This window comes from Ptychodera flava, chromosome 20 (assembly GCF_041260155.1).
Source record: "Ptychodera flava strain L36383 chromosome 20, AS_Pfla_20210202, whole genome shotgun sequence".
NCBI lineage: Eukaryota > Metazoa > Hemichordata > Enteropneusta > Ptychoderidae > Ptychodera > Ptychodera flava.
In genome coordinates, this window is record NC_091947.1 from 34,305,869 (window position 1) to 34,366,816 (window position 60,948).

The 60,948-nt window shown below is 37.3% G+C and overlaps 1 protein-coding gene and 1 long non-coding RNA gene across 2 annotated transcripts; both read right to left on the reverse strand.

Annotated features, from left to right (window-relative positions):
• Window positions 1–23,079: 23,079 nt before the first annotated feature.
• Window positions 23,080–29,093, reverse strand: LOC139120758 (uncharacterized). Its single transcript, XR_011549141.1, has 3 exons — window positions 28,709–29,093; window positions 25,623–25,834; window positions 23,080–23,207 (listed from the first exon to the last, which is right to left on the reverse strand). It is a non-coding gene; the product is annotated as an uncharacterized lncRNA (long non-coding RNA).
• A 9,901-nt stretch (window positions 29,094–38,994) lies between these two features.
• LOC139120760 (macrophage mannose receptor 1-like) lies at window positions 38,995–60,570 on the reverse strand. Its single transcript, XM_070685313.1, has 26 exons — window positions 60,428–60,570; window positions 60,045–60,089; window positions 58,541–58,735; window positions 58,119–58,301; window positions 57,744–57,920; window positions 57,246–57,421; window positions 55,688–55,845; window positions 54,555–54,742; window positions 53,930–53,977; window positions 53,453–53,633; window positions 52,762–52,886; window positions 51,908–52,018; window positions 51,508–51,633; window positions 50,060–50,220; window positions 49,572–49,704; window positions 48,715–48,903; window positions 47,822–48,064; window positions 47,511–47,537; window positions 46,719–46,829; window positions 45,157–45,273; window positions 44,415–44,585; window positions 43,828–44,079; window positions 43,300–43,473; window positions 42,968–43,086; window positions 41,887–42,079; window positions 38,995–40,944 (listed from the first exon to the last, which is right to left on the reverse strand). Exons 1-26 carry the CDS (start codon window positions 60,450–60,452, stop codon window positions 40,682–40,684), a joined length of 3,891 nt encoding a protein of 1,296 aa, XP_070541414.1. The 5' UTR covers window positions 60,453–60,570; the 3' UTR covers window positions 38,995–40,681.
• Window positions 60,571–60,948: the final 378 nt, after the last annotated feature.

The window sequence follows — 60,948 nt, forward strand, 5'->3', positions numbered from 1 at the left end:
CATTCTGTACGGTTAAACCTTGACTGTGTTCGGCATACTCAACGTCGAGTTCACGCTCTACTGGTTTCAGAACGGTTGGATATTTGTCACTATTTCAACAGCCCTGGCTTTGAAGAATTCACACGGAAGTTATCAAAAAGTTCAAAGGGCCTATACCTGCATGAAGAGGGTATACATGAGGGCTTGCGACGGACAATGCTTTGGAATGCACGCCTGGCTATATAAATCTACCGAGCTTGTAATGCATACTAGTATTCTATACGTGATTAGGAAAGTAATTCAAACACTTAAAATGCGGTAAATTAACTAATTAAAAATACGATGTGCGGCGAGAGAATTTAAATACATCGCTAAATTTACGCGTTGTCCCTCATCACGAATACAACACATCCATAGTATGAGATAATACAGCAAATTATTATCAGAGGAAAAACATCGCTAGGGTTACGAAAATATGACCACAGTAAAATTTGTCTGCCAAGACAACACGCTCACCCTGTTTACATTGATCGGCGGTGTTTCCAGGAAGAGAAAGCACAATACTATGGATCATTCTTATAGATACTGGTCGTGATACGAAACTTTACCAATGAGCATTCCTTAAAGTTTCATTTTTCAGCAAGGGACACAAATGATACAATAAATACGACAGAAAAATATGTGATTAATCTATGCTAATCACCAAGAATAATACAAATGATGGTAAACTACCCCAATTATTTGAATATGTTTAATTTTTTTAGTTCTGTCTTTATTTGCTTTCCGTTACATGAATAATAATTTTTTTTCAATCTCCTGATAAAGTGCATTTACTGACGAAAATAATATTGAAAACATGAATATATGAAATACTTCAAACGTCTTAAATATAAACCGACCCAATATCTTTAAGCTAGTGAACACTTGATACGAACACTGGAAATAAATGTATGTCTGAACAATTAAATATTACTCGATGGTAACCGTGGAAAATGTTTCCTTGTGAATGTTGAATTTTTTTATCATTTCTTGCCTTATTTTGTTTTATGAATTGACATCCTAAAGGCACAGCCTAACGACAGAATGCGTGTGAAAAATACACTACACATAGAAAGAAGTCACACACCGGACGAGAAAACCAATTGAGTTTTTTTAGCAAAGGATATCATTACGATCAGATCTACATAATATATAAGAACGTTGTGTACTTGTGATTTGAAGCAGCAAGCGCTATAAAAGACCTATATCATATGTTCTGTTTAGTATGTATTTTAATGGATAAGAAGGGTGTTTCGTGAGGACGACACAAAGATTGGACACGCAACAGAAGTTGAAGGGTCTATAAGACGCATCTACAGAATATAAGAGTCGCATTCACTATCAGTGTAAGACATGTCGCGTAAGAAAATAGTATCTTATGAATAAAACACAAATCAGAAGATTGGCGCCTTGTGAAAAGAGTTACAATCAAATGGATTGCAGACATTAATGTCATCGTCGTTAGGGAGTTGTAAAGCAAACCCTGCTTCAAGGGCAGCTTTAATATATTACCTTCGAACACTTTCGATTTTCTCAATCAGGCATTTCCGGTCAGTGGACCAGACAACCAACAACCTTTTGAAGAACTTCCCACGTATATGCAAAACTAGAATATGTATTTTTTCGGATCAAAGCAGTGTCACTGACTTTCATTATAGAGTACTGCTCTCGATAGATACAATTTGTGGGAACAGGACAAATCAAAACTCATGAAAATTCACTATTAAAAATTGCTCAAAGATGCGTTTATTTTCAATTCTTGAGGGCACATGGGCGATCAAAATTGCTTAGTTACATTGCAAGAGTTTGAGTTGTCAATTTGACTAGGGGTTGTCCAACGTTTTCCCAACTCAAACGGAAATATCTCAAAATATCTCCTCGAGTTTGTAAATAACGGAGGCTTCCAAAACATAGTTTTCAAAGGATTATCACAAACTCTATCAATTCTAATGCTTAGCTTCTACTCATGGCTTTTCTATGTACTATGCTGGTGAAACTACTACACATGATAGCCAAATGTCAGTACGGGTTTATGACCGGTAGGCGACGCCTTAGGAGAAAATTACAGATGTTCATTGTGGAATCATATTAAAATGCTTGTTGCAGCTACAGATACAGCGACCAGTGTCATTGATGAAATATATGTAATTGTGTATTGTGGTAGCTCAATGGGACATACTTGGCATGCTAGTCCCGCCCTATGAGAATATATTTAGTGTGCCAGCTGTTTGCACAAATGCAACAGCAGTGCGGTAGTTTCTGCTTCAACATATCTCTCAACTTGTATATAACATTTGCTATTTAAGTTGCAGATGATTTGGTATGTCATTGTATGTGATGGTATCACCTGGATTCAATCAACTGTGCAATTTATTGGCATGTGATTTCTATTATATTCATCTGTCGGTAAATTTATGCACAGCAGCGGAAGTAAAATACTGAGATACGCTGGCAATCCTCCAAAAGCTAACAATATAAAAAATAAAAAATGTGTCGTTAAGATCAATGAAAAGACGAGAAAATGGACAATAATTTGACATAACCGTGATTCCTGATGTCGACAAGAAATATTTGCAACTCTTCACGTCACAGACTGCGACCCTTCACCTTATGGACTGCGACCCTTCAACTCACAACTGCAACCCTTGACCTCACAGACTACAAACCTTGACATCACAGACTGTAACCCTTGACCTCACAAACTGCAACCCTTGACCTAAAGACTGCAAACTTCACATCACAGCGACTACAGCATATTCATCTAAGAGACTACTACTTCACGTTAAGTACAACAAAGTTTCATCTCACGCATGGTCAACATTATATGAAGCCATCGTATATTGTTAGAGGGTATTTCATAGCGTCAAAAAACACCCTAAAGTGATATTGACCTTTAAATTTTTGGTGATATCAGGATACAATCATTTCGACAGTCACCATCAGAGAGTCGCCGACCCAATTTGAAACTGAGAAACACGAAACTGTTATTTTCTGAAGTAGTATAGCGGTGTAATCTCAACGACATGATGACGACTGAAGTAGCTATACCACCGCTGTGTTCATCAGAGGTGAGTCTCTTGAGCGTGCACTCGTCTTCGTATATTGCCCGTCAGATAGCAGCATTTTTCACTGCTACAGTAAGATACACAGGTAGAGAAAAAATAAGATCGCAAGAGTATTTTTCAATATTACAGTGGGAGGCACTGGCAAGGAAAGACGAAATCATGAAAGTTTACTCAAGCAGAAGTCACGTCTCTTCCGTCTCCTAGGAAACAGCTGTGCGCTTTACACTCGTCACTCTGGATCAAGCCAACGCACATCATTTTCCGCTTGTTGTACCTCAATATCTGATCTCTTGCCATACTCAGTATACTGACTCTAGAATACAGTGGATTTTTCTCTTATGTTGTTAACTTTTTCTCGCCTTCAAATACCAAGCAACGAGTGATATTTGTATACTCAATTTCATTGAGTCACGTAAGTCTTCATGATAACACACGAAAAGAATTGAGATCTCAAATCTAAAAACAGGCCATTCAGCATATCACGGTCAATTCAAAATAGAGCAAGCAGCTATCCAGTCATATCTAAGAGATGTAATCCATATTTAACAGAAAAGTTACTCATACATTTATAGTTACTAATCAAGGCTGTTAAATAAGCGTACTGAATTATATTTCTAAATGACGACATGAGAACAGATTTTATCAGTCGAACTTCTGACCCACCTATATCCAAAATAGTACAATCCACCTCCAAGTTGTTTTCAACGATTTCAAACTAGAGTAATGGACTAATGGACATTTAATATTCAAACAGGCCTACATATATACAGGATATCTATCTATCTCTTTATCTCTCTATCTATCTATCTATCTATCTATCTATCTATCTATCTATCTATCTATCTCTATCTGTCATAATCCTAAAATGAAGGGAACAGAAAGATGTAAAGATTCCGCCATGTATTGAATCTTTCGCGTTCAGCATGGATATCGACTTTTAGGAATTTTTAGAACTGATTCATAAACATTAAAGAAAATAACAGAAGCTTGACATCTTTCTGCCCCCTCATTAAAGGATTATGACACTGGTAATAAACGAATCTGACGCCACAGCCCACACACATTTAAGTATTCATAACATGATTGGCGCAAACGTGTGGGTATAAACAATTGGAGAAAATAGGGATAAAAAGGGTTCAGAGAAGAAGAATGGAAGAGGAATCCATGTTGTAAGAATTCTCCTGACGACCACGCAAGACTAGACAACTGCTTGGGACTCCCCTCATCCATGTCTTAGGTATTTGATTTGCTCACTTCCCCGCACTGTTTGTTGATTTCATCTTAGCAGTAGCTAGTATATTTACAGCGTAAGTCCACGAGCTGCCTTATAGAACTCCACTATTTCAGTTTACACCACAAAATTTCCAGTGTTCGTGTCGATCTATTCGGACGTCAGCACGATTCCATGTATATAGGTACCGCTCAGTCTTAGCCAAACAAGATAGCTCTATGAGTGAAGTGCCCCAATTCAATTTCCCTTTTAAATCCTTCCACATGACATCTATCTATCTATCTCTCTATCTATCTATCTATCTATCTATCTATCTATCTATCTATCTATTCTATCTATCTACCGAGAGAGAGAGAGAGAGGGATGGAGAGAGAGGGGAGAGAGGGAGAGAGAGGAGAGAGAGAGAGAGAGAGAGAGAGAGAGAGAGAGAGAGAGAGAGAGAGAAAGTCTATTACCGACTCACATACAAACAGAAAGGGTTTCGAAAACTTGCTAAAATCGTAAAATGTTAGGGGTCCAGAGGGGAAACACTAATGTATCGCTGTTCGTTTTTGCTCTCGGATTCGTCTGTACAAAGAGGCGTCAGAATCGATGTGTGCAGTCACATCGTCTGATTCCTAATCAACAACGATGTTACAAGTACCAGCAGAAATTACTGCGATTCGAGTGTTTGACAGCCATTTAATTATGCCGAAGCATGGCTTTATATTGACTGATGGAAGCCCTGACAAATACAGCCGGATCACACACGCAAACATTGACCAGCCTAAGTTAACGCACTATTTAATAATGAAAATGATCAACCCTTGTACATAGGCTACTTGTGACCTGTGATACAATCTACCAGGATAAGTGACTTTTAATAGAATTCCTCACACTCAAGGTTAAAGTGCCACCTGTCCACGAAAGTAGCGTATCGTTTAATGACATCAGTTGATCAAGATGCGATTTAGACGGATGGTGGGTTCGACTTCACCAGACACACTTAAATGAGCGGTACAACAAACCATGATCATCCCTTCGTCTATTTTCACACTTCCTGCGACAAAAGCGGACACTCGTCCACGTAGGTATGTTAACGAAAGCCATGGCGATGATAAATTACGGCGTGGGATCTACACATACTTATATCAAGTACAGTGGGAACTCATATATACAACGATAAGTATTACCTATGACCTACCATCGCGTGATGTGATCAATAAGATCACCAGTTACCGAATAACACAAAACAGAGTAAGTCTCACGATGTGTTTTGAAAATGCTGTTTTCGTGACAGCAAGTCATCTCCACTTGTCAAGGATTTAGCAGTTTGAAACTGTATTGAAAAGAGTATTAGTTATCTAAATGATGGAACATTCAATATTTACGATAAGCTTTTCCTGTATTTCATTATAGATCAAACTTTATTTTTACCCTGTGATTGTACAACATGTCAAAGACGATGTTGATGAAAACCATACAAGGTTTTCAACAAATGCCAAATTTCCTCAGGGAACATTTGTTCACCGTAAACACTGATCGATGGGGTTATTGGAGTTCTTATCATGTTGTCGCGTATTTCAAATATTCACTCAATAGCTCACATTCCCTACGTTTAGACATGGTAAAGTACGTGTACTTTTGCATCATAACCTGTTTGCTTGATGGGTACAAGTCATTGCTAGGTCGGTAGTACAAGTCAGTGCATGTGTCCAATGGTTAACCTTGTCAGTGTTTGATGGGTTCATGTTAGCGTCAGAAGGGTACATTTCATGACAGTGTTCAATGGGTACATGCCAATGTTCACAGGGTAAATGTCTGTGTTTAAAGGGAACTTGTCAGTGTTCAATGGGTACATGCAAATGGTCAAAGGTAACTCTCGGTGTTTAAAGGGTACTTGTCAGTGTTAAAAGAGTACATGTCAGTGTTCGATGGGTACATGTCAGTGTCAGCGTTTGAAGAGAACATGTCATGCAGTGTTCATTGGGTACATTATCAGTGTTCAAAGAGTACATTATCAGTGTTCAAAGAGTACATTATCAGTGTTCAAAGAGTACATTATCAGTGTTCAAAGGGTACATATTAGTGTTCGACGGCTACATGTCGGTGTTTGAAGGGTACACTTCAGTGTTGGATTGGTAATGTCGATGTCAGCGTCCAATGTAGCTTGAGGGGTAGGAGAGAGGTAATAATGTCTCATTCCCATCAAGAATATTCAATATCGGATTCAGGCTGCCTATCAGATTACAGAATATTGCGTCATTAGTTCATGATGATAGCTGAATATTTTTTATTTATAAGAACACATATTTTCACTGGTTTCACTAATTACCCATACCTTTACAGTGAAAGCGCTTTACTGTTCGCCCCATATTGTATGTCTTTCCCACTACCGTACACGTGTATTTCTTTGCTGAACATTAATCAAAAAGGATTCTAAATTGAAGAAGCGATTGTTGTAGCGATGATGCTGGTCTGTTTCCTCTGTAAATCCCTTTTCCGAGAATGAATTTACATTTTCTGCCCACACCTGAGCACCTTCAGTCTTATAAATAAATTGTACCTGACAGTCTCATTTCCTGCATAGTCCCCCATGAAATTTAACAAGAGGATGTAAGTCCGCTTCAGGGAAAGCCGAGTCTTTACTTGGGGCTAGAAAAATGGTGAAACAAAAAAAAAAATGTCTTGTGCAAAGGTGATCGTATTTGACCAACAACTTTCTTCCATGGAAAACATTTGTATCAGGTATAGATATGTTTAGAAAAATAGCTTTACAGATAAATATTCAAGTATATCATACAAAAGGACCTCTCTGACAGCGATTATAGCTACCGTACAATTGAAAAATCCCACGCATGCCCTGTAGCTCAGTACAAAACATGTAAGTCATTAAAGTCGGTGTGCGTGGGTAGGCCCTATCCTTAAGTAAGATCTGGTAACTTCTGTAAAATATTTGTCCTGTTTTTGCCTTCAAAATGTGGTTAACACATAGATAAATAAACTGATATGAATATGGAATAGGCAGACCTCGGCTATGGCACCAGACGATAACTTCGGATTATTCTCTCAATTTGCTGTGACCTATTTAGCTTTACGCTATTTGAATATGGCGCGACTTATAGTTTAAACGAGGAGAACTGATTCTTGAGTACCAAAGTATACGTTCTATCACAGGAGAAATTGCTAAGAAGATATGGAAATGTCAGTGCCACCGTTGGGGGCAGCATTGGCCTCACGAAACACACGAAGCTCTTTTTGGCTGTACCTTCGGTATTGATACTGTTTTCATCTGGTTTTAATAGAAATAGTAAAAAGAAGTGGCTAAATCTATATATTGTTTTGTGCATGGTAGCACACATTTTTACATTTGAAACACAAAAATAATGAATACGAGTTCTTTTATATTTCATTCACATTCAATGACAAGGCGAGTTTCCCCGATATTTCTACCTTCTTTGGCTCGTTTAATTTATTCGATTGATAAAGGTTAATGTGAACAGCCATTTTGTGGTATAGCAGGGCATAACAGAGTAGCAATGCATAGAATACCATAGCAGAGCAAAGCATTGCACAGTATAGAATAGTCTGGCAGGGTAGGGAACAGCAGTGTACGGCATTGCAGCAAAGAATAGCATGGCAGAGCAAGGCAGGGCACATACACACATCACAGCATAGCATAGTACATGGCTGAATGACAGGATAAGCACAACACAGGAAGGCAAAATAGATTCTACCATTTTGAGTTGAAAAAAAAAACAACATTTCGGTCGGAATAGACATGATTAGTGGATTTAATGCTTCATTTGTGCGCACAACGGCATTACGTTATTTAGGTCACAGTCCCCCCACAGTGTGTGGAGGGACTGTGTGTATGTGAACACAATAAAAATACCATGTACTTTTTATTTGCTTTTTGAACAGACATGAACTGACGTCGTACAACATACTATTAAACTTTGCGTATACAATATTCATGGTGGGAAATTGGCGCTGTAGAAATCTAATGGGAGAGAAATTAATCGGTATGGTACTTTTATCTTGACATTTACAGTGAATTGTTTTGAAAATTTTGACTTAAAAGTGTCTCCAAGTGCTTTTGAATGAATGGTAAGGAGATACCTAAAAATCCAACAATCAATAGGGTTGGTATATTTACTTCAAGCTGGCATTGTTCATATGGGTAATAAAATAATGAAAGTACAACTGAATATCAAAAATAGTGTCATATCACGACAATAAACAAATAAAAACGAACTAACGCCCAAAATGAGAGTACAGAGTCAGCAACCAAAAGAAACTTAACAACGACCGCTAGCGGCGTGCACGCTATCGTCTCTTTCACACAACATGCGTCAATTTTACTCTGAATTCGAACAGCATATCTTCATTGAGGCAAATTTCATGGTACTCCAATGGCTAAAAATGAGAAATATCCATCAAAAGCGCCGTCATGATAACGATAAACCAATTAAAATGCATGATTGGACCATTAACGATAAATGATTGGACGATGTCTGCTGACCCGATGTGACATTTTCAAGTGACGTCATAAAGATAATCAAGAACACAGATGCACACTGAACAAAATAAGTTCATCATATAAAAAGTCGACATGAACACGTTATAATTCAAACGCAGTCGCGTGTATATTTTCGAACGTTTGTAATCTCATTAAAGCTGTAATTAGCTTGACTTTAGAGAAGATGCCATCTTGATAATGATAGTACGAAAATAAGGTTGTCCTACAATACTGTGCAGCATATCTGAGGAGATGAAGAAACACGATCATGATAAAGTAAGCTAAAGTTAACAAAAATGTTTTTATTTGTGAACGTCTTGCACAATATTTAACCGACGAGATGGACATCTGGCAGTTACGACGGTGCTAATCCGAATACTCCTGAATTCCATCATGTCTCGCGTATACAGAAGCACGTCATCCCATGTTCGACTTGGAATGTTCAGTGCTGTTCCCATACTTTTTGTTACGGAACGATTGCACGTGGTTAGTGAAGCGCGTCTTTAAGGTGTTTATCAGTGAGGCCGATGTTAGCACACTTAAATTGTGTTACAGAAGCCTCAAGAATTTGGCAAATATAATCAAATCGCATAATAAGAAGGTAATCATCGGAAGCCAGCGTAAAGATCGACCGGCTGTTTGTAATTGCCGGGACAAGTCTACATGCCCGCTACAATGTGACTGCCAATCTAAATGTCCTTTACAAGGCCAAAGCATCAACGGGAGTCAATAAGGAGGAGGTCTACATCGGCCTCACGTAACGAAAAGTATGATAACAACACTGAACTTTCCAAGTTAATTTGGTCTCTTACGAACAAGGACTAGGCCTTTGACATGTCATTGTCAATTATTGACAAAGCGTCGATTTACTCCAACAAAAGCAAGCGATGTAATCTTTATATATCAGAAAAGATACACATTTTCAATGCTGACAAACGTTCTGGTTTCAAAATGTCGCCTCAAAACAAATATTATTTATCACATGTTAACACCACCTTAGAAACAAAGCATTATGGTACATCCCAATCATATAAATAAGAGTGTAGAGCTAAGAATATTTTGCAATAATGCAGTTTCAGCTGTCAAGTCTACAAGTGCCCTTACAGTACAGATTGCTTTTCTGGTACATTCAATTCTCCACCTTGGCAGTATGGACACACTCGTCAAAGTATACAATTGAAAGGAGAGTTTATATAGAATTGCCTTCTTGGAAAGTGACCCTCGCGTAAATCAGATTTGAAAAAGGGAACCCTATCCCTCGGTCGCATCATTTGCGTTAGATACCTAGGAAGAAAAAATATCTGTACGTTTTTGCAAGAGGGACGTGTAAGAGCCGGTCTGCAAAACTTGGCTAGGAAATGAAGACAATGAATATCAAGATAAAATCCAGGGATTAATAGAAGAAAAACAAAGTATACAGTTGCGTTACAGTATATCTTGTAACCGGTACACGGACAATCTTTTTCATGAAACCACAAAATGGTGGGAAATGCAGGCTTGTTTGATAATAGTTTTAGACACTTTGATCACAAATTTCGAAATATCATAATGGCCCCAAGAAAAAATTAGAGCACCAAAATGGTTGTCAGACATTGACTATTAATTTTCTGTGATACAAGAAAATGATAACTTATCGTGTTTGAAGCCCATTGACGCATAACAGAAATCCACCTGATGTGATTTTTATATTTTAAATATGCTATTAAAAGTTTCATTTTGCTAAAAAAATCGCCCCGCGAGGAATTAGCACTTGTCAAAGAAGTCTGAACACTATGGCACTTAATTATAGTAAGCATCATGCGTTTAACTTCAACATACTAGACTGTTTGACTCTGTAATTACAGACCAGATTTTCAACCCCATGTATCCGCAAATCTACAAATCACATATTTACGCAAATTCAACACGAAAGATTTCTTTATATTCGGATGCCACAGTTTCTCTCTGTTCTGGAAACCAAATCACACAACAAAGGACGTATAAGCTTAGATAATTAGAAACGAGTGTTTGCCACAAGCGTCTAAACGGATATCTCTACATTGTTAATGATACACACAGACATGTTTCAGACTCGATAATGTTCGCTCCTCTTTACATCGACTGTACAACAGAGACATGTGAGTGTGCGTCACACGGAAGGAAAAGTTTGCTGACACATTTTCCTCCGAGTTCAAGTACTTGGGAAAGTAGTTGCTCAGACAACTGAGTAGTCAGATAAGCAGGTAGCTGCATAATATGCGTATCATTGTTGCTCACTGCACACTAAGTTATCATGTAGAAACCATTAACTCTCCTTTCTGCATAAGACAACCATCAAGCGACCTTTGTATCGCCCGACACAGTTTTCGCAGTATGACGTCAGCGTGTAAAGCTGAGAGAAAATTCACAATTTGGTAAAAGAAGTTAATAATAAGATATTCCTAAGTTTCAAAAAATATGAAAAGATTAGGAAAATATTGCAAAATAATAGACAAGTCAAAATAAGAAAATAATTGCTCAGAAATAGGAAAAAATACAACAATAAGTTCGTACTTTATGTATACTGGTGTTATGTACAGCTGACAACTTTGAGTAAAGGGATTTTGTCTGACGTTTATTGGGTAGATCATTTGGTATCCGGAGTGGTGTTGAACCTGATTTTGTAGGAAAGAATTCATAGCGAAATCTATCGAATAAAAGCATCCCACAAGGTTGTACGAAGAAACACGATGCTGTGAGGACATAGAGAAAAAATAATGAATAGGCAAACTTGTGTTCATTTTCGGCACGACATCCGGGTATGTTCGTATGATAAAAACATCTTCTTTTTTTCTCAGCATGTATGGTTTTTCAACAACTGCTTGACTTTGGAGTTGTTCACATTTATGACACTAAAATTTGCAGTCAGCAGAATCCAACAATGACAAGCAAGTAAACTATCTGTACCTTAAGGGTACTATGTCGTATGAATAACTTGTTCTATGCCACACAGGCAATATCCGATTGGTCCATAAGGCAATTAGTACTTCTACGATTCCACGGACTAAGCTTAATGTAATCTGGAGACAACGCAAGGAGCACTTTCATATGAGAGCTTCTGGAAGACATGTCAAACTTTTACGAATGGAAAACGAGGTAATATACAACTACTTGCCCGTTAACCCTTATCAATTTAATCTCTATTACAAAAATAAAGACCTGTGATTAATCGAGATAAACAGTAAAATCACATTATAAATTCTGCCCAGTCATTGCGTACGGATTGACCATTCAGAAGCATCACCATTGTTGTGCCCCGATTTTCTTGTTCAGATAATTCAATCACATTGAGATCGTACGTATCAGCTTTTCGAATCTCGTCTTGCAAGAGGGCGCTAGGTCCATTCGACGTTACTGCAAGTTACTTTCATTAATGCTCTATTCCCTTCGTACGATAATACACACTTGACGCTGATATTTAATTTGAGATCAAACCTTGGTGATCCATTCAAAGTCAAAGGTCCTTAGCAAGGATAAGGCGGTCAATGCAAGCATTTCAATGCTGGGAACAAAAAGTGAAAATGGTTTCCATTCACCCTCCTTAAAAACGCCAAATAAATCAAGAAGTGTTTACTCTTTATGTCACTGTTAATATCATCGCATGATACGTTAAAGTCACTAATTGATGAATGATCATTAATCAATGTGTGAAGTGCGACAATTGTGCTTGTTAAGTATTTATTTGAACGAGATGACCTGTAGTCCTGCCCATGACGTCCAATGTACACGATCAATTATAATTTAAAACAGGGTGTTCTGGACTCTGTTAAATCATAGATAGTAGAGGCCCCCTCTACTGTCTATGGTCAGATCATTAATGACCAATAGCAGCTGAACGATGGCGGTGAAAACCTTCATGTTATCGAGACGTCTAGACAGGAGGTCCTCAAAGAAATGTCACAGTGCGTGTCTCATCGGAGCGAAATTGATATTTAGCGGTTGAATAATCACCGATAAAACCTCCGCCGGCAAGAATGTTGCGTTAAAATTCATGGTTTATCTTCAGCCAAGAGGCACCGCCTTACAATTTGCATGAAACTGGTCGTAATGTTCCCATATGTGATACAGAATAAATGTAACACAACACCTGTTTTCTGGTAAATCGGTTACCCTGATCATTAAACGATGATTTAACAGTGATGAAGGAAACAATCCTTTGACAAAGCTTTCTTTTAAAAGCTAAAATAAGTGAAAATGCCGTATTGTTTTGTCAATATCATACACAAGAAGTTTCATTGCAAAAGTCGGAAAAAATAATTGAAATTCCACCGAAAAAATGTCACGCGACATGGAGGGTAGTTAAAGTGTATTTCTGTCCACGTCGTCTAGTTATTTTTTCTGTGATAACCTACAAAAACATACCAGCGTTAGCATATATGCTCTCTTGATTTTAATGGTATTACAATTACTTATCTGTCAGCGGACTTAAATTAAAATCTATGGGCTCTGTCTCTTTTTATGATGTGTTGATATAGATAAAGGTGGAGAAATACTTCCGTAGACAGTTTACACAGGATGTGAAACGATTCTCAAGTATAAAATTATATTTACTGCCATATGTTTATATTATTTACCGATCGCACACGCGGGGATTATTGCTGTTATGTTTGGTCAGCGTCAATTTGTAATGTGATAACTTTCTTTATCGGAAATCTTGCAGGTATCCAGAAGAACTGATTAACTGCTTAAGTGTCATTGCCGGCGATTAAAATCCCGCCTTCGAGAAAGTTGAAATGTTGCAGACGATATGAAGAGATATCGGTTATAAGTGCATGCTTTATTATTATTTTCATTTTTTATATTTTATTATTTGCTGGTTCTGTTTATTGTCTACTACGTGGTGGGTTCACTCGAACCCGATCGAAAAATCTACAGAATTTCCTACCCGGGGTTGATAGCCCTACTGATGGACGAATTGAGGCTGTCTTTCGCCAAGTAAAGCGATATTTCATTGCTCTGATAATAAAGTTTGTGTGCGATGTGTGATAGCAAGTATGTGAGTGCTAGTGTTTAAGTGAACTCTACAACGTGTGGAGGGGTCGCGGTCAGAAAACTGTAACAACTTAGTTCTGTTATTGTACCACTCTTTCTATATACGGGAGGGGATTTAGCTTAGCAATTTTGAATGCCATGTCTTCGCTAGGTGGCTAGATGCCGTACGTAGTGGGTTCGAATCCGATCGAAAATCTGCTAGATTCAACAACATTTTATCATGGCCGTCTAAGATTTGCAGCATAAGTTGCAAATCTGACCTGAGAGTCCTTGACATTCTTACTTGATACTTTCTATGTGACACTTTCTATGTTGTTGCACCGACAAGTTCTATTCTTAATTGACAGTTTTTAAAGTTGCCAGGCATTTATGTTTGGTTTATCAGCAACAGCAACATCAGTCCATATATTTACATTGATGTAGAGATTAACTTAATGACAAGGCTAACTTTTTGAATATCGCCCATGTCAAAATAAAAAATCAGGAATTACTATTCTCACAGGACAGATTCGATGAGTGTTTTTCATGTGCGCTGTTTTCTAGCTCCCTCTCAAAATCATAACAAGCATTGTTCTTGCAACATTCATTCTGGTTTTCTGCAATCTTATGTTATTAGGTTGAATTTGTTGTCGGTTGTTTCATTTTTCAAGATTGGCAAACTTGTCAACTGGTGAAGATTCTGACAGCTGATGTACAATTTCCCAACAGGAAATACCGAACTACAGTAATCACAGCTTGTGATCTAACTGCTAAAGCAATGGAAGATATAAATATTTTCACCGAAGTAAACGTAAAATTCAGGTTCGCCGCACGTCCAACAAGCTCATATGAGAAACTATGAATAAAATTTGAGAATTGAGACGGATCACACCAGTAGTTTTTGATAACTTGTTCTCATTTTCAACATTTCACTTCCTAGGGAACATGTCATCGAAGTCAATTTAATTCTAAGACGAGTCATCTGATGATGTTTGAAATGGACTGCATAACTTGTTTCTTGATCCATAAATAGATGTATCAAACAGATTGACAGACGGATAGATAGACAGATCGATAAATAGATGATCTATAGAAGGATAAACAGATAAATAGATAGGTAGATAGATGGATAGATAAATGGATAGATAGATGTATAAATTGGAATATTGACAGAATGATAGAAAATTTGATGAGTGATTGATTGATTGATCGTTCGATCGATTAACATGAGTGACGTTGGAAGCTGTTGACCTTGAGCATCGTTTGATTTTTATGACACAACAATGTTTATGCTGAGTAAGGCAATCTACAACAGCAAATTAATGCATATAAATGAAGTTTGGTTTTTCTCATTAATACAGAGGCATACACTACAGTCTATGTTCATATTTTGATAAAACAAAACTCTATTTCTTATTTTAAAAAGTGAAAATCTATTTCGTGAAGAATGTCAACATATGGCTGTTTTCTAAAGGGAGTAGTGTTCAGGAGCAAGTGTAGGTTTTTAAAACAATAATGGGAAATGGAATTTAACGTTATCGGAAATAATACATTCGTGTTTGATGATCTCAGCTATTTCTTTCTAGAATTTTACAAAAATCTTAAATTCTTGAGATTTGCATTCCTCCGCCATATGCCGCAACACTCTCTGGTAATATTTTTTAAAGACTGAAATCTTGAACATACGTCAACTTATATTTAACTTTAGTTGCTCTGTGGGGGAATACCAATATCACTGATAGTGGGGAAAGACGAATAAAGGTCACATTTTTGCACGACACTAAGGTTGGCCCACCCTGTATCGCAGTTGGAGCTCTCTGACATGACTGTCGGTAATGTTTCATTACCAATTGCCTGCAATGCTCCAGGGATCTTTAACTACGACATTCCTTAACTGTCAGGTTAATTCTCGTTTTGACCCCAACATCAATTAAACTGGATTTGTGTTGTCGTTAAGTAGAGTATAGTGCAGAAACGATCGGCTGGAAAAGATTAGCAAAGATCGATCAGAGTGTTTCACAGTACTGTGCACTTGCATGCAGTGTTATCTGAAATGCCTTGGCCTTCAAGTCGGCAATTACAACCAGGGTATTTTACCAACGTCAAATATGTCTTCCCGGTTGTAAGCTTCGTAATATGTATCCACAGAATTTAAACAAATTAATTCAGACACACGTTCAGAAAACGTAATTCACCGTAACTCATTAAGGTTTCAAAAACGTGTAGCTTTATAATATACGATTGCACCCCGTTCTGATCGATGTGCTGTGCAAATTGTAAATTATCTCAATTGTCTTAACGCTGATCAGGAGTGTGAGGAAAACATTTCTGACGTATATTTTTTTAAATTCACCTTGTGGCCGGAAAGAATAGCAATGGCTACACAAGACTACTGTGTTAGAACACTGTGGAAATGTCAAATTCGTTTAACGTCTGTCCCAACAACCAGGTATCGTCTGTAAAATGTTTTACTTAATACAAAAGCAATTGAAAGTTTAACGATTCCTCGGAACAGATCAACAACCAACATATAAAAATAAATTTACAATGTGTATTTTAATTTCTGAAGACAGCTCACTTACTATCCATTAACTTTGTCGATGGTGTACTCTTTTCAGTGCCGATGGAGTGTAAACAATAAACCGATCCAAGTTGATCAAGATCAAATTGCTTCGCGACAAAGTGATTAGCTTGTCTACTATACCTTGACAAGGATTAAAAATACTCTTTGCAATTTTCTTTAACGTTCATTGAACAGATACAAAGAATGCATCATCACGCCAAACAATATTAAAATTGTGTAAACAATGAAGACCATTTCCCAAGTGAACATTTTATTGGTATTTGTGGAACACAATATGAGGTAAAAGAAGTTACTCAAAGCACGTGGGCGTGTATTTGTATACAAATAAATATATACAAATGTGGAGAAGAACTGCAGTGGATACAGTAAACACTTTAGGGCAGGTTTGGAGAAAGAGAAGTATGCTTCTCATTTAATTCAGCTTGGGAGACTCAATCATGGATATGACACAGGATGAATCCTTGAAAAGTTTTAATTACTGTGGGCCAAATATGTATTTCTATGATACTGTATAAGACTGAATGACGTCTTAGATCGCCGTGATTACAAGCTGGCGCCGGTCAGTCCTATTCCCCTAACACAGAGATAGCGAAGAAACTATTGATTTAACTTTATTCCTACCGGGACTTAGATGGCATGTTAAGAAAGAACACACTATGCTAGCAAAGTAAAGCTGCATGACGCAAACGTGTCAGGAATTTCTTGAGTTCGAACTCCGTTGATTTCCATGACGTCGTAGTTACCTATCTTGTGATAGACACGAGCACAATAAGTGACGAGAAGAGGCGGGATCTTAATTACTTCATAAGTGATATGATTTCTTTCGTGAAATCAAAATAATGTGTTTCACATTTTCGTTGTCCCGTGACTGTATGTTTTTTACACAACATTTCCCCGATATCATGAAAATGACTGTTCCGATTGATAGTTAAAACAGCTTTTCCGGGGTAAGTGACCACAAAGCTAGCACATGTGTAAAAATCATCCTTGGTGAACTTCCCCTTTAAAACAGTGCACATTTTACCCATTAGTGTTACCCTGTCTTGGCAATTTCGAACAACACATTTTATATAAAGAATCGATAGTCTCCTCCTGGGGCCAGAAATAGCGATATCAAAATTGCAAAACACTTGGAGGTATTCTTAACATGGCTGACTTTCTATCGTGACCGGAGGAAATAACGTTTCAAAGAAGAAATGGTCATAATTTCCTGTTGCGAAAAAAGTATCTTTGTTAAGATAGTAAGGTATTTTGAAATTAAATGAATAGTATGATCAAAGCAGCGTAACCCTATTTACAATACGTGGCATTCTCGAATCACAACGCGATACCTGCAATGCAAGTTTAGAATCTATATCGCGACTATAATCAATATAAATGTACATCCGAAAGACTTTGCTTTGTGAATCATTAATAACTCTTTCCTTGCGGAAGTAACAAACATGTCTGTAGGTTTAGAAGCAAAATGATGACAATATTAAAATTGAATTTTCTAAGACTGGGAAATATTCAACACATAGTGAAGCCGACTTAAATGTCACAGACAGGAAGACTCCGATAAACACTTCAAATTTGAAAGGCATTACGAGTGCATACACGTAGACTGTTGGGGTTTTGACATTCTTCGGGCAAGAAAGGAATGAAATAAAAGGCCACATGGAGAAGTGCTCTCTTCAAAAAAATGGAAGGCACAACTACGTCACATTCTTCGAATTAGTTCTTATGTTTTAGAGTAAATGTATATATGATTTGGAGAGTTAACAAACTGCACAATGGCATAACTCTGCATTTACACGAATTTACAACCGTTTCTTGGTCATATTATGTTGAAATATAGAGTTCATGACTTAGAAATACACAGTCAAATTATAGGAGCTAGTTTTCGAAATATTACCAGAAGTAAAAAAAATTATTTCACATTTATCCTTTATCATAATAAGTATTCCTGACAAATCGGCAGGAATTCACCTTAATATCATTTCATACGAAGTGTTTTGATGCAACCTGCACGTTCTCATTTAAATTAAATACTCGTGGTATAGTCTCACATGTTACGTATATTTACATTTCGCTATAGTTAATCGGTTCACATTGTGGAATATAAAAGTGTATTAATTAGATCATTGTGATTGAAAACATCCTTTGCCGCCAATTCGAATACGTCATTGCATATTTGTCAAATTTGAATTTTGTTTTGTAAAGATATATCGAAGGACATGTATTAAGGTGGTGTTGCACATAACACAGCGCATTTTGCTCAAAATTACTTTTGAGCGATTCATTCAACTTCCATTCATTTGTTCACCCCACATTAAAACATTGGTTGGGTTCACCTTTTCATATGTGACATGTTATGTGGGAAAGAAGTGTGAATTTACGCAAATTTATGCATATCACCCGATATCTGGCTTCCTAATTGTTCTCCTGTTGTTAACATTTCAAAAAAAAAATTAATTCAACGCAGATTGTGTTCTTTAAATATTATTTAACAAAATGACAATTTTTGTGGTGGTAGTATAAGTTCATATATACATTTTGAATAAGAGCAATTTTAATTTTGCTCATCAAGATTTTAATCATCTTTTTGAATGTCAGTCTGCCAATTAAGAATGTGAAAATCAAAACAAACTCTAGTTTCAACTGACATATTAAATTTCATAAATTTTAAAGCAGTCTCAAGTTATTTACTTAAACTTAATTTATATTATTAATACCAAAATCGAGGTTTTCTACACCAAATATATATATATATATATATATATATATATATATATATATATATATATATACAACACATATATATATATATATATATATATATATATATATATATATATATATATATATATATATATATATATATATATATATATACACCCCTTCACTGTGCGAGTAAACTATTGCTACAATACTAAAGGATTGATTCTCTTCCTTTTCCATGTCATCTTCGACAAAAAATTGCTTTTAAAAACTATGCTGGTACGCGCAACGCCACCTTAAGACGACAACTATATTTGGGTTTTTTTCGAATATCATCATTGAAACTGAGTTATGTCATAAAGCATGCAACTTACTGTTATCGGCGAGCTAAAAATGGATCTAACCATGACGGACCTTGACACGTGACCACGAGAAATATGTTGTTTTCTGTGATAAAATACTCTCCTCAAAAAATCACAACTACTTCATTCCGAACAGAATGGGAAACAAATTGCAAAGACGACATTGTCAAAGAGGTTCTCATCTTACAGAGCGGAACTGAGGTCAGAATTGAAATACGAACACGTAAAGTATTCTGACAGAAATACACTGAGCCAGGACTTCAAGTTACTACTTATTTCTGAAAAAGTGGGATTCTGTTCACTGCAACAACGGAAAGTACCACTATGGGTAGTTTTGTTCCATTGAGACCGACAAGCTTTCAAAGTTGGGCGTATGTTCAACTTAAAGTTGATAAGTTGCACAGAATGGCGACAGGAGCAAACGTACGTCGTAAATTCCCTCAAATATGGTTGCTGGTGGAAAGTCGATGTAAAATGATAGCAAGTCGATTGATAAAAAAAACTGGAACTCGAACAGCTGACAATAAATTTTAAGACTTGCCACTTTGCATAGTGCTCTCCTCTGTGCTATTGATTTAGTGTCTGGCATCGGAACCTCGCTGTATAGCAAAATATCCTACGGTGTTGTAAAATGGACAAATTAAATTTCTACAAGTTGAGTAAAATAAAAACTCAGAGGTCTGGTATTTCACATGGTGTAAGTCCTAATTTAATGCAATTGAGAACAGTATATTGAGTAAAAGTACAGTGTTATTGTATTGACAGCATTATGTCAAAGATATACGGAGAAAATGAAAAAGTAAATAATTTTCAACATGCATTTAAAATAAACGTCGTAAGAATGACATTCAATTGTACAGATAGGTTTGTATGTTTACTGTGCTGTTCTCTGTAATGAGCAATACACACAAAACTATGTAACATTGTGATGAAAGATAAGATACAATTTAAGTGAATTACCTTCGGGCAACTTGGTTTCCATGCTTTAGCCATAACAGCTGGAATACATTTATGAATAATACTTTTGCACGGAAGGTTGTTGACACGAAAAGGATTATTCAAACATTCGCTATACAATCCGAATAACGCAAATAAAGTCAACACTCGAATGCAGTTGTGCGAGAAACATGAAAAAAACTATCGGTATTGAAACAGGCAGCCATTTCATTTGCAACAAGACATTATCTTTTTTAGTCTCGCAATTTAAAAAAAATAACCATTAGGTTGTTTTTACAACTTGAAGGCAAAACCCGTTAAAATGAAACTTGAGTAAAAATTTTAGTAAGTTTATTTGATGCAGATCTGTTTTGATCCACAAGTCATCATTTGCTGGTAGTTTTCGTCAGTCTGACTTGAACTTGACGTTTTCAATTCGACTTTTCGCTTGAAATGTAATAGAAAAAAAACATGACCTTGATAAAGGGCTACATATATAAATACAGATTGGATTTCTTGGTCTACTTAAAATTTACTTTAAACTTAAATAAATAATACAACGGAAGCCTGCACGATGATAATTACATTTACTATATACTTGTTTCCTATGGAGGCATAGTGACAAACTGTCCATGTCACTATATAAGGATCGAAAACATAATGACATCTAAACGGTTACTACTAAAGCAAGTTACTAAGTGTACAATTCGATTTGATGTATTCACTATCAAGACATGGTCTAGTGAATGTTAAACCTATGGATGTCCAAACGCGCCAAGAGATCACATGGGCGAATATCAATTTTAAAAAAAATTCAACTTTTTAAACAGGCGATGTGGTTGATTACTTTTATAGCTTTGATAAATAAAATGTGTTCCCATTTGAAAGTTATGATAACATTGAAATGAATACAAGTAGGCCTAATCAACAAAACACGCAGTATTTCAGAAATGACCTTAAGGGTAAATTCTTTCAATTTGAAAAGTGTGTCGACGAATGCTACTGAAATATATTATCAAGCGCTGACGAGGTGATATTCATGAACTCTTATTCCAAATGTCACCGTATGAAAAATGAGCGAAATGTCGCGTATTTCTTAATACAATAGGTCCTATTATGAAGCCGCTGCCCAATAACCCAAAACCTTCTGTTCCTTGTTAAGCGACATTGACACGTGAGCCAGTTAGAATTCTTTTAAATGCGTTGCGAAACTCCTTATTAAACACTGTATAGATAATAGGATTTACCGCCGAATTACACCAGCCTAACCACGTGACCACAGAAAAGAGTTGGTCGGCTAAAGTACAAGTGCTACAAGCCCCAATTATGACGTTGACAGTGAAGAATGGCAGCCATGAGACGATAAAGGCCCCCATGACGATGGCAAGCGTCCTTGCAGCCTTTCTTTCCTTTGCTGTCGATATCCTGTCTCTCTCGTTACGTCTTATGTCTTCATCTGTGTTACGTCTACCTGCAGCTCCTTGACCGCGTTTATTTTCCTCGTCCTCAAAATCAATATTTGCTGGCTGGACGTGTATGACGGCAACAGCAGGAACCACGACGTTTCTTGCTCTCAGCTGCGCTGTGCGGAATATTTTATAGTAGAGTACAATCATAACGCAGCAGGGAAAGTAAAAAGATATGCAGGATGAAATCATTATATAGTATGGATCATCAGACAAAACACATCCTCTCGTTGGAAGTTTGTTGTTGGCTTTCAAAGCAATCGCAGCAGGAAAGGAAAGAATGGCCGACACAGACCAAACAATTGCAATATTTACTTTTGCCATACATGGTGTGCGTTTAACTGAGTACTTCAAAGGTGATGTTACGGCCCGAAATCGGTCTATGGAAATGGCACATAGGTTTAATATTGATGCTGTGCAACAGAAAACGTCCGACGAGACCCACATTCCACAGAAAATATCGCCAAAATACCACGTTCCTTGGCTGACTTCGAGTGATACTGCAAACGGTAAAACCACTGCAGACAATAGTAGATCAGATACTGCCAATGATACGATGTAGTAATTACCTACTACTCTTAGCGTTCTGGTCTTCAACACTGCAACACATACTAAAATGTTGCCGAATATTCCAACGATAATAATACATGCTAAGACAAGTATTACAGTGATATTAATTCCCAATGGTGCCGATGTGTTTCGTGCATTGATTGACGAGTTACCGTCACTTGATGATGAATTCATGATGTAGCGTTTACCGTATGGTACTCTCTGCAGTTGCAAAGGTTATATAGATATGCAGGATGAAATCATTATATAGTATGGATCATCAGACAAAACACATCCTCTCGTTGGAAGTTTGTTATATATTTTGTCATTCGCTCGATGAAATTTAAATCCACGCGGACAGCGTCTCAAAGACCTCTGACAATAAATCAGTTGATGTGAGGTCCTATATCCCTAACAGTTTTATGTGTATAAAGTGAGGCAAGTTAGAAATCTTGTCTGTATTTCTGCTTGGCTTTTTTCGGCGGATACCATTGTACCGGGTGGATGGCGAGAAGCAAATTGTTTACGATTAGAATAATTCTTCTGAGAGAAACAAGCTACCTCTACATCTACGAGTGTGTCACCAGTTCAACTCCAAGGCCACTCAGCAAACGAGAGGATCGACCAATCCACCCTCTAGCCTCCTAATAGTACAAAGTGTTATCTTTCCTCCAACTGTAAATATTCAAAACTCTCTGCCTAGTCTGTCTCGTAATATTTACAGCATCTTGTAATATAATAACTTTAGTTTGTCCAATTCAGGTCTCGCGAAACATCTGCCATTTTGAACTCTCTTTGCGTGGCGCCTGCAAAGAACACGAAAAAAATGTCGGTCAGTTCTCTTGTAACGATTGTCAGGTTAATAATTATAACAGCTGCTCTTCGCAGTGAAGTCTGCCCATTGCAAAGTGTATCTCTAATCACTGCAGACTTAAAATTATTGTAAACCTTTCATCATGACATTTGTCGCGGAAAAAAAATCACAGAACGAGTATAGATCTCTTTACTCGATGTGAAGTCAAGCAATTGATGAAAATTGATGGAGCATACGTTTCCCGATTCTTCTCTACCGCTTCCTGGAAATTCGTAGGTGATTTTTCAACACGTCGTGTTGTTACTATGGTAACAGGTCCTTGACAAGTGTTGTGGACTTTGCGCGGCAAGTCTCAAACAATGAAAAACCCACAGAGCATGGGTCAGATAACTGATCACCAGTAAAATGCGGCACGTTTTGCCATAAATTTTAATACCAGCGATACGCTTTGTCCTACTTTTTATCGATAAATGATAGAGAATTTCATCGTCGGTGGAAACCGGATTGGCTCGCCTTGATAAGTGACATGCTAAAGAAGTTGCTCTTGACAAAGTCACTGTACAAATATCCTAAACGTATACGTAGTATTTTAAATATTTTCAGTTGCATACTTGTCTCTTCTGTTTGACCAGGTTCGAAAATTCTGGGATTGTACGACATTTGAGATAAGTATTAACCTTATGCCCCTTCTTGGCTAAGTTTTGCAATCGAGCACAGCAATAACTTTTATTGATACATCGCCCCGTGATGTCAATCTCTCGGCAATGTTTTTGTAGGACTGCATTGGAAAGGGTTTTACATTTTTACAGCTTTGTCAGGTACTCCATGAACTGGTCCTTTATAGCAATTCAAATTTACACGTTCAGGAGAAACCAATGTGTATATGATGTAACATATAGTTTTAGTAAAAGCTTCCTGGCAAACTAGATCACACGAACATATAAGACAGACGTGTTGTTATTTATAAGTCACTTGTGATATATAATACGTATTCATGTTTGTAAATTTATAAATGCAAATATAAGAAAACCGATTTCAGAAACGTTTTGAGGCAAAACACACATGGTATCCTCCCCCCCCCCCCGCTATCAAGGTTTTATACATAGAAACTGCAGGATATTTTCTCCATGAATGTGAACTATAAGTAGGACAGAAATACACCTCGTAAAGTTTCAAACCGTTAAGAGCATACTTAGTGATTTAGACAAGTTGCCGCAGGTATGGAAAGTCAAAGTATTCACGCCAAAGTGATCTGATTGCATGTGACATCTCGAATCCATATAATATCCTATTATGATATCAGAAATGGGGGAGGCATTGAGTGATATCGAAATTGTTTTAACTAAACTAATGTTGCCGATGCCGAAATATAGTTGCCTGGGGTGTTTTCTAATATTGTGAGCGTCTAGCTAATGACCTGAGAACATTAAACACAAGCTTAATGGAGCAATCCAGGTTTTCAGCCTTCGGGGAAAGATATCTGAGATATACGTTTATCGCAAACCCTGAATAGTGGTGCTTTAAGCTAATCTCAATCGCAGACACGGTTTTAACGCCTGTACATCGACTTGTTGTGTTTTTCTCCGAAAGCCGCGACTTACTATGATTTGAATAAATATTAACGATATGTGGTACATTCATTTATAAATCGTATTCCCTCATTTCAAATCTGACCGACTTTTGTTCAGTAGAATACGTGGTGGATGTCTTTTTGGTTTTGTGAGATCGTATCGCACAGCAAACTACTACGAACGGCATTTATTTCCAGAGAAGTATTCAGTTGACACATCGCAGATATAAGACAACGTGTCGATTCAAAGATGGTTATTTCATTCTTAAATTCGATGACGTAATCTGGCATGTCAACGATGCAAAATAGTGAACTCTTCACGATATGTCTGTGCCGTGTAGCCCACAGACACACTATAAACGGCAAAGAGGTGGCATTAATCAAGATACCTATTTCACGGCTATTCAAAGAATCGTACTCCTGAGATTTTCCCATTTTATATTCTCTATCAAAGTCTAAGTCACACCAAATACCTGCTCAGCAAACGGAACAAGAACAGCGACATAAAAATAAAAGTGTATGTATAAGTGATTAAATAATAAATAAAACATTTTCCTGCAAGACGTTGCATCTCGCATGACTTACATTGTCAAAGATATCGGTGTAGCCTGTGGTAGATAATCTCTTTGAAGTTGACACAGACAGTATCTATGTTAGTACGTATTATGGTTGCAACAAGGATGGAATATGTATGTAAAATTTGATGGAAGACTATTGTTGACAACGGGTTCTGATCTGTGAGTTGAAGCCAGTCGATATAAAATAACCATCGTCAGATTCACACCTTGATAGCATCAAATTTGATGCATTTAAACTGTACGTTGAGGGAATACATACCTTACCAAGGCTAGTGTCTTGTTAAAATGATATCTCACGGCATCTTCACTCCATATACAGTGAATGATATCTTTTTACCATCCGCATAACTTGATTTTGTTCTAATTTAGACTTCATTAAAATACAAGCTACCAGTTGTTCCGATTCGATTGACTAGTTCAATCAAGAACAGCTTCCATAAGGAATGTTCTTCTTGTTCACTGCACACAAATCTACCAAATACAGAACAAACCATTCTGCATTGAGGGTAGGCCGGTCATCGAACCAGAACGAACCATATACAAATCTTCAACACATATTACTTGTTGGGTTTTATGAATTGGTGGTGTGTTTTTAAACGTATAGTTTTCTTACCAATCGGTTAATCATCAGATATGCCGATAGTGGTATTCCGAAAAGTTTAAAAACTATAATCGAGACAGATTTGTTTCCGACAAAATTGTTCAGAATATCTTCGAGCTGACTAATTCTATTTGCTACCCGACGAAGCGGACAATTACTCTACCTTTGTGTAGTTACTGAAGCAGGAAAACCCCGAGGCGTAATGCAAAGATGCACATGCTTTCAAAATCATCGACACTACATCCATATGTTTCAAAGACTACAGTAGAACGTAAGATACAATGATGCCATTTTAAAGATATCGTTGGGTCGATGAGTTTTTGATGAAAGGTCAGGAGGTTAACACACTTTAAACGATGCATGTGGGTAGTGCGCGACATCTGTTGTGAGATTTTCACAGATGACATGTACTTCATCAGCTGTTGAGTGATCAAATAACATTCAGAAGGTTTAAAAAAATTCGTCACGGTCGCCCTTAACAGTTCTGTGCGCAGCCGTATCCAGGACTTAAGTGAATGCTGGCCAACCGGTTTTTTATAATCAAGCCCTGCCGTTTCTCTCACATCAGTTTTTTGTTAGTATTTGAAAATGTGTAATTAATTCCATAGGGAAGACACGATTTGTTATTTTTTTCATTTGCGTGATGTTTCAGAGAATTCATATGCCCGCTTTGTTCCCAGAATACCGATAACAGATGAACATTTTAGAAAGCCTTTTGTAAATCCTATGTATGCTATTACTCTGTAAAACTGAACACAGCTTATATAGATGTAAAATATGACAGTGTCAGTGACGACTAAAGAAAGACGTATCTCGTGTCAGAGAAAAGTATAAATGAGATCATCTTTAACACAAAGGGCTGCAGTACAGCATATAAATTTGAGTGCTACAATGGAGTGCGGTCAAGCCTGGGTTGTATCGAGAATTTTATGAATTTGGCCTTCGTGTCTAAATAAACATGTACTCATCGTAAATTACAACTCAGCTATATTATCGTATTTCAGATCCATTCACCCTCTTGTAACAAAAGAAGAGTGTCATAAAATATTATGACCGATTTTTCAGAAAATCTTTGTTCTAAGTTAGTACGCATTAAGTTCGAAAACTCTTTTATCATCATACATCTGAAAAGAGTTGAGTCGCTTCTATTTACTTTTACTATTTGCTTGGCAAAAGGGAGAGAAATAAAAAGTCTAGACGAAGATGCTAGGTATACTTCTAGGTTCATGATCGGATATTTGCTCTACACAAATCGCACTACATACTTACTAGGGCAAGTAAACATTTTCAATGTCTGATTGAAATGACATTTGTCTTTAAAACAGAATTAGTCCTAGGCTTTCAACCGCATTCTAATGCTGCAATGTAAATACTGTCCTGCCACGTGGTACAATAATTGGCAATGTACATCGTCATCTACGACAACCTTCAAGTAGGAATTTTTCGAGTAAGTTACCTAGGAAACTTTGCTTTACTGCGTAATTTTTATCTATTTGGCGATGTCAGGTTTCGAAAGTAAACTAAACAATAGACAAGCAAAACTGTTAAGAGTTAACATTAGAAGTGTGCTGTGTGAATACGATGAAGGTTAATCAAGGTCAATTACTTTGCTGAAGAGTGAAGAATCATCTTATTATGCCTCACTACTTCAAAAGGCAGAAATTACAATTGCATATCTTACACGACTCGAGACATTTCATGACGAGTCTGGTAAATACAACGTAAACAATATATTAATTTTAGTAACTTTCATTCTGAAATGAAACAAATTTCCAAAACAATGACACTGCTGCGTAATGCGGTCGGTTACAAACTCTGAATAAGCAAACTTTAACCTAATCAATTAACGCAGTAAAATGGTGAATCATAAACATAGCAGTGTCTTATATATGCCAATGGAGATCCCTTAACTTAGAGGTAGTGTTCTCGTTTGAATATGATAAATTTATAATTGAAATCCTTGAACAACGCATATTTGATCAAAGTACACAACGATTGACAAAGCCCTAGCTAGTCCTGTTTCACTAGACGTATATAATGTAGGACATAAATTTGTGTCCTAAACCCTAGCGTCGCTCACGTTGATTGGTAGGTTTTATGTCCCTATGCCCCATTTGCGTTCATTCATTGGCTGCCTATATGTCCTTAAAAACTATCTACTGTTGATTGACCGATCAGAGTGCTCAATTCAGGGTGTTTTATCTACCCGTAAAGCCTTGCTCACCAAATTTCAGAAACGAATGACAGCACCGTAGTAAAGTACTGTCCAATCAAAAGTGAACATGTCATATTCTGTAGACATCTGGTACGTTTTAATATTCAAATTTGGTAACACAGCGGAATCCAGCTGCAACACAAAATCTGATGTGGTACAAACATAAACTAATGTGCCCTAGGGCATTTATAGGATGTTCCATTACATTGGAAGGCTATTTCACAAAATCTGCTGTGGTACAAACATAAACTAATGTGCCCTAGGGCATTTATAGGATGTTCCATTACATTGGAAGGCTATTTCACAAATAAAAGTTTTAATTCATATCCTAAACATGTTACATTGACAAAGGGGACGGTTGACGTAAACACATTAAAAACGAAAATATATCAGTTAGGGGCGATAGTTTTTAAGTCGGATAAAACCCTCGTACTCGGGCTCTTCTGGTATATAAAGTCCAACCCTACGATAAAATGTCTCGGCCTGCCGCCTAGGCTTTATCCTATACTTAAGTCTCATTAATATTTACTGTTCCGAATGCAACTCATTCATTGGCCGCCATATGTTCTTGTCCTTGCCTCACTTTCGGGTGTTCCTTGTCTCGTTCTGCCATGTACTCATTACTGCAACGCATCTGCGACCCTAGTCAATCATTACTAGACAGGTAGAGCGTAGTCGCAATGTTTTTGAAGACAAATTTGTCTTCACAAACTTTGCGACTACGCTCCAGCTCCAGCGACGCTGGGGTTTAGGACACAAATTTATGTCCTAAATTATATACGTCTAAAATGACCTACGATTTATGTCCTGGACACATGTATCGGCCACAGTGATTGGTGTTTGCGGTCCTATAAGGTCTGTTTACAGCTCACTGATTGGCTGGACCCCTTCTCTTAGGTATCATTACCATGTATTAATCACCTCACGCAGGGCTCGAAATTAGCGGTAGTCCCGCGTCCACAGACTACCAACTTTTGCCTGGGGCAGCCAAAATCCATAAAATGGTAGCCCACACGGACTACCAAAGACCAGGACATAAAATTCAGTCAGTAGGGCCTACTTGGCGTACCATGTCGGGTCCGTCACTTTGGAACGAGCTAAAGTGCAGTCAAATCCAGCTGGACACAGTAACATAATTAAGGCCAATCTATGATTCTGTTATACAAATTACAAAGACAACCGTACAGTGAAACTTTGCAACCAAATTTCAAATACTTGGATGACAGGCACAGGGAATAATGGCATTTTCATTGCATTTTGTCAATAGGCCGCCAAACATTTGAGTATCACTATAGTCCATTGGGCAAAAAAGATCGTTACTGGTCACCGCGTATGTCATTTCAGAACCTGCACGTCATTGCTATTTTGGGTACATACTCATCAGTACAGCTATCCCTGATATCCCTGTTTTCATGTCCAAAAATGCTAAAAAGAAAATGGAAGTATTATGCAGCCAGTGATAAAAGACAATAACTGTTGCATCAATAATGCCAAACCAGCATTGTTAAGAATAAAAAAGAAAAAAGTAAACCGCATCACTTTTGCTGGATGTCAAAGACCAGAAACTTTTTTTTTTGGGGGGGGGGGCTTGATACCTGTTTCCTTTGGGTATTAGGTGTGCAAGTATTCACATCAAATGACTAGAAAATTCACTATTCACTTCATGGGCAGTATCTTAAAAAATTGCCTTTTCTAACCCTAAACTAAAATGTGCATAGGCTACTAGCCATTGTCACTGGGCTACCAACTTCAGAAAATGGTAGTCAAAGTGGACTACTAGGGGAAAAGTTCATTTCGAGCCCTGATACCCTTACATAAATGATCAACATATGGTCAAAAGTCAAACTGTTCACTCAGTTTACTGTGATTCCCTTACGTACGCTAGCAGCGTAAGCAAATCACACACATAGGCTACAGGGTATTGCAGGCATTATTCGTCTAGAAGTCATGAATATGATCAATAAATGTCGTGTATTTGACCTTTTCATCATATAAGCCTTACCTGTATCACGCGTGTACCTATTACTTTACCATCGCTAACTCGTCATAGTATTTCAAAGAAAACAGTTTATATCCTTCCTGTTCCCCTTCATTAACGCGGGGGTTTATCGCTCTGACCAAATATCTCGTTAGCATATCATAAGAGCTGCTAACAAGTTATTTGGTCAAGGCTATATGCCCCCGCATCGGTGATCGGTAGGACAAATTAATGAAGGGTATCAGGGAGGGCAATTAACAGAAATGACAACGAAAATTAGACGCTTAACTTATCGGGGATTTTAACATCGTCCTTGACTCAAGCATTACTTTCAACGACCGCATCGATCTCAACTTGAAGTAAACTTACCTTGGTTTAATGTAGCTTAATTAACTCTTACTTTGATGTTTCTATCTTTATTCAATTTTGTTACTACTAGCTGTTGGACAGATATTAGGACATGGTAACAGGACCAACCTCATCATAGGTTGGAATTCATCTTCAAGTTCTATACGAACTGATGATGGCACATGATGTAATTGAATATATCACCGTGTCACACTTTCTGTTTCACTGCATGCCTGGACTACACTATCGCAGAGACTTTTTCCCAAGTTGAACTGTTGCCCTGATATCTTGTATCATGAAATGTTTTCACTCTGCACATATCTCGCTTTTAGTTCAGTTAAGAGGCACGGCATTTGATGTAAAGACAGTCCTGTTGAAGTCATAGAAGTAGACTTATTTGTTACATTTCAAGACTTTAATTTACACAACCGTGATGTTGGTATATTTTTGGTCATATTTTAATGTTGCTTTTTTAGAAAAATGTCTTTGATGTCAATAATACAGTAACAGTACTTTCTTGCTTAATCAATAGCTAACCTAGATAGGGATATCCTACATGGAAAGAGTTTTCCCTGTTGTTCCAACTTTTGCACACATTTTTTCCATCACATTTTCCAAAGTGATAATGATTATGGGTCATGAAAGCAGAACAAAGTATATATTATAACTTACTACCTCCAAAGAATAAAGCAAAAGTTTTTATTAAAGTTATATTTTAAAGAAAAAATACAGTAAACCAACCATGGAAACCACTGTCTCCATTTTAATAAAAGTAAATGACCACAGACTGCTTTGCAGACTCTGGGCCGTATTCGGGCCTGGTGTTCGCCTTGCTCTGTCTTTGTTAGCTTGTACAAGTAGAGGTGCGCCAAGTGTCTCTGCATCAAGGTGGGCCTGTGCGGGTATTGAACTCTATTCATTCAACCTCACTTCTATTGACTATGGTTCCAAAGGCTTGGACTCTACCACTGCGCCACGATGGTTCAGCCCACCTCCACCCTTGAGAGTGAACAATTTAACCAATTTTGACAAATTAATGCTTACATTTGATTTCACTATTCCAACCCTAAGGTATGATGATGGAAAAGTCTTTGATTTATCGCAATTCAAGTTGAACACATCGAGCCTTAGAGAAGTTGTCGCTCAAAATGTAATGTATTATTGCTTTCATGAATATATCAGGCGCCTTTACAACTACCACTGTCGGTACTGAAAGACAGTAGCCGCCGTTTTGATCTTCAATGATCTTTGATCTTTAATATATGAAACATTACAGCAATAGGTTGTATTCCCAAATTCGATCAGTGGTATATAGTATCAGTTTTCGAAAACTAGAAATCTAAGCAAGGACCATCTTGCTTGTATCCCCATGCACGTTTGGGTAGAGTAACCATGCTCCGTGCAAAAACTGAATCACAGGACTGTAGCCCAAAACAAACGTACCTACATAATTATTCACTGTCAAAAGGTATGTACACAGGAGAACAAAAGGGTGCAGGAGGTGCGAAACACAACAAAGGAAGTGTTAAAATGAGCATAACAACGACAAAAAGTGAAACATGCAGCCAGAAAATACAGTAATCTCGTTGGTGAATTCAGTATCTAGTCTTCCATCCGACCAGTGCCGAAGAACTATCTCTCATCGTACAGTCAAACAGCTGTCTTGATCCCCTTGATCCCCTTGATCCTAAAAAGCTATCGTATGAGATTTGTTATTTTTACAAAATAATGGCAAACACTGTCACTCCTCACTTCCAAGTTGCTACTGGAAACTTTGTAATCTAAACATAGAGAGTTTCACAGTACAGAGACTGCTCTACTTAAAGTTCACGAAGATATTAGCATGTCTCTTGATTCCAGAAACTAAGTTGAACTCATCTTTCTCGATTTGTCAGCTGCTTTTGACACAATCGACCATGACCTGCTGCTACTAAAGTGACTTTAACAGCTTTGATGTTCAAAGTTTACACCTCTTAGTAAATACATTTTCTGTTAGGGCCTGGTCAGAATTAACAGGGGGGAGGCCGGTGCGATTGGGGGAGGGTCACTATTTTTCATGCAGCGGTTTGGGGGAAGGCTGCTTCATTTTGCGCATGAGTCAGGGGGGGTTCACTAATTTTTGTGCAAGGAAGACACGGAAAATTTTTCATAATTTGAAATGTTACAGAGAAATCCTGAAAAGAGACACGCAACATATGGGGCACTCATGTATTGATAGAACTTGTACTACAAAATATATTACTCACAACTATAAAACATACACATGTACCAGTATGACATGTTTATAAATACTCTTAAACAAAACAAAACACAATCATAAAATAACATGGAAAAAATGTAGTTTTTGTTAAACTTCAACATGATATGTATATATATATATATATATATATATATATATATATTATGTATATATATATATATATATATATATATATATATATATATATATATATATATATGATAAATACTAGTATGCTGCTACTGCTACTACTGCGAGAGCAATTATAAAGGGGGAAAATCCACGCATCAGCTGTTCTAAATGTTGTGTTATTTTCTTTGTTTTGTCCTGTTGTGCATCTTTTGTGTTCTCTTTAGCCTAAGAGACACATAGCCAGGTTGCTGTCTCCAACAGCGAAGACCCTCCGTCACACTGTGTTTCAAGATACATAATGATCTCATCATCAGTCACCTAAATGCGATAATTGACATAAGTACATTAGAAAGGGTAGCTATGAGTGCATATATGTGCAAAAAATGTGATTTTGAAATTTTCGCACTGAAAATGTTCATTTACTAAACATGGGTGTCTATGGGGAAACTATGATTAATTCTTAGGCATATGTGGATGTGGGATAATTAACACAATTGAACTTGATAGAATAGGGTGGTTCCCAGTGCTCATATGTATAAGAAATTTGATTTGGAATTTCACCATAAATGTTCATTTACTAAACATGGGTGTCCATGGGAAAACTATGAATATTTGTTTTCCCATGTAAAACTTTCTATACTTGGGCATATATAGAAAAGGGAAAATTAACATAATTGTACTTGATTAGAATTGGGTGGCTATGAGTGAATATGTGTACAAGAAATTTGATTTGGAATTTCACCGGAAATGTTCATTCACCATGCATGGTGGTCTATTGGGAAACTATGATTAATTCTTCTTTAATGTAAAACTTGCTATTTTTGGTTATATATAAATATGGGATAATTGACATTATTGTACTTGATTAGAATAGGGGGTTCCAAGTGCTCATATGTACAAGAAATTTGATTTGGAATTTCACCATAAATGTTCATTTACTAAACATGGGTGTCTATGGGAAAACTATGTATATTTGTTTTCCCATGTAAAACTTTATATACTTAGGCATATATGGGCATAGGATAATTAACACAATTGTACTTGATTAGAATTGGGTGGCTATGAGTGAATATGTGTACAAGAAATTTGATTTTGAATTTCACCGGAAATGTTCATTCACTATGCATGGTGGTCTATGAGGAAACTATGATTAATTCTTCTTTAATGTAAAACTAACTATACTTGGGTATATATAGACATGGGATAATTGACATTATTGTACTTGATTTAAATTGGGTGGCTATGAGTGCATATATGTGCAAGAAATTTGATTTTGGAATATTACCGAAAATGTTCATCCACTATACATAGTGGTCTATGGGGGAAACTATGATTAATTCTTCTTTTATGTAAAACTTTCAATATTTGGGCATATATAGACATGGGATAATTGACATTATTGTACTTGATTAGAATAGGATGGCTATGAGTGAATATATGTACAAGAAATTAGATTTGGAATTTTACCGAAAATGTTCATTCACTATGCATAGTGGTCTATGGGGAAACTATGATTAATTCTTCTTTAATGTAAAACTTGCTATACGTGGGCATTTATAGACATGGGATAATTTACACAATTGTACTTGATTAGAATTGGGTGGCTATGAGTGCATATATGTACAAGAAATTTGATTTGGAATTTCACCGGAAATGTTCATTCACTCTACATAGTGGTCTAAGGGGGAAACTATGATCACTTCTTCTTTAATGTAAAACTTGCTATACGTGGGCATTTATAGACATGGGATAATTGACATTACTGCACTTGATTAGAATAGGGCGTTTACAAGTGCATATACCCCCAGTATGTACAAGACTGAGGACTGCAAATATTTCTCAAGGGTAGGGGGAGGATCATTTGATTTTGCGCAAGGAGGAGGGGGAGAGTCAGTATATTTTGCGCAAGAACTGGGGGGAGGGTCAGTGTTTTTTCATGCATCGCGGTTTTGAATCGCACCGGCCTCCCCCCCCCCGTTAATTCTGACCAGGCCCTTACCATACAGTTTATTTCGTAACACCGTCTCTACATGCCATGTAGTGAAAACTGTTATGAATACTAAAGATGAGAAACGCTAGATGAGTCAATTCAAAAATAGTTTGTTCAATAGCTTGACCATTTCAGACTTGTAATTCAATAGTTCCAATACATAACGCACAATAATGTTGCTAAACACTTACTCAATAGAAAGTCCCGCGTCCACAGACTACCAACTTTTTCCTGGGGCTACCAAAACGAATGAAATGGTAGCCCACACGGACTACCAAAGCCTGAGGCATGATGTTGATCGCTGTGAGATGACCAACGCTCATACAGTCAACCCAGCTGGACACAGAAAGGACATGTCGACTTTGTTGCGCCAAACTTTGAATAAAATATTGAACTGATGCACTTGGATAACAGGCTCGGGAAATGATGGCTTATGAAAATTCATTTTCATAGTTGTTTAATCACAATTTATAAATCACAATCAAACACAAAATTATTCAAACTGCAAAGAAAAAACTGTCGGGCCATCCACAAATTTCGCTTTCTGAAGTGTACGAGATCATCCCATGATATGGTGGGGAAATATAGTCAAAATTGCCACGAAAGTATTAGGAACATGACTGTACCAAGTTGTCATCCTGAAATTTATATCCAATCTATTTTTAGCCATGTTATGTTTACACATGCTGAGTGAAAAGTCGTTGTATTGCGAACATCAAAATGAACATGTAAGCTCTGCGTATGTGTGAATAATTCGTGAAACTTTGAGGCGTCACCGTTTTCAACTGCACATGCTATACCGTTCTTCTAAGGCTATGATCTGCAGGTATTGATGTCAAATGACTAGAAAATTTATTTCCTGGATAGAATCATGCAAAATAAATCGTTCATTGTCTAGATATAAATAAAAATATCCTTTACAAAAAAAACTCATAATTTATGCATGGGCTACCAGACCTTGTCGCTGGGCTACCAACTTCAGAAAATGGTAGCCCAATCGGACTACCAGGGAAAAAAGGTAATTTCGAGCCCTGTCACGGCAGTGTGATTGGTTGCGTTGTGTACTTGTGTTGGCCTCGTTCTGTTGTGTTCCCTTCCTCACGATGTAGTGTCCCATGTACTTCCTTAATACCGTTGTGGTAGCCAGTCATTGAAAGTGTTTGCACCTGGTACGTCGATCGATCACAACGTACAAAGATAAAGACAAAAGGCCGAGTTCGCCTGAGAAACATTCACTTGTTAAAAACAAAATACAAAAAAAATGCGTGACTATTTGGCTCCGAATACTTGTTACATGTATACCATCGCGTACTTGCGAATCCAACGCTTTGATTACGAAAAGACCTGTTACAGTTGTATTATTCATGGTGGACCATGGTTGGAACACTACAGATGGTATGCTGCCAGCTAGTATTAGTGAAATATCGGGCGGCCTGAGAGCCTTTTACATCCATTTAATTTTTGTTGGGAGAGCAACAATTAGTGTAATAAGGCATATAGTACACAATTTCTAATAATTAATATTCTTATTACGATATTTTAATCCAATTTTGTGAAACCGTAGTGCACTTACAACGATTTCTACGACATCATCGCCAACTGACTCAAAATAGTATGCCTTTAAATGTACCCCTTTTTCGTGTTTTGAATGCTATTAATAGTTTCTCAGAATGAAATCGAAATATTGGTAAATCTACCACATCGACACCTCTCCGATCAAATTAATGATATTTACAGCATTGCTTTTGAACGTTCTAATTCTTTTACGGTTAACCAGTGGCATTAGTCTTGAGGGATGCGGCATTCAAAATTGTACTGTTTCTTCGCTATACGGTCAGTGGCCATTGTTTGTATCATATGCTTTATGTGTCGGCCCACTACAATAAATAGACTTTATGTATTACCCATGACCCGCTTAACGGGCAGACGCCTTGTGGCGGCCACTCCAATTAGATTTACTTCGTGCAACGGCCATGATCGACCCTCTTTACCTGCAGGCCACCTTCGGCGGCCCAATACAATAAATTGACTTTATGTAATAGCCCATGACCATCTTAACGGCCGGACGCCTTCAGCGGCCCTGTCCAGTAAAGTTTACTTGATGCAATGGCCATGATCGACCCTCTTTACCGGCGGGCCACCTTTGGTGGCCCACTAGAATAAAGTGGACTTTACGTAATGGCCCATGACCCTCTTTACCGGAGGGCTGCCTTTGGCAAACCACTCCATTTTACTTTATACAATGTCCATGGACATAAGTTGTCTATGGAAAAGAAGTTCAAAATTGCCTTACAGTCGTCCTAATGAACAGACGTTTGCATGGATGTGGCTTAGAAGTTTGTGCACTGGCATCTCTGCTACACGAATAAAGTGCGCCGCGTACCGGGTTCAAATCCAAACCGTGCGGGTAAATTTGGTTATTTTTCAGCATGAGGGAGGGGGGGGGTGATCATTTTTTTTGTCTGACAAAGGGGGGGGGTCATCTTTTCTCACGAAAAATGCAGGGGTCTATATTTTTTTGAACACCGGCGACAAGATTTTGCCGCCCCCCAGGCCGTAAAAACTGAACGGTCCCTAAGAGAAAGCGTCAAGCCAATGGGTGGGTTGTGAGAGGATCTTATATAGGACCGCAGACACCAGTCATTTTGGCTGGTGTATATATGTCTCGGGCCTTACTTTTGAAACAGGACGAATGAAACCACGGAGGTTTGTAACCAATACAAAAAATGCAATATTTCATACTATGAAGCGCTACTTGTGTATAATTTAGCTGTCTATAGGCTATCTGCAGTAATATCGATACTCCTCCGTTTCATATACCGTAGCCGATTCTATTTCCTGTGTTAAAGGTAAACTTTATACTCAGCCCTACAGTGCGTTTGTGCCATGGTTTGCCTTATCGATCAAAGTCCGTACACTTCTTTTACCGGTTCCATGATGCAGTGCGCGCTGAGGTACACAAAGCAAAGCGTACGTTACTCATTGAACTTTTTAACCGTAGGCGTAGGGTACATGTAGGGTATGTTGCTCATAGAACACTTCGACAGTTTACACCTTGACCTTCATTTTCGTCGCCGATCGATACAAAATACACTAGGCAATTTTTGGCATTGCATGTGATTGTATCATTCTTGTTTAACAAACCGTTGTACAGCACAAAATCAGTATGATTTGTTGTTTTGAGTCTGTATACGATGTTTGATACAGACACAGCAATGCATTGTGGGATATCCGGGAAAAGGCCTATAGCTGTGCAACACACTTGAAAAGTGCAAGCTGCTAAAGTCGGAGTGATGAAGTCAAAGAATGAGCATCATAGAAAAGCGACAACCGAGACCAAATTCCTGACAGCACACATTTGTAAAGAAAATTCAATGCTGTTTTACTCTATATTACATGTAGTATACCTACAGTAATGCCATGTCGATCGTCCCCGTACAGTAGTGATTTGTCTGAAATATTTTGATATCAGCATTTTGGTGTTTGTTCATAATGTATATTTGATGAAAACATGTCATTTTCTTTGCTTTATAGTGATTATGATTGCCAATTGTTAAATCGGGAAGTCAGCGTGGGGTGACATCCTGGAGGAACAGCCGTCTTGAAACCATAGTAACCAGTCCGAGAAGAAGTGAAGGAATGAACGTTCTGTCTTATCGGTGGGGCGAAGATTTGTGGCTATTACAGACGAAGTGTCAGCGCAAATCGTTTGTGAAAAATACGATAGCGTTTTCAACTTGAATGCCGGCAGTATTAACACAGTGATACATTGTACGTTTCAAATAAAATCAGTAGGACGGACAGTTCAATCAATCTACTACGGTCAACTGGATATTCAGTCCTGAAACATGAACCTGATCATAATTCTCAGGTGAGAATTTCAAGTACAAAACATCCGCACTGCTTTGTAATCCTTAAATTCGCAGCCAACATCTAAGGTACGTTTTGTCTAGTTTCTGGAGAACAGAAGTGTTGTCGACGCAACACTGGCATGCTAATCGCAAATGACATCAACATAACAGCAAGATACCACAATACAGTGTATCTTTGATAACATTTCGTCGGCAACTATAGAGTGATGTTCATAAAGTGGAAGAAATGCACATTTTTAATGTTTCGGTAGTAATGTTTGTAGGACCAAACAACTTAGTGCAATCTTTATTACGACGGCTGATAATAGGATGCATGAATACATAGTATTATCAGATACCCCAAGTATACTTTGTATTTAAAGGGATACAGTCGTCGGAACTGCGCATTGGACCCATACGACCAATGTAAACACTGGGTGATGAAGGTTAAAATATGTCTACCATAATCTACATAGTATAATTTAAATGTTGCAGCTATGATGATGAGGTGCATCTAGATATCGTGCACGAAATACAGTGTTCGTAAACAAGAAACTCGCACAGGCTCAGTTCCGACGCCCGTTTCCCTTTAACAGCAATGAAAGACAAAATGTACTGAAGATCGACAAACGCAAAATGGAAATCTTTACAATAGCTATTTATATAGGCTATATTGTTATCATACATTTTCAAAATACTCAGTGAATACTAAAACAGAAATTTACCAACGATATTCAAAGTGCAGTTTATTGAAAAAGTGACATCAGTCGGTAAATTCGTCGGCGTAAACGTTTGCAATTATTTGAGACTTCCTGTGATTTCCTTGGCTCATGATAAATGAAGAAGGAAAATACAAATTAATTTGTAGTGCGATGATAATATATATACATATAAATATTACATCGTTGATTGACTTCAACAAGTTTGCAGATCATGCTGCCACGTTCATCTGACAAAGCCCCTGGCCTTCCGTCAACATATGGCGTATTGCTCAAGGCAGTAAGGCTAGACCGTTCTCGTCCATTTCTCAATAACAATCCTTGCCTCTCACAACAGTCCTAGATATGTATAATTTTATAATGAACTATCCCCGGAATCGTTATAGCCACGTGATTCGACTGATTATCTGCATATGGATTAGACTTGGCAAAGTAAGTGGTATAAATATATCTTATGCTTGTTTGATAATATTATATTAGTATCACCTTAGAGAAGTTTTGACATAAAACCTTGAGAAATTAATTCTTTCTTTGACTTGAGGCCCTGACAAACTTTGCTTGTCTTATGAGCCCTGAAATATGAATATTTACATTGCACATTCAAGGGCTGTCAACCAAGTTATCTCAAGAAACTTAAAAAGAAGTTTATTTATTAAGTGCTTTAAGTGTCAATACAGCATTTAAAGGAATTTGGGAAAAATAATTTAGCGGGGAAAGTGAAAACTGTTCGCAACTGCCCACAACAAAAGTTCACCACTGCCCTCATAATGGTTTTTGTCCTTGCCACTTAATTATGCCATTCTTCGGTTCGAAGAGACTTCTTCTACTTTAGACCAAAACAGTTCACAGTAAACCAGTGGCGACTGTCTTCCACACATATTTCATACAGAAATTCCCCTCCGACTCACATGAAACAAATGCCATAATGTATCTACCCCCCCCCACCCAACCAACGAACCGCTTACTAACAACTTCCTGCCACTGTACTTTTAAGAAATAAGACGACTGTCTGTTACATGATGCCTCTGTGTTGCAGATGATATATCCAGCGACCAAAAATTTCAGCTTTCCTTTCGTAAAAAATGGATACAGCAGCGTTACTGTCATACTTTTGTTTAAACGTACCTATCATTTCTACTGTTGCCAATCTCAAATATAGAGCACATTTTCTCGATTCAATCATACAGATTGCTGTATCCCCCCCCCCCTTTCCGGTATATTAGTATGCTGTAGTTTAAAAGGTAATCAAAGTCCGGCATATACGTAGTCGCTATCATCTGTGATGTCACTGGTGTAGGCCTCTTTCATTTCGTCGTTAATTTCACAGGTTTTCTTGTCTGATGAGCCGTTCTCATGAAAGTTGACCGACTTACATTCTTTCACGGCAGTGCAGATATTAACACAATGTTTCAGGCTGTAGGCTTGTCTTGAAGATATCTGATGATTTTGTAAATATTTGCCTCTAGCAATTCGGTAGACACTCAAAGCGTAGGTATTTCCACGCACCTCTGTTAAATGACGAGAAAGAATTGTTGTAATGGTGTTAATAATGTGTATGTAATGATGTTTCACAAGGATCCATAATTAAGATTATTACATGCCTCGTATATCGAACGTCGCGCGTTCCGTAGGATTCAATGGTAACTCGTTGATGACATCACGGGGTACATAGTCATCACGGGACTGAAAGTGAACCGGAACTATTTTCAACATGACAACTTTTGGTTGTAAAAATGTTGAAATTTCATGGTATGCACAGGAAATCCGATTTTAGGAAAATTTTGCATATAAAATTGATAAACCGCATTACAGTAGTTTAAATATATCAATGCGCCATTCGACTATGAAAAACGTTCCATTTTTAACTAAGTTTCGTCAAAGTTTCGTAACTAAGTTTAACTAAGTTTTGATTAACATTTGCCAATAAAACTTAATATATTGAGTGAAAACTGTGTAAGAGAGGCATGTAATAAAACTTTGTAGCCCAAACAAGGGACTATGTACCCTCGGGGCAGAAGATCATTTGCCCTCCTTACGTCATACTTATGGTCACCTACCCTCGGACACATAGTCCCATGCTTGGGCTATAATATATAATAAGTAAATAAACAATGGAATTCTAGTAAGGCATACAACAAGCACGCAAAATAAAGTAGAATTGGAGATCGCTTAAAAATATCAAACAGCAGTTATTTTTCTACATGACTTTGAAGTCTTCGTATGTGCAAACTTTAGGCAGTTTTCTAGTTGCTCAGTAGTCAATATCTTAGATAAGCAATCTTGTCATTTAGCTTGTTAGTGAAATACTGAGATATAGTTTACTCATCTTTCCGAGAAATCTACAACAATCTTTTAGGGCCAGACAACAGTGGGGATACAAAAGTAGATAATTTGTACATAGTATATGCGACTCAAAATCAAACATATGCAACTTTATGCCGCGTACTTACTTGATGACCTAGTCGTAAAATTACCCGGTGGATCTGACTCAGGTCCTTCGCCCATGCTGTTGTAGGCTGTCATATAATATTCATAAGTGGTCTCTGGTAGCAGTGAAGCTAACGTTAATGAGTATGTTGTGGCTGACTCTATGGTTACTGAAGTAAGGGTTGCGCTCTGTCTGTCTTTAAGCCAATAGTATACCTACAAAAACGTGAAATTTCAAAACATTGCATTGTGTCGTTTCATGTAACAAAATTAAAAGCATCTTATGAAAGCCTGAACGAATAGTGTCTGGATAAAAGAATGTCAAGCCGTAAACAGGTGGCCATATTGGTTTCAAAGCTGATGCGGATGTAGTCCTCATGCACATTAAGGTAAATTGTACATAAGGCATAGATATTTTGGCCTTCAAACTCTTACATTATTTTTTAGTCTACTACATGTGTGTGCTCATTTAGAACGGATTTTTCACCGTCTTATCTCATGAAATTCGAAAATTACTTTTTTCCCGCTGAGTTAGCACGGGGATGGCGACCGCTGTTTAACATTTAAGGTGTTGGTAAATATTGTTTAGTTTGTTTCTTTAGCACCAAAATCTGCGTGTGCACCTGGGTAAAGATATTCCAATTTGTACCGAAAGGTTACTAGCAGTGATAATAATGTTCAATCATATCCACTGATCATGAAACGATGACAAGAATGACGACATTTTACTTCCAAAATTGAGTAAAATGTGTTCGCGATACGCTAAATTTCAAACATGAAAAATATAAAACTGACAAGTATATGCAATTAGGGCATACGATTGAGTCTCTCCTACAAGCGCAAATATCTGAAATCAAACGCTGAATTGTATTTTAATTGTAATCGGATGTTTTCTAATTGTCATTGCGTCTCTTTCTGCCTGGCTATTTATCATTAGCTATGTCTCCCGTTATCCGTCAAGGCATCTGTGAGTTTCGGGTGCTTAGTGATTAGTATGCATCGTGTGTATCTGTAGCACGTGCACTTTGCAGATCCGTTTATGCAAGGAACGTGTTGGTGACGATCGGAAAACATCTAGATGAAGTACAGATGTACGATACAGACCTTATAACCTACAAGATCACCATTTTGCCCGTCAGACTGGGAAATATCAGACCACGTAATCGTCACTGTTGAAGAACTCTTCACATCCGCCGAAATACTGGTAGGAAAGGACGTTAAATCTGTAGGGTGAACAAAATACTACGATAAATACATGTAGACCGTGGATTGTAGTGAAAATAAGCTTTTGGTTTTCATTACAAATCAATCACAAGCAGAATGTTTCAAAAGGAAAAAATGATTTTAGTTGCCATAACATCCATCACCTTAGTCAAAAAGCTAAAAAAACCTTGGACATTTCAATATAATAATTAACATAAGACCTAGTAACTTACACAAATCATCTTCACAGATGTAATAAATTTGTGTTGTACATCCAACATCTTGATATCCATAATATTGGTCAAGCCTTGCGCAGTGTTCTGATCCTCCAGAATTATCAGGAGCACCTGCTATCCAGTAAGAAGTTCCCGTAGCCTCTCCTATTCCATTTTCCCAAACCCATGTACCTTGGAAAAAAGCAAAAAAAAAATCGACAATGAAAAAAGTAACATTGTCGGACATTTGGAAATACTGTTGTCTTACTTAGAAATGTTATGGTTTTTACCATATTCGTCTCCACTGTTTTGCATTCGAAAATACTCATACAGACAAAAATGAAATGTTTAGGATGGGCAGATGAAACTGTCAAAATGTCTTTATGATTTATGGCTGAGAAGTAGATATTAACACTAGAGCTGTAATCTCATGCCTGCCATTTTCTTCTGCAGCATCATTGTTCACGAAAAACGAAAGTATTCTTTTGCAGCGTCCCGTTTGATTATCCGTACGCTCTTTCTACAAAATAGCGAGCAATCACATACCTTCTTCTTGTACGTCAGTGAGACCAACCCAATAATTCCTTGTATAATATATTTTACGTATATACGTATAGACGTAAGTCCATTCATTATTATCGTCAATGATCAACAAATCGCTGTTCATCGATTTGCACTGACTCTGAGCATTATCAAACGTTTCTGTCGCAGAACTGAAGTAATAACAGCTATCTCCGCTTGAGGTCCAACCATTGGGACATGAAGGATTTGTTGTAGGCTGTGCAATCGCAGAAGATCCTATTACATAAAATAAATAAAGCGACAGTGCATGTGGATGAAAGACGGTACTATTGAAAGGGGCACTTCGTTCAAGGGGAAAGTATTTGATTAGAATATAATTCTTAGCGGGGTATCTTGTAGAAGTTCAAAGTATGTATTCAAACTAATGCCATACTAATGTACATATAGAGTCCCAAACGCCTAAATAAAGTCAAACCAACTGGAATGTTTTATAAAGCAATGTGGTGACTCATTCGTTGTTCGTTGCGATTTCTAATCAATTTTTCTATTTTCTCTCGTCTGAACAGAAACTTTCTTTTATCTGCCATGACTTTAACTGATTTCAATCTCACCTGAACTTGCTTTACATATGAATTGATATCCAGTTTCAACGTTGACATCAGCCCAGCCGTCATAGCTACGGGCATACATCACAACTGCATTTTCAAGAGCGCCACCATTGGGTTCACCACTCAGCCAACGTGTAAACGAGTGTTGAGTTCCGTCGGCTTCGGCCCAAACACCTGAAGAATAAAAATAAAAATGTTAATTAATGCCCCATGACTCTAATGATGAATATCTCCATGATTAAAAGGCCAGAAAGGTGATCTAATCGCAAACTATGAATTTTGTGACAAGGGTACAGTTGTATTAAACAGTATGAAGTAGCAGCAGTAGTTTTAAAACAATCGTTTATTCACAATTACAATTGTAAAACTGTAGAATGACAAATACCTTTCGCAGAAAGGTATTCAATGTAGATATAGATTGGAAAAGGCAAGAAGAAAAATGAAAAATCCCAGGAAATAACGAACACAATGCGAATATTTTTCATCATTAATCACATGCGGAAGTTAAACAGAAAGGCTGATGAATGGTGAAGTACACCATCAGAGGAAGTTACTTGTCTTTGAGATGATGTGAGCGCAGTGTCGGAACTGTTAAACTATACCTATAATTGTAGCGGTCCTTATAAAAATGAATTTAATCTTATCTTCCCGGATACTTTCATCACTGTATTACGATGTTTTGCATTTCCTTATAAAGGTGACTGAAACTTTTCGATAAAACCGGAATTTAGCAAAATCACGATACCTTCCTCTGCGATGTCATTGAAACCAATCATGAAATCATTAGTCGTTACCAAACTCCATCGTAGCATCTTCCTCAGAAAGGCATACTCAGCGGCATTTGCTGAACTGGTCAAGTAACCTTTGACATTTGAGAAAGACGAATAGGCATCGATACAAAATATTTGAAATCAGAAAAAAATACACTCTAATAAAATCTCACTTGCTGCGTAAAGTTGGCTTGAATTTGGTGCCGCAATTGGGTATGTGAGACGGACACATTGTATGCACAATATAAAACGTTAGCTTGGGTATCACACAATTCATTGATCAATTAGAGTAAACCAGCATGGTGCAGCTGTCTAGACCGATAAATGATCAGTACATTACACTTTATCCACTATGTAGCTGTTTTTTCAGTTTCAGTTGAAAGCTAAAACAAGAAAAAAGTATCTTTTATTAACTTTTTGTCTATTTTCTGGTCTTAGGAAAGACGTATCCCTACATGTAATTTGTAAGAAAAACTTGCCAAAGGGTTCTTATCCTGGTAGAGACGGATCAGTATTGCCAGATGAAAGCGTGCCAATATATGACTTCCTTCAAGTAAACTGAAAGGCAACTGACCGCTGACACAGACCACTTAAGTGTCTATCTAACAAATGATTAAAATAGTCGGCAACTTAATGTCTGCCTTATCAACACATTCTGTGTATACTTTGGAAATAACGTGTGTGATGAACATGCAATTGTTCACAGCCTAGTGAAAGACATACAGTTTGAGCTGAGAAATCCTCAGTCTTCAGCTCTTTAACTCTCAGCTGAAATTGTAAAAACAGTTACATCGTAGATCAAGTCAGGTCAACTGCATCACAACCCAGACAGAGCTTCCCGGCATGCCCCATGCTGATTTACTGTTATTAATCAATTTGTCATGATACCTAAGCTAACTTTTGTTTCATACATGCAATGTACGTGTCCATCTTATACACTAAGTTGTGGCACCGAAATGAAACGCACTGTACACTTCAGTGACGACTATACTACATCTAGAATTTAAAGATCGACATTCTATTGTAATAAGAATATTCTTTGCACGGAGAAAATTCTAACTTGACAAACACCACCAACGAACGATGAAAATTACAAAGCAGACTCTGCAGATATTTGTGTTTTTGTAAATTTCTAGTTGTGGCAGTCGTTTCAGAACATGAGTCACTTGGCTTTTCATACTGTCATTGTATTTTATTGTTTTTATACTTCGACTATGATCGGATTTTGATAAAAACGATGTTATTTCACTTTGCCGAAATCTGAATATCAACTTCATTCTACTCTAGCCTGGCTTATATAAAGATAGGCTATGCCTGAAACATAACGACAGTATTTCTTAAATTCCTGTCAATTCGAAATCGAGCCCATTCCTACCCTGACCTAAGGACATAACGCACGAAGCGCTTCACTTTCAAATGAAATTTACAATTGAAATTTACATTAAAATTCAAACTGATTATCCTAGACATGATAGTTTGATAATGACATAGCTATTCCATGTAAATTTCTGTTCCCATGCTTAAATTACATTTTTACCTCCTTGGCTCTGGCACCACGTGTCAGCATCATACCAAGTATTGGTGGATGTACTTGGATAATAGCACTTCGAGTCATACTCAACCCAACCACTGTTGCAATTGTTTGATTCTACAAGTACAAGAGTAATAGAAGTTTGTGAATAATAATGATCAAGCACATGTAACTTAGAATAAAACTATAAACGTGATTTGAACACTCTGGATTTATTAACGTTCAAATCATCATTAAAAGCTGGTTGTTATTTCTGAATTCGGATACATTTATTTCTCTTGTTTCGTCCTGATGACGACAATCACATACAGTAATTTCCGATAAAATACTAGGTCTCTGACTTAGTTTCAATATCAAATTATTCTTACGCAAAATATGCTGTTTCATCTTATCATTGAAATGGATCAGCTTCGTGTATTGCAGGTCACCGTGTTTTTTTTTCCAAAATCAATTGTTCTTTTAGTTTAATTGGTAAATTTCTACATAAATAATTTATATAGGGAACATAAGCCAGGCTTAATATAAAACATCGCTAAATTTAAAATATTGTTTCTCTAAAGCCAAAATTTGTATGAGAAATAATTTTCATTCTTGATTATGAAAGATCTAGGTTTAAAGTTTCTTCACGGACGGTTGGAGGAAAAGTTAACTATTCTCAGTTTCGTAATGTGCCCCTTCGATATGGTGCGAAAAAAGTCCTTAATCCTTTTCTATTCAAGTCATATGTTGGATCAGGAATATAATATTTTTTACAATGTAATATTTTCAAAGCAAAGAAGGAACAATACGACCACATACCTACGAACAAATTTGCTCCAGCATCAACTGAAAAAGACGAAGAAAGATACAGTTATTTTTAAGATACGGACAATATGTAAAGCAAATTTTCGCACCTACGAGACTAAGAATAATTTAAAATTTTATTCGACACCAGGTCCTTGTGAAACAGTCTCATCATTCTTGATTGAATTGACTTAAAATTATTAAACTAAAATATTACAGAAAGATTAATTAACATAAGTGAGACGATAGGTTTAAATGCAAAGAATATGGTTACTTTAAGAAACTTTAAAGTTTTCTTGAAATCTAGAGAAAAAGGAGAAACTTACATATTGTTATGAATAGGTCAAACGATGTACTGCTGCCTATTCCACCTGACATCACATGGTTGTATTCGCTCATATAACATATTGAATTAGACGCGTCAAAATCAAATGAACGACATACAAAACTTGTATGTGATGCACATCTGTCAGCACAGTCAGAAACAGAAGTTGACAAATGTTCGTTGTCATGACCACTGATGTAACTGTTCGGGATCATCAAGAAATCGGACCGACTTGACAGTACAGCTGTTAACGAAAGAATGATCAGACATCAAAACACATATTTGGGAAGACTCGAAATGTTTACCATGGTATAGCTTATGCGTATGATTACCATCCTTTACTATGAATATTTCTCCCAGAAAATATGCAATCTTCCAAAGGCAAGTCAAAAGAATTCAGTTATAAAAGCATACCTTACAGGCCAACTGAAAGGGACAAAGTCGCCCATTTTTTAAAGAAGTTTTGTTTGATACGAGATACTACTGATATTGTTTGACTTGTTGAAAGATACTGAATGAATGGATGACCATGCATATATTTGACCTCGGTTTTAGACACAATACATTAAACCATCACGAAAATGAATTGATGGTCATGACCATTAATTCATTTTCATGGTGGTTTCATTTAATTTGTCTAAAATCGGGATCGAATATATGCATGGTGATCCACTCAATCAGCATCTTTCAACATATCAAACAATATTATTATAAGTAGTATCTCGTATCAAACAAAATTAATGAAAAATGGGCGACTATGTCCCTTTAATTAATGTTTAATTGAGCTTGTTGGTGGATTTCACTGCTTTTTCTGCCATTTACAGTACAATAATTACTTCTGTGTAAAATGAAAACGAATAACATACATTAAAAAGAATATTAAATTGCTCTTACTACTTGCATCTCCACGGCAGTAAAACGCTCCTAATGTGTAATAACCACTTTCACCGGCATCACCTGTATCACTGAATGCTAATTTAGTCACAGGTAGATAATCCTTGTCTGTGATTGTTCCGTCGTCAGAGCGCCATGCATTGTCATTGTTATCACAGCTACAGGTTGGATTACCATTATCACAGTTACCTAGCAAAGCAAAATGTAAAACCCGACTATAACGTCAAAATTCAACAGTACATCAAGGAATGATTTTCTCACAAATTTTTAGTGATCCCAAACCATGATGTGGCCAAATCAGTGAAAACACAACCGTCATTTGATTTTATTTCAATGGCATTTTATTTTACGATTCGATATACTGAGTAGATTTTCCTCGTTAACACAAGTTTGTTGTGGCAGTCGGTCATCTTGCTACTGTCCATCTGGAACGCAAGTCCCGAGTGATTCAAAATCGTAATGACACACTAAAAGAGATCATGTTTATGACGCAACTAAAGGTCCAAATGCCATTCCATGCGCTGCCATAAGACAACCCGGTTTATGAAAATGTTGAAAATAAAGTAACCATCTCTGAAGGATGGGTCTTCAAACCCATCTGATGTATGGAAACTACATGAAGTATCTAGTGTTTCCCTTCAACTTTGAGAGATATTCAATGTGTTACGATATCAGCTGGAAGATATTATGAATTTTGAAACTTGCAAAGGAAATAAACCACGACTAGTCGAAAATATTTCTTGTGACTTATTGTATGTTTCAGTCACTCTTTGCAAGCCATTTACGAACGAGACATGAATCCATAATGTCAATGTTAAAATTTATAGCCTTGTCACACATTATCTATATTACTCTACCGTTTGATCCACAGGCACAGAGAGTTTGCCCAAGAGGAGCACCAGCCCAGTTCGCCATAATATTACCACTTCGGTCATACCAGGCAGCATAGTTTCCCCCGCCTGACTTCATGACAGAACCATAACAGTCCCACTGATAGATAAAATAGAATAAAAAAACAGCTACAAGTAAGATTGATCGCATTTCAATCTGAAGCATACAAAATTTCGTCGTTTATTTGGTAACAATGCTAGACTACATATTAACAGTGGATATCCATATACTCAACCCCGTGCAGTTTTCACGTTTCCAATTTCTCTGTCCCGCAAATTGCTACAGCTCCGTCCTGATATAATCAATGTAGGGATCTATAAATGAAGATCAATAAATGGATTGCCACTGACAGCATTGAGACGCTTATATTTTATCAGTAATGATATCATAACGGTATATTTTGTGTGCTGCCAACAGCTATCTATGTCAACGGTAAAATTGCCATAAAGATTACCTTAATGTACTGCCAACAGCTGTCTGAGATATCAGCTATTGCTGCCAATTGTGCGGCTGACACTCCATGTTTATAGACAACATCAATAGAATACTCTAGAGTGCCCTCATATCCATCGACGAAGCCTCTCGTTTCTTGATTGTGATGTAGAACAGTTGTACCTATTTTTTGAAAAAAAAGCGCAGAAACACTGTAAATAGGTATTTAAATTTATCACGGTTAATATTCCTCTCATTCAAAGGGCACTATTTTACGAGAACATTTATGACCTTCTTCATCGTATGACATTACAGAATTGCCATACATTTGACAATTTACGTTTGATTCATCACTATTATGAAAAACTTCTACTGTATAATGTTTACCGAAGAGCAATGCACTTTGGTGGTAATGAAACTGCCAAGAGAAAGTTGGGGTTCCCAGACACTTCGCACCAAAACCACTTCGCACCAAAACAACCTCGTACCAAATCCTCTTTTCCCCCAGGAGTCGTGTTGCCCCAGGAGTCATGTCGGCCCCAAAACAATGCCACTTTGCCCCAAACTATCACCAACCGGTAAAGCTGAAAATAACCAACCACTGCCATCGAAGTTTTCATCTCATTTTCATCATGCCAGGGCTCAAATCTTGAAAGTGTACACATTTCGAGAAAATGACATCACGCATAATCACGCAAGCCACCCAAGTGTTAGCATTTAGTAGTTTGTGTTTGTCTGTTTTCTTAGTCTACCGTTTATAGTTTGTGCAAGAATAAATGGTTTGTGGTGGCAAAAATATCCTGACACAGTAATATTTACAAGTTGCAGGTAAAAATAATGTTGTGATAAATCGTTGTTTCAGGTCGAGTCCGTATGACATGATGGTACTTGGGCAAAGTGGTTTTTAATACGAGGTGGTACTTGGCCGAAGTGGCATGGGATGAGGTAGCACTTGGAACGAGGTGGTTTGGTACAAAATGATCTTTGGACGAATTTGTGTGGGGCGACCAGGTTTTGGAGCGGAGTGTCTAGGCCCCGAAAGTAGGTCGTCGAATACATGGTTTCCCAAGACGATAAGAGCGTTTTCATCGATATATAGATTGCTGGCTTTGCAGTCATCCGGACACTTCATTGTTTCTTTACAAACTCTTATCGAAAATGTCCCATGGACTCTCATATAATCTATGAAGAAAAGTACACTACAAATGGCAGTTGATGTAAACCGTCATTGAGTGCCCAATGTTAATGTCAAATAGGCCTTCTGTCCTGCAGTCACTGTCTATATCCGATAACCATGATTTCAGTCAGTCTCGTATATTCTTTGAAAAGTAAATTACACGCCAATTTTTGTTCAGGGCCATTTCGAATAAATTTTCCTGATACTTCCTCTGAAAACTGCCCTATTTATACATGATATTTTACATTTCCCTGGTAATTTACACACAGTGTAATTGTATAGGTCTGACGTACCAATGGAGTCACTGGTCATATCACAGTAGACACGGAACGGATCAACGCCATTATAAGGTCCATCTGGATCGATGGTAAAGTGTCCACTTGATGTGTAGCCATCACGTTTCCACTCAGCGCATGAAGCTAACCCAACAAAAATGTACACGATTAAAAACGAATAGACATTTCATCAAACCGTTGTATTGAAATATCATAAAGTTCGGAGTATATCCGTATTTGCTTTACTTTGACTAATCCTCTGAAAATATTTACAATGGTGCCATGCATTTTTCGTAATAACTTTCTTGAAAACTTTCGATTGATTTATCCATTGACTTTAGCATCCACTCGTAATGTACTGTCTCTGAGATAAATTTCAACCTTGAAATTATTGTTCAGCTCATAGTAATGTACTTACCAACATCCAGTGGATATTTACAGATATACCTGTACGAATTACTACAGGCTGCATCCACCCATGTGGCAGCTGTAGTCCATGTTAACACAGCACAGTCTTCCATACCGTTACCTAGGTTACAAGATTCGGACAGAGGACGATTAGTTTAATGAAAGGAAACTTGTTTCGATTTGAAAGGTAGGTTTAGATTTACCCTGTTATCTTGGTAGATCTGAATGCCATAGATATATGGCAAAGATATATTGGACTTTGAATAGAGACGAGGAACATACTCGTATACTGTCCTGTTAAGACTGGGAAATAGTCTGGGATAAAAATACGAATCCTGCCATGTTTTCTCCAGAAATTTTTGGTTACAGCCAAGCGACCGACTGTCACTTCCAATTCAACTGAAGAAAGAGAATGCGTGGTAATAAAGCTGACAGTTCCAGCAGAGGGTTTCCAAATGTGACTCTCCGTTCATGCCTCAAGTACACAGGTCTCTCTAATAATGAAATCAGGACGGTTGTATATAGCATTTCCATGACAGCCCTGAGAGCAACCTATACACTCCTGCTGGCAAGGAATCATAAAATCTTTGGATGTTGGGAGTTGGTACACAGATTGGAAGGAACAACAGCATGGCAGCTGGAGAGGGAGGGTCCTCGAGGCCAAAGCGCTTAAATTAACCCACTACCGCCCGTCCCAAGTCAGGGGCAGCTGCAGTTTGTCTGAAATTCGTTAGGGTAGTTGAAATAATCCTGGGCAAGGTACAAAAACTTTAATTTCTGTGCATGTCAAGTAAAGACGTTGTTGCAGACCAAGCCAGGAAGCGGCTCCAGACGGCCATGGTGTTAACCCCTGTTTATACCTACCGTTGTTAGGTTCTCCAGAAGCCCACTTGGAATAATCATAGACAGTGCCATCAATCCATTTCCAGTCATCTTCTTCGTCTAAATCATGTAATCCGATCCAGTAGTTTTCAGTGTCGTAAGTCCATCTATAAAAGATATCGACAAAGTATTGGTTTTTAGATGACACATTAAACTCATAACACTAAAGGTGAACAGATATAGGTGTTGATATGGCCAAGTGAAAGCAGAAAGCAGAGACACAATAGTGTTATCAATACACTTGTAATCATCCCCGGGAAAATTAATGTACAGCATACCGTTGAGGCGGATTGGTAGCGATGACGGATTTACACTTCCGCATTTTATTAAATTTTTTCCCTTGGAGGGACTGTGGTTAAACGATGTCTCTGGAACACCACATTTTTCATATTTGCTGCTTATCTCAATACAGCGACTATATACACTGATTTCTGTTCGGTATCTTTCAGGTCTCAGATAGACCAGTCTTTCCTGCATTATTTTCAGAACAAAGAACATTTGCCTCAAATCTACAAAATCTTTATTCCCTGGGTAATTCATGTTGTTCAGTTTCACGCTTTCTCGTTAAAATATCTATTCAACATAGCACTTCCCGTCGATTATATTGACGACACTGTTTCATTTATCCAAGATTAAGACCAAATTTATATGGATGTTTTGGGATACACTTTACCTTGACATTGCAAGTGCGTGCATAGCTTCATCGTAACTATGGATACTAACAAGATCGACATTGCCTCCAAGATTACGACACGCGTCCACAGCTTCAAACCAGGTTTTCGTATCTTCAAATGCTTTATAACATCCATTGCCATTGTGTGTCCATCCAGAGTCACATAGCTCATCAGATGTGTCTAAGTTCAAAAAGGAACGCGTTTTGTTAGAATTCAAATTCATTGATCATTGCAAGGTATGACTTTGATTAGGTCTATTAAAGCAATGATGATAGGGCTATAAATGTTAATTAATGATGTAAGTTCCACTCGATACTGTTTCGTCCTGGAAAAATCGAGAAACAATCGATGAATACAAGTAACAGTCCCTCGCTGTCTGCTCCAGCTCACTGAGCTACTGTAGCCTTCAGTTACAGTGTGTAACAGTGAAAGAATTATAATGATATTACAAATGTAATGAAATAGAGAGCATATACCTGTTTCTTTGTAGAAGATCGCCATGATGGAAGCCGTTGATACCGAGCCTGTTTGAATATAAAAAATACACACGTTTAATGTATAACACATTAATCCATGACGTTCCTAGACAATGAAACTTTGAATCGTAACATCAGTTAGTAGAAATTACAAGATGTTTTTATTTGGTCTCAAGTGTTTACACACATGAGCTAATGTCACACCAATATCTGTCTGTCTGCTTATTCGTCTGTCTATCTGTTGGCGAGATATATCAAGAACGGCTTATAGGATTGGAATGAAATCGAGTACATCGACGGATTTGGCAAAAAGCAATTCCACAAGCAATGTAAACAGCTGATAAATTGGCGGCAGTCAAAGAAATTTAGTATTTGCATTACGGCTTATTACATATTTGTATACTTATGATTTTTGAAATTGATCAATGATGGATACGAAATTGCAATCTTGTTTCAAAGTTTAAAGTCACAAAGAACTGCAACTCATACTGAAACGCGGGAGCCTATCAGTTCATATATGACATCACCCTGTTTGTGTGAAATTATCTTTTCTTGAACCGAAGAGACTGGTAGTGAAATGCAGATATAACAGAATTGCGGAAAGAGGATCATTGTATGTATTTACCAGCATGCCAAGCTTGTTGTGTTGAAGCAGTGCTATATACGAAGAAAGGCCTTGTCAGTTTATTGTCCCATTCACAGCCACCACCGCTAGATGTAGGATCAGATACTGCTAGCCAACCAGAGTCACCTCCACATCCACTATACGCATAACTGGCAAAGAAACGTCTGCAATAACTTGAGCCGCAAGACCTGAAATATAATGTGTTGACTTTATGATTGACCCTTTGAGTGCCATAGTCAACTTTTGTTGCCTTTATAGAACAAAACATAGCCAGCAACTTTTTTCAGTTCCAGACAATTTTCAAAATTTTTCTCAAAATTTTGGTCCAAAATTGTAGCCATTGAAAGCGCATGTCCATTAGGTCCAAAATAATGAAGAAATTACAGAAAAATTCACAACAATAAGGTAAAATGTCACTTTGAAATTTTAGTGGGGAAAAATTACAGCCCTCAAATTTTGGTTAAATGTTTCGAAAGTGTTAGTTGGTATGAACTATCCATAAATATTGTAACATGTAGTCTAAGATTTAATCAGTGTGTGTATCGCTGTATGTGTCTGTATTCATTGTTGTTACAACGCAGCTGCTGCATACTTTCACTTCTTCCCTGCTTTCATGGATGTTTTCGTGAGCGATAATCAAAACAAATCAAATAAACTACGTATAGCACAAATCAATGTAAACCGATATCTTAGGCGATTTATACTTCTAGAAACTACTGTTTTAAGTCACCACATCCCGGGATTATGAAAGTCATTACTTCATTTTCAGGAAGAAACCTTTGTCTGCTCCGACTGAAAATCTAGGAGCGCCGAAACAAAACAAAACAAAGATTTTGTTTACTTTTGACTGAATTCACTGACAAGCATAACAATCGATGGTCGCACTTGTCATGAAAAGAAGTATCTTTCGCTACATAGTTACAAGTGGTCTTCGACCAAATGAAGCAATTGGTTGTTTTACCAACAAAGCAATCAGTAATTACAACAACAAATATTGATATTTTAAATTTCTTTTTTTTACGGATTACATATCCTTTGCCCACAGACTTCAATAAATATGACAAAAGTACCACACCTCTAAGATATATCTCGTATGTCTGTTGTAAACTACCGAGAGACATATATCAACTTACCCGTCGATGGAAAAATAATTGTACCCGGCAGTGAAGATATCGGTGTAAGGGGCATATGCCAGAGCATTCAACGCAAACCAGTTGGTTCTACTATAACCGGCAGTATTAAAAACCAGAGCAACCTTCTCAACGCCACTAGTGAAGAATGCTAATTTAATCTGCAGAGTAAAACAAGTGTTATTTTTACTTCTAATGCTCTTTTTTATATTTTTCGAGATCTCTTTATATTATTGACATTTATTTTTGCATATGAAAACTTTCGACTGGCTCTAAGGATATTTTTGTTCGTGTTCAAATTGAATATTCAAACATAAAATATCAATATTCTGTCAGGTATGCAAGTATTCACCAGAATATTTTGTGTATTTTTTTGGAATATTTGACTTCTCCTGTTGCTGATGAGTAACTATCTTCAAAGTTTCTACGATATTTAATTGTAGAATCTTACTACGATAACAAATTACAGTCATGTATACATGACATGACAGATCCGACGACCGCGACACTATTTTGTATATTTCACAATATTTTGCTTCAAAATATCAAATTTCAAAAAATTTCAGGTGATTTTTTTTGTTTGAAAGGGCTCATCATCAAAGTCAAAGCGAAGGATAACGTATTGAATAAGTATGCCAGAACGAAATGCATTAGCCCCCAGACTGGTAGACACTACACTTTTTGTATAGAAGGTAGGACTTTAGTACTGTGTATACCTTAACTTTGGTGACACAAATAGATTCCAATTGCTTCCATAATCATTTCTGACATATTTTGATTATTGATCATGTCTACATTAATGGTATTTACAAGAATAAATAAAAGAATAAACAGAATATTGTAAATTTCACGGTTAGGCCAAAAAAAAGAAATGTTTCTGTCGATCAGCGCACGCGTCACCTGAACAACAGTGCGTCACCTTTTTTCCGGTTTTTTGGCCGGCGGCCGAGGCAAACTACGTACTGATTGCTATGACACCAAACCAAAACGGCTGAAGAGAAAGAGAAAATTCTTTGGGGCGCATGATCAGTGACTGTTAAAGAAAACCTTTACCAGAAACATTTCTTCTTTTTTTTGGCCTTACTTGTTTTCATCATTATCCGTTAAGATAATGCACGTCTCGAAACGTTTGCTCAGCTTCCCTTGAAGAAATTTAAAATCATTCCTTGTCAAATCGAATCAGGAATTACCTGCATATATTCATTTGGTTGTAGAGAATTCGAAACAAATAACCCGTCTTAAATATTTTCGATATTGAAATGACCGCTATCCTTATTTTTTAATGTTAATCCTATGGGAAATAAAATTTTATGTTTTCACAAAAATAATCCAGTAAAAACTTGAGTCACTCCATGAGCTTTAGAACTAGTCTCAACAATAGGTGGACCAAAATGGGTACTGTAAAGTCCGACTGTCTGTTCCCAGGAACATTTTTTGCTTGTCATTATTTGGCCTCTGAGTCATATTCATATTTGCAATTACTTTCCACATCATTCTCCCGACAATTGGAGTTTCCAATCCTTTTCTCAAACAAACCGGAAAGGCAAGATATATTTGGTACCTGTGTAACACTGCTGGTATCCAGACTATTTCCATCAGAACTTTTGTAATGATCTCCTGTGTATGAAATGTACGGTGCGGTCGTATCACCGTCGTTGTACGTACTGGATCCTACCCATAGATCGCGTACGTTCAAACTACTAAGACTTGTTACTGCTTTGAACACCACTTTCCATTCTGAAAGAATGATAGTTTCGATCTTATGTCAGTCTCTAAGGTCTGTCAACAATGAAATCACAAACGCGTTAATCATATAAAGGAAGCATATGTGATATATTTCTTCCATGCATTTAATCATAGTGGTATCATTTACAAGTTGAGTAGTTGACAATTTATTTTACCTTATCCGAAAACGATAGTATATCAAACCTACATTCCTCTCTCTCTCCCTCCCTCTCTCCCCTCTTTCATTCTCTCTCTGTGTCTTCTCTCTGTCTGTCTCTCTATCTCTCTCTTTCACTTTCTCTCTCTCTCTCTTAGACATAGGATATTTACTTACGATCGATTGGTCCGGCGTAATCTTGGCCACAAGAACCCGAATCACCGCATTGGACGCATTGGTTTGGATATGATATCCCACAATTACAACCACCGTCACGACAACAAGCACAGTCGTAACGTGTAGTGTCAAATGAGCATTGACATCCAGTCTGTACAGCCGTCCATTCTCTGGCAACTACATATTTGAAAAGGATAATGTTAGGTAAAGTATGATACAATATTGTAGCAGACGTTTAATAAAGAAAATGTGTTGTCCTAAATAAGCTTATGGTATGTCCTTTGTAAGATACCAGAAATATCATGTCGATAACAGCACAATATGTCGGCATGAATATTTAGAAAACTAGAGTTGATCTGAATAAAGCACGAGTACCTTTGCAAACAAAAGCTCGTTCTGTCGCCGGGCTGTAGTCGTCCCACGTGCCGGATGAACCCATCCCGGCAATATTTCCAGTGCCATCATTGCCACTTGGTTCGCCGTTATTCCAATTTGTGTATGACACTGATCTTCCATCTGTCCACTGCCAGTCTCCCTCAATAGACAAATCGGTGAAACCTACGTCATATGAAATGATGAATCAGCGATTACCAAATTAATCGTATCAAACACATCTTGAACAAATTCGTCTACGTTCAAGTAACTGTTATACTATCCTGAAAAAATATATAATAAGTCGTGTACAAATAATATTGCCTCGGCATTCCGGAAGTTTGTTGATTCTGAGTAAAAATCTTGATTAAGAAATAATTTTTCCTTTATTTACACATTATAACGCATTAAGACTCTAAACGTACCGATGTGTGCTCCGTTACTGATCATGCCAAGGACGTGTGAATTCTCTCCACTGCTGAGAATGCTGACTAGATCACTACCGTCAGCCACATTACGACACCACGCCAGTGCAGATTCCCATGTGTATTCATTTGAATTAAAATAGTAACAGTAACTGCTGTATTCAGTCCAGTCCCTGGGACAGTTGGTGTGACAATCTGTACAGTTTCATGATAGAAAGCATTTAAAAGTGTAAATACCTAAGTTACAACGCCTTTACATTGACATGTAAATGAAAAACCAAGACCTAAATTCAGAAATCGTAAAAATACCAACCTAATTACAGGAAATTATGCAGCATCAAACAATGAATTAAATATTATATATTTTAAAGAACGTTATTGATTGCCGTGAGGGTTGCACACATTATGTTTTGGTCATATTGTTATTACAGTAATTGGTATTTCGTAAGTAAATCTGTTCGTGAGTGTGCTATTGTTATGCTGTTTCAGATGAATGTCAAGGATCAGAGTTTGAGAAAGCTGGAGAAAGGGTAATGACACAATATTAACGATACTTTCCTTGAAAGGGAAACGATATCAGTGATTGTCATTCACAGGAGTGCCCGTCCACTGCAACCGTTCACTCAAGTCGGACTTCCGACTAGAAGACAAGTTTTGAGCCATGCTAGGTTTCAACGCCGTTAATAACGCTAGAGAAAACTAGGGATAGACATTTAAATTGTTTGGCAGCCATTATTTGCTTTTCCGTATTATCAACGTTATGATGCGTAAGGTAGAATACCTGGCGGACAGATATTCAGACTCTCAAACTTGTTCAATTCTTCTCTGATCTATCAATTGTGAGTGTTCATTTTGAAGCCCTTTCAGTAAGAGAAACTTTCACCGCCTTAGTTTTCTAAAAATTGAAAATTCTATTTTTCTCCATAGAGTTAACGCAGGGATGGCGGCCATTTTGAATTTCAAATATCGGCAAATAAAGGGTCACTTGTTTCTCTAGTACGAAACTTGCACGGTTACCCAAGACTTTTATTCTTGATAAAGTGAATGATTGAGGAATTCCTTGAGGAAAATTTGAGCGAAAGTTTAAGACTTTTACTTTCGAGGCGCATACAACATTTTACTGCATAAAGTAATCGGTGGCCTTTATTGTTAGCCATCTTGGCGATTGTGAGGAAAATCGATCAAGTTCATCAATAATTGATTACTTTCCTGTACACATAATAAAGCTGTCAGCGAAAGATCGACGATCGTGTGGTCTTAGTTTAAAACAATAATCGATGTGCTTGCTAATCACATCATTGAGATTTGCCGAACGTGAATAGTAACAATGTCTGTTATTTATTATTGAGCTATTTGTCAACTTCCTATTCACATACAGTGGTCTTCCATCACTGCTAGTGTGTTTTTTTGAAATTATCAAGTTGTTCTGAAGAAGTTAAGTCAAAACACCGAGCCGCTTTGGGTATACCAACACAATGCTATTGAAGTAGAGTAAATTACTTACAGCCCTTTCTTGATAAGTGTAATAGTATGATCGCAACCGTCAGTCCTGTAATGAAATGTTATTGACATTACACCACAGTATTACTTTAAAGCACTAGAAACTCAACAAACAAATAACTCTTGAAATCTACATCTTATACAGACTACCCTCCTGACAGAATCAATAATTTCGTCACCAAAATATGTAATTATGTGTTTCGTAAACGTTTCGATGTTACTTTTCCAACATGTTTGACCAAAGTTCAAACTCGTACTATTCTTAGGATAGTGTCGGCCTTTTTGAGTTTTTTCATGTAACGTCTTAGCTCCTTTATGGCATTAATAAGTGATAATCTTGGACTGATATATGTCACATCTGGGTCTAAGGTTTTGTCAGTTCCTTACCTGTGATGACGTTTGGTCGCATCATTTATCGTTTACATTTGGAACGTTGGATTTAAGGATATAAATGAGAACGCCACTTCGGCTTCCACGGACTGCAGGGTAAGCACGTCACGTGACCTAATTCGCTGACTGTCTTACGTAACATGTATTGCATGTGTGGTAACAGATGCAGGATTTCAGCGAGTTGGGCAAAAGACTGCTTGGGATAGATGATAATGAATTTCGCCTTTGAAATCCATACTGCTTTTGATGGCTGTCCAGACCTTGGTAACCACTTACGAAAACAGCGATAAGTTCTCGGCATGCCACGGCCCCTCCATTTGGGGATGCTAATACATCAATGCAATGATTAACAACTTTGGTTTAAGCGACGACTTGACCTGTAGCTGTTGTCAGATGTAAGCAACCATAATCATAATGCAATGAAATGGAATCTAAAATGATTATTTTAGAGATAATCAATAAAGTAGGTCTTGGTAACAAACAGGGCATTTACTCCGACATCAAGTGACAGAAGTAGT

Coding starts and splice junctions, on each gene's coding strand:
- LOC139120760 (XM_070685313.1), bottom strand. CDS start 60,452: ATGATGCGACCAAACGTCATCACAG. Junction 47,538..47,821: donor TGACCTATTCATAACAATAT/GTAAGTTTCTCC, acceptor CGTCTTTTTCAG/TTGATGCTGGAGCAAATTTG. Junction 44,080..44,414: donor CATATGTAAAGCAAGTTCAG/GTGAGATTGAAA, acceptor TTTATGTAATAG/GATCTTCTGCGATTGCACAG.